The following is a 72,089-nucleotide window of genomic DNA, read 5'->3' as shown; positions in this document are numbered from 1 at the left end:
TGATCACCGAGCCTTCATCATCCACAGGTGGTAAATCGACGTCGTTACTAAGGAAATCACCCACGACTTTCTTAAGCAAAGAGACGTGAAACACCAGGTGAATTCGAGCATTCTTTAGTAGTTGTAGTTCGTAGGCAACGGCTCCAACTTTGCGAAGAACTAAATACGGCCTAAAGTACTTGCAAGCTAATTTCTGATGTGCCCTTCTGAACACTGAAGTCTGGCGATAGGGCTGCAACTTTAATAACACCATATCTCCTTGTTTGAACTCAACGTTGCGGCTACCCTTGTCAGTTGTTTGCTTCATCCTGTTAGCTGTTGTGACTAAGTTTTTCTTTAATTGTAAGAGCAGCTCATCACGCGAATGTAAGGCTTGATCAACCTCATGCACCAGCAAGGAACCAAGTTGATACATGGGCACGGCTGGAGGTGGTCTTCCATACAAAGCTTGGAATGGAGTCATTCCGGTGGAGACGTGGAATGTGGTGTTGTACCAAAATTCTACCCACGACAAAAAAGAATGCCACTTTCGCGGCCACTGGTGAACAAAACGTCTCAAGTACTGTTCCAAGCATCGATTAATTACCTCCATTTGGCCGTCGGTTTGTGGGTGGTACGCCGAGCTCATTTTGAGTTTGGTGCCTGATAAATTAAAGAACTCTTGCCAAAATTTGCTGATGAATATGGGGTCACAATCGCTGATGATTGACTTGGGCATACCGTGCAGCTTCACTACTCCTTCACTTTCTTCTCGAACTGGCCGCGGTGAACCAATGGTTTCGTTGGTGCCATGGCTAGTGGTGCCTTTGGATGCATTGAAAGTTTCTGCTAATTTGCTGATGGTGTCTTCTAATCGCTGAAGCTTGTCATTGATCCCAATCTCCATGCGTTCCATTCAGTTCTCCATGCTTTCCAGATCAACTTTAATTCGCTCAATACATTCTTTGTTGGTCATCATTGTTAACCCGCTCTGATACCAATTGATAGGTCCAAGTCAGAGACAGTCAATGATCACGCATAGCACAAGTGATATTTTTTTGCTTATGGCGAGAAAGGACCAAATAATTGTTGTTTAGAATTCTCAATATTTTTATTCATATTCTGAAGCTTATTTATAATAACAAGACTTTGATTTTCAACCTACAATCATGGTTGAAATCAATAAAACAAATATTAAAATAATGACTTAACTACTATTTCGTAAAAGATAATCAAAAGCAACTTGATAAGGTTATCCCAAAAGCAACTTGATAAGGTCATCCCAAAATCACGGCTCTAGTACTCATCTTTACAATTTCCACACGTGAAACTACACATGCATGTGTCATGCATGGCTTGCATGGGAGTCAACTTATGCTCTCACGTAATATACTTATGGTTTGGCTTTGGGATTCTTCCAAATCTTTGTGGCTCATGGACTTGCTTTCTATCAAATATGCAGAAGCATATCTAAATCCATAATGCTTAATTACTCTTTAGAGTATGTGGTTTATCTTTCAAATTAATACATTCTCTTAGAGAGTCTTTTAAACTTTTCTCTGTACTCTCTCTGATGATGTTAGTAGAGAATAGAACAATACCATTAACATATTTCAACCCATCATAGAGATAGAAATTACTCTCAAGTTTTTATAAATTAAAGACTCACAAAACCCAAATTACTGAAAACTTTAATACATCACTTTTAAATAGGCTTAACCTCATATGATAGTTTCACAATACATAATTATTCACATACAAACCCAACTTTAAATTAAGGATCCAACAATGTTGGATTAAAGATCCAACACATGTTTCAAGCAATTGCTTATTGTTATATTTTTTTTAATTCTTTTTTAGGACAATATTAAATTAGGAAGATGTTCTAAAAATTTAAGTGAAAAAAAAGGAAGCTAAATATAAAATAGTTGGTAGTGACATAGCACAGGACACTGACAAAACAAGAAGATTTTATAAAGGGCACTAAGAAAGCAATGGCAAGTCGACATGCTCCACATCATTTTGCAAAAGAATCGAAAGAATGTTGATATTGAATTGGGATTTAAAATTCTTCTATACACAAAATGTGGTTGACAAAAACAAGACTTATGTGCACGGTTGACTCCAAATTTTTATCCATTTACTTCATATATTTATTTGCATTGGAGGAGTATCGATCTCTTATGTCCAAATCTTGAGTACATTATAGGAATAAAGGATGGTGGAGTAGACATTGATGTAGGTCTTGATATTGATAATATAGATATATTGAAGGATAAATATTGTGATGGCAAAGGATACATGAAGCTGAAAATTTTTAGAAACAAAATTGGTGAATCAAAGGGAGGTGAATGATGACACTAAAAAAAAAAAAGCTTTGTTTTGTTTGCTATAACTACATTTACTTTTCCTAAATCAGGGTTGAATTGAGCCCTTTATTATTTGATTTCTTTTAAAAACATTAATACCATAAAAAAAAATTGTGCGATGTAGGCTTTTAGAGTCTTGTTGAGGGCATGCAAAATTTTAAAGTAGGAGAACAAAAAGTTGTTAATGGTTTTATACTATATTTGGAGGTAATAAATCTTTTTAAATGATTTTATTATTTTAAAAGATTATTTATTTTTTCATTTGTCTTTATCATTTTGTCAATTATATTGTAACTTTCTTACATGGATACTATAGTATGTGAACAGAAATTTGTTGATAAATTTTTTAATCTAATAATGATATAGACCAAACAAGATGTAACTAACTTCTCAAGTTTTCTTAAGAAAAATGATGGTAATGGGAGCTCAATGGTATGGGTTATCCTTTTCTTAAATAAATATTAACAAATGTTACTAAAATGACATATATTTTATAATATATGAAATTTATTAGTGTTAAAAATATTGATCTATTTTAACAAGTGTAGGCAAATTAACATCTTAGATAAATTAATTATCTTAATTAATTAATCCTAAAATGACGGTTCATAGATTATTATTCATGTGATACTGCTTGTGATTCACTATTCATATGATATTGTATTAAAGTCACTATTCATAGACACTTTTCATGTTCATGTATAAAGTATGCTAAAAATAGTGAATTGCATAAAGTGAAGAACATAAAGGATTTTTACATGGTTCGGCTCACAATCCTACATCCACGACACAACGCCCAGATATTAAAATATTTGTTAAGTAATGAAAAGATTACAACCTATTAGATGCTTACACAATTTAAGACTTCCTCTTATTCTCGCCGCCACCATGTTCAATTTAACTTAATCAATGTTATTTAGCAAGCACCACTTGTCTCCAATTATGTTTGCCAGTTCCTTGAGATCCCTTCAACGCAACAAATGGCTCCTTCATCTTGATGAGATCAAAGAAATCACAAAGAATGTCTAATGAAGACCTGATATGCAAAAGACTTGAGGATTAAAACTTCATAGAGATATGAAACATCATATGCAACCAAATGGGGCTTCTTCTTGTACTCTACTTTGGTTGTTTCTTTGATATAAAAATAGGATATAACTTCTATAGTCTTCAATATGTGAAATACTTCCCTTTATATTGGTATAATATTCCACCCAAATCTAGTAAATGAGTGCTAGGATATACTTCCGTAAGAGTCTAATATTTTATAAGTACTTGATATACTTACCAATGTAGTGTTCATCTTTATTTGGAACTTTTTGATATGTAATCCTCATATACACGCCAATTTGCTTCTTTATGCCTCTAAAAATATTTTTCAATATTCCACATACCTAATCTAATTAATACCTAATACTAGAAAAATCCCCAATATAAGGAATAAATAAATTACAAAATTATTCAAAAATATTTTCCAATATTCCATATTGTTAACCTAATATATGTATGAATCCAGTAATAAAAACCCGAACAATTAGGTTATTTTGCAAGAAATCCTTCTTCATCAAAACATTGCCCTTAAAAGAATGAAGAATATATGTATAATTGTCAACATCAGAAGGAATTATCAATTGTTCAAAAAGATATTAGTCACATTGCATTCGAGGTTGATGGTTTAAAGCATTCATTGGATGACTTGATGAAGCATATGCAACAAGCAATCAAAACAACTACAAAGAACTTAGTTAAGAAGTAATGAGAGCATCACAAAGAGAATATGAGCACTTTTGTTCTTCTCGAAAGCACCAAAAGTTAATGAATCAAGCCATGAAATTTTTAATTTCGAGGAACTAATCGAGAAAGCCAAAGAAAAGGTAGAGGGAGATGACGTAGTTGAGAAGGAATTACAGGATGAGGAGGATGTTAAATAAAAACATTATGAGAATTTTTTTTTTGAGTAAATCATACTTAAATAAGGGGAAATGTAAGCAAACTTCCCATAATGTAGCTATATAGGCATTTAACCATAAACTGTGATCTTTTTATTTTTCTAAAGTAAAACATAATAGTGCATTTATGAATTAAAAGTTATAAGACGTCACTTTTTTTTCCATTTGTATGATAATGCCCAAAATGAGGTTTGCTCTGTTGAAGAGAAATCATCAAACCGACTTAATGTGTTTGAGGTTAAAGATGTGCACCCCCTCCATACCAAAGTCTCTTTATGAAGAAGAAGCAAACATAAAATTCTTGATGATTCAGTCACTCTACTGGATAGAAAGATGCTCCAATATATATTTCAAACGAATTGCCTAAAAAGTAATTGCATTTTCTCATAACCCATTTTGCAAATCTTATTTTTTTTCCAGTGAAAATGTTATAGTTTTAATTTTTATTTTTGGATTCTAAATGGAATAAGTGTATTGTTGATTAATTTTTTTTTTTTTTGGGTATCCTGCCATAGATGTCTTCTTTGGCTGTTGAGACTTGGATAATTGATGTAGTAACCATACCTCCCTTTTATAAGCGCCTATCACTCAATATATATTAACTTTCTTTAAGTATCTCAGTGTTCCTATTTGGTGACTCTGGTACTAGGTTATAGATTGTTTCATCAACTAAGTTGTAAATGTTAAACTATGAATTTGTTAAAAACACTTAATTACATATGTTGATAATATATTACTCTTATAATTATTTTATGAGTTTTACAAGAAATAGTAGTGGCTAACATGACTTGCAAAAACAAATCGAGCAAAAAAAATTTTGACAAAAATCAGAACATTCGAGAAAATCACATGTTAGAACTTACTTTATGTAAAGAGATAACAAACTAAATGTTAAAGTCTAATTCTATTGTCATTGCTTAAGACAGTAATGCAATTATTAAAATTTATGCATTTGTCATGTAGATCTATAAGAAACTAAATGTTAAGTGTAATTCTATTGTCATTACTTAAGACTATGCATTTGTCGTATAGATCTACGTTCGTATAAATGTTCATTCCACCAATTAGTATCTAACGATGTTGATTATTAAAATGAAAATTGTTGAAATTTGGGAGCTATAGTTTAAAACCACATTGAGAGAAACTTATTAAAGCAATTTTAAGTGAAGCTTGCATTTTATTTGTATTACACTTACAATTAAAAATGTATACAGACATTATTATCATTGACATAGTTACATGGACTCGACGACATTTTGGTTTATGATTATTCATAAATTGATTTTTTTTAAGTTTCAAAATTTCCTATTCAGATAATGTCCTGGTATAATCAAATAGAAATCATTGTGGCTTGTTTGCAAAGAAGTTCATGGAGATGACGTGTGATCTATTATTTGCAAAATATGTATGTGGTAATCTGAAGATATTACTTTTATATCTTAGTGATTGAAACTTTTACAATGAATGTTGACACTGTCTTTTTCTTTACACTAAATGTAAAGTTTTAAGAGTTATATTGAACGCAATAAAAACACCCATTTCTCTCTTTTCAATTCTTTTTCTTCTCTCTCTCTCTCTCTGTGTGTGTGTGTGTGTGTGTGTGTGTGTGTGTGTGTGTGTGTATGCCTCTCTCTCTCTCATGGATCACCAAAACCCACTGAAAACGACCCAACTTTTTGCTTAAGCCCCAGCACTTATACCATTGACCCCTTGTCACTGAACCTATTGGTAAACACCCATTTCGCTACTAGCTATTGCCAGTTTCCATTAAACCACCTTAAGACCATTCTTTCTAATTTGGTGACTCACTAATTTTAATAGAAACCATGAAATGTAATAGGAAGTTATCATGTTGTAGTCCATCTTCTCAATGCAGATGCAAATAGGCCGAATTGTTTCATGAGTCTTAGAAGAATGATTTTCCAACAAAGAAAATGACAAATAAAGTTGAGGGTCAATAGAACTCGAAGAAGAAAAGTAAAGCCTAAAAGTCTGCAGAAACGCTAAGAGGATGGTCTCTTTAACTATATTTTTCTTGCTAATTTGGTGTATTCCCTTTAACCATTTCTTTTTTCTGATTTTTTTTATTACATTTCGTGGTTTCTATTAGTTGTTACTATTATAGTTGTAATTTTACATACAAATAATTATAAGTAATTTCCAATTTCTAGTTATTTGGCTAATTAATTCAAATGTCTTACTTGTTGTTGTATCAGTTACTTAGGATTTTATGAAAGAAACGGTTTTTGTTAGGCGATTTAATGATGATGTTTGTGTTATGCGATTTAATGATGATCTATTTTGATAATTTCCAACTTAGGCTTGTTTTAGTCATTTATTTTTTCAAAAGAAATTTACTTTTCTTCTGTATTGTTGAGTAAGATGACAATAAAAAAATGTACTAAAATGTTCTTTGGGGTTATGTTTTACTTCATCCAAGAAGTATAAAATTATGTTCATAATAAGGTTTTGAAGTTGGCCATAGGTTTGGTGATATGACTTGATGAGTTAATGTAATAGTAAGAGTCGTGTTTGTCTTATTGTTTTATTCTTTTCAATTTGTTAGTAATGACGGTGGTTTTGTTTATATTGTTCAAATTAGTAGATCGCTTTCACGCTATGCAATTAAGGATCTAATGGCTCGAAAATCAATTACCTTGATATCTGCATGCCCATTAGAAGATTTACATTTTATTGTCTAACTTTGACAATGTTATTCTTTTGGTCAAGTACTAATTCTTTTCATTTTTCTTCGATATAATAATTTTGTCACCATTAGTCATTCTTGCACATGTGGCAATAGTCCTTTCAAGAAGTATTGACATTGGTGTTATTTCTCATACGCATGAAGTGGACACTTCAAGAGTAGTCCATTGAATCGCTCCATACTTTGAGAAAAAGCTCTTCTTCTTTCTAAGTAAACTCTAAGATTTTCCTGTAAATAGCATTGGTTTTATGCACTAGGAAATATTTATTTAAAAACTTACTTACCGCTCGTTCTGATCGTAGCACACCAGATAAATGCACTCAGTTGAGCTAGGCATGTACCTAAGATAAAGGTTGAAAGGAAATCTAACACCATGTGTGAAAAAAATAAGAATACATGGTGATGGCCCCTAGGGGAGCATGGCGATGGCCCCTAGAGGAGCATGGCTAGGTTTTTTTTTTTAATCTCTGGCCCTTTCAAGAAAAATAGAATTTGGTATACCATAAGAGATTCGAAAAGATTCAAGTGACGTCTCACCTGTGTAATCACCCACTTCATAATGCTCCAGCTAAGGTCAGTAGAAGTGGAAAAATGAAAAAAGGAAGTATGGGTAGAGTTTACAGCCAAGGGTGATTGGGTATCTATGATGGCTAGTTATCATCATCTTCAATAAGGTATTCACAAAGGGCGGGGTCATAGTAATCATCAAAGTCTGAATGCATTGCTTGTGTTAACTAAAGATGTCAAGCGAAGAATAAAGAAATAATAAACACTCATCAAGGAGTTAAGTGATCTAAACTTTAAAAAAAAAATGACCTTTGTATAAAGAAAATCTTTCAATGGTAGCCAATATACATACACATAAATATATAGACATGAGAAAATGATAAAGTTAACTCTTTTTCAACTTTATATCCAACCTTCAAAGAGGTAGGAGACAGTTGTTGTTGAGTGTTAGAAAACGTATATTTATAAAGGAGAAAATCGTTATTTTACACTTCAAGTTTTACTAACATCCTTACTTTTATGTATTTAAGCTTTTTGTCATTTAATTATATGTGTTGTATTATAATTAAGTATTTTATGTACTTTAGGGGCATCATAGTCATTTCACAATGAACGAGAGATCAGACGTCAAAACGGACATCACTTTTGAACTCAGGACGGTTGAAAACCTTAGGAGGAGCATAAAATGAAAAATGACACTGTTCACATGTACGATACTATTCACATGTATGGTACTGTCTGCGTTACTGTTCACGACATTTTTCACATAGACGGATCGATGACGTGGCATTGATCGATGATGTGGCATTGACTGATGAGGTGTCACGATCCTGTTGGACTAAAATTCTTATGCACTGTTGATTAGTGACGTGGCAGCATGTTAGTGGACCAAAAATTACTCGTATGGTACATGCATATACACAGGATTATTTTCAACCAAACCGCGTTACTATTCAAGCCGGGTCAAACCGTGTCACTGTTCAAACCGCGTGGTCAAACCGCGTACTGTTGACTGATGACGTGGCGCAATCCTGTGCGTCTAAACTGTTTTTAATCTGATGGCCATGATTTACTCAATGTATCTATAAAAAGGGGGCCTCCCCCTATAACTTGATAGCTCTGAATCCATTTTTGGGCTCTATTTTTCTGTAATTCCTTCTCCATCTTGTATTTTCTACGTATGTTAATAAATTTTCATTTTGCCCCTAGTTCAATTATGAGTAGCTAATTTTCTTTCAAGCTTGGGTTGAAGGTGAAGTCTCAACATGTGTCATGGGGTTTAATTGGTAAATTTACTTTCTCTTCCCCTCTAATTTTTGGGATGTTTTGACTTCTCGCCGATAAATAATAATAATTTTGTCTAGATACCGCCTTAGTTTCACCGGCTCCCTAATACAAGGTTATTATTATTTGGCACGATAAGCCCTTAGCACCATATTAATTAGAGTGTGGTTCATGAAGTGTGGATTCCCCCCTCATGATTTAATTGGCACTAATAAGAAATATTTAGCCCATTGTGCATGTTGATACGGATCCATATACCCGAGTGTTTCATTTCAATAGATTTTTCTTCAATTTATTCTTGCCATTTCAATTTCAATTTTAGGATAATCTAAGTCACTTTCACCACAAATCCAACCACTCTGATACAAAATTAATTTTACATATAATTGAAATCCACCTCCTCGTGGGATCGACACTCGTCACCATTAATATATTTTACAATAGATTCGTGCACTTGCGAGTTCAATAAAATTTACACAACAAGTTTTTGGCGCCGTTGCCGAGGAGGTAAGTTATTTTAATTCGTAAAATTAATTTTTGTGAATAATTTCTTTTAATTGTTTTCTCATAATTTTTTGTTATATAAAAAAAGAAAAAAAAAAGTGAGTCTACATTTAGAGGTAAGAATTTCTTTTCTTTTTCTCTTTTTTAATGTTTTACAATTTAATTTTCAAGTTATTTTTCTTTGTAATTTTTGTTTATCTTTTGTAATTTTTGTTTATCTTATTAATTTATTTTTAGTTAATTTATTTCACGTATTTGTTTTAGTGCTTTTATAGAAAGGTTTTAACAACGTGATAAGGTTAGTACCGTAATTTCTCCTTCTTCTTTATTTCTATTTGTTTGTTCCCATTTGTTTATGTTCTTTGCATGCATGGTTGAAGGTCATTATTACCTAATCTTGAGCCTATAGACCTTGAATTAGAAAAAATACTGCGCACACACAAACACATTAAAAATAAAATGGATTTGCAACAACAAGCACCACCACATGAGAGGCCATTTAACGACTACTTTAGTCCCTTAGCTAATTTGAGCACATCATGCATAAGATACCTAAATGTAGCTGCTAGGAGTTTTGAACTAAAACCTAGTGTGCTAAATTGTCTCCCAACATTCTATGGCCTAGAAAATGAGGACCCATATAATCATTTGAATGATTTTCATGCTGTTTGTCAAACATTTAGATATGAGAATTTTTCAGATGATGATGTTAAACTTAGATTATTCTCATTTTCTTTAAAGGATATAGCTCGTTCATGGCTCAATACATTACCTGCCAATAGCATCACATCATGGGAACAAATGGTAACTAAATTTTTGAATAAATATTTTCCAGTGCATAAAACTAATGCTAGTCGCAGGGAAATTTCAAAGTTTACCCAGAGAGAAGACGAGCAGTTTTTCGAAACATGGGAGCAATTCAATGAGCTACTCTTGAAGTGTCCACATCATAGGTACGAGAAATGGCACCAATGCCAATACCTTTTGGAGGGATTATTGCCGAATGTACAAGAATGACTAATGGCAACAAGTGGAGGAGAGCTAATGTCAAAAAGTGCATCAGAGATTTGGGAATTCTTCCAGCGACAAGCAGATAATTCCCAACAACAAAGTCGATCGTTTAAGAACACTAAAAGAATTAAGGGAGTAAATGAGGTTCACATTGGTGAGTCAACTTCGGGAATCAAAGAAGTCAAGGAGATGGTTGAAGGTCTTTCTCGACAAATAACATCGTTATCGACTGCTAAATCAACAGAGCCACAAGACTATGACTCATACTCAGATCAAGCCAATGCCATAGGTGTAATGAGAAAACTATCGAATTACAACCCATACTCCAACACATATAACCCTGGATGGAGAGACCACCCCAATTTTTCATAGTTTCAAGGATTATAACAGAATAGACCAGCAGCTCCAGCTCCACCAATGCAACCAATTCCTCAAAGCCTCTCAGCCCCCATTTAGACCATACAATCAGAACCGGAATTACTTTCAACCCAGACAATAGGAAGATGCATTCCAGAATTTTAAGAATGTTACTCACTCTACGATTGAGCAGCAGAACCGTACCATTGATGGACTACGAAATGAGATGAGAACAGGCTTCAACTCACAAGCCCAATCAGTTTCAAGCCTTGAGAAGATGGTAGGACAACTTACTTCTTCAGTTCAGACCTTGGCAATGATTGTTGAGAAAGGTAAATTTCCATGTCAACCAGTGCCTAATCCTAAAGGAGTATATGAAGTAAGTATCAGTTCACCACAACAGCATGAAGAGGTCAAAGCAGTCATGACCCTGCGAAAAGGAAAAGAAGTCGACAACAAAGTAGAGATGCCAGTGATAAAAGAAAATCAAATTGTACCTGTGAATATTGAGGACACACCATCGAAAGAGAAAGAAGAAACCAACCCACGAGAATATGTTCCCAAAGCTCCATTTCCTCAAAGGTTAGCTAAAGGAAATAAAGAAAAATCCACATGTGAGATTCTTGAAATCTTCAAACAGGTAAGTGTTAACATCCCTTTACTTGATGCTATAAAACAAGTTCCATCTTATGCCAAGTTTTTTAAAGATCTTTGTACTAAAAAGAGAAACATTCATATTCAAAAGAAGGTATTTTTAATAGAAAACGTTAGTTCTGTACTTCAACACAAAATTTCTCTAAAATGTAAAGACTAAGGCTCCCCCACTATCTCATGTAGTATAGGGAACCACACAATTGAGAATGCTTTGTTGGATTTATGAGCTAGTGTAAATTTGTTGCCTTATTCAGTGTTTGTGAAACTTGGACTTTGAGAATTACACCCAACTCCAGTGGTGTCACAGCGTGCAAATCGGTCTATAAAAATACCTCGTGGTATTGTGGAGGACGTGCTTATCTAGGTAGACAAGTTTTATTTTTCTGTTGATTTCATTGTAATTGACACTCAACTAATACAGGATTCAAGGAAGCACATCCCCATTATTCTCGGCCGACCTTTCTTGGCAACCGCCGATGCTCACATTCAATGTAGAACTGGAAATATGCAGTTGTCCTTTGGCAACATGACTATGGAGCTAAACATTTTCAACATTGTCAAACAACCTCACAATACAGATGATGGAATTGTTGATGTGGATTTAATTGAAGCATTAGGTAACGACACTTTTCTTTCAAACCTTAGTGATGACCCTTTACAAACATGCTTAACTCACTTTGGTTTGGATTTTGATATTGACAAATCAGTCAATGAGGTCAACGCCCTACTTGACTCAGCACCATCCATGGACACTAATAAATAGAAGTCAAGAGTTGAACAACTAGCACCATCAGAGAAGAAATCATCCCATCATCAGAATCACCACCGAAACTTGAGCTCAAACCACTACCCAACATATTAGAATATGCGTTTTTGAAAGAAGAAAGTACTCTGCCGGTAATCATCTCATCATCCCTCAATGACGAATAAAAAGGTAAGTTGTTGGATGTTTTAAAAGAGCACCAAGGAGCATTATGATGGACCATAACAGACATAAAAGGTATAAATCCAGTAGACTGCATGCATTACCTTCACCTCGATGAAAATGCTAAACCTACTAGGAAAATGCAACGTCGGTTAAATCCTAACATGAAAGAAGTTATTAGAACTAAAGTCCTTAAGATATTAGATGCAGGTATCATTTATCTCATTTCCGATAGTTCATGGGTTAGTCCTGTACAAGTTGTCCCTAAAACATCAGGAGTCATAGTAGTAACCAATGCTGATAATGAATTAATACCAACTAGAGTAACTACAGGATGGCGTGTATGCATTGATTATAGAAAGTTGAATTCTGTCACACGTAAAGGCCATTTTCCTTTACCATTTATCGATCAAATGCTTAATAGATTAGCAGGCCATGAATTTTATTGCTTTTTAGATGGCTACTCAGGATATAATCAGATTCCCATAGCACTAAAAGATCAAGAGAATACCACTTTCACTTGTCCTTTTGGCACTCTTGTATATAAGAGGATGCCATTTGGATTATGTAATGCACTTGCTACATTTCAACGATGTATGTTGAGCATTTTTTCTGATGTGGTTGAACGATTCCTTGAAGTCTTTATGGATGACTTTTCTGTCTTTGGTGATTCTTTTGAACAATGTTTACATCATCTAACACTAGTTCTACATAGATGTATCGAGAAGAACTTAGTCTTAAATTAGGAGAAGTGTCATTTTATGGTAAAACAAGGTATTGTTCTCGGTCACATCATTTCGAGTAAAGGTATTGAGGTTGACAAAGCCAAGGTGGATCTCATTTCCAATCTTCCTCCACCTAAAACAGTCAGAGAAGTAAGATATTTCCTTGGGCATGCTGGTTTCGATAGACGTTTAATTAAAGATTTTAGCAAAGTTTCTAGACCCTTATGCAATTTTCTTGCTAAGGATGTACCTTTTATCTTTGATGATTCATGTCTTGTGGCATTTGAAAAACTAAAGCAATTATTGACATCATCACCTATCATTCAGCCCACAAACTGGAGCTTACCATTTAAACTCATGTGTGATACATCTGATTATGCAGTAGGAGTAGTGTTAGGACAAAGAGTTGATCGAATTCCCCATGTTATTTACTATGCTAGTATGACATTGAATGATGCACAGTTGAACTATTCAACTACTGAAAAAGAAATGCTAGCAGTAGTGTTTGCATTAGAGAAATTTTGATCTTATCTCATTGGTTGTAAATTAATTATATTCACATATCATGCTACTCTTAAATATCTTCTCACAAAGAAAGATGAAAAAACTAAACTAATTCGTTGGGTGTTACTTTTGCAGAAATTCGATTTGGAATTTAAAGATAAGAAAGACACAGAAATGGTTGTGGCAGACCATCTCTCTCGTCTCCATTTTGACACAATTACTGAACCTTTAACTTTGAATGAGTCATTTCCAGATGACCAATTAATGGTGTGGAAATATTACCGTGGTATTCTGACATCGTGAATTATCTTGTTACAGGTCAACTTCCAGAGCATTGGACTAAGCAAGACAAAGCTAAATTTTTTGCGAAAATAAAGAATTTCTTTTGGGATGACCCTTATTTGTTCAAGTATTTTACAGATCAAATTGTCAGACGATGTGTCCCAGAAAGTGAAATTCAAAATATCTTTTCATTCTGCCATAAAAAAGCTTGTGGAGGTCATTTCAGTGCTAAGAAAACTGCTATTAAAGTTTTACAATATGGTTTCTATTGGCCAACTATATTTCGAGACGCTTACACTTTTTGTTCTTCATATGATAGGTGTCAACAAATGGGGAGCATTACACGAAGGAATATGGTGCCACTAAATCCAATTTTAGTGGTTGAGATTTTTTATGTATGGGGTATCGACTTCATGGGACTATTTCCCCCTTCTTTTGGCCATTAATACATATTGGTTGCTGTTGTATACGTAGCGAAATGGGTAGAAGCAATTCCATGTAGAACCAATTATCACAAGGTGGTGATAGGATTTTTGAAAAGCAACATTGTTTCACCCTTTGGATTCCCTCGAGTGATAATCAGTGATGGTGGTGCCCACTTTTGTAACAATGCATTCAAGGCTCTTTTGACAAAGTATTCAATCACTCACAAAGTGGTGACCCCATATCATCCGTAAACCAGTGGCCAAGTTGAGATCTCCAATCGAGAAACAAAGCACATATTAGAAAAAACAGTGAGGTTAGACAGAAAAGATTGGTCATTAAGAATTGATGATGCATTATGGACATATAAAACAGCTTTCAAGACCCCGATTGGGATGTCACCCTACAGGCTAGTGTATGGAAAAGCTTGCCACCTACTTGTGGAACTCAAGCATCGTGCATATTGGGCCATCAAAAAATTCAACTTTGACATGCAGCAAGCTAGCTCAGAAAGAAAATTACAACTGGCAGAACTTAAAGAAATTCGCAATGATGCATACGAAAATGCCAAAATTTACAAGCAGTGAATGAAAGTCTTCCATAACAAGCAAATTATGAGAAAATCTTTCACTACAGGTCAGAAAGTGCTTTTATTCAATTCTCGCTTGCACCTATTCCCAGGTAAGTTACGCTCTCGTTGGTCTGGCCCCTTTATTGTTCATATTGTCTTTCCACATGGGGCAATTGAAATTAAGAACCCAAGAACGGTGTCATGTTTAAAGTAAATGATCAAAAATTAAAGTCATATCTAGAGTACCAACCACATGGAGAGGCCACCGAAATAAATTTGAGTGACCCACCAGATTTGAATTGAGTTTTTCTTTCTTTCTTTTCGGTGATTTGATTTTTTTCTTTTTTTTTATTATTCTTTTGTTAATTGAAATTATTTTTGCATAAGTGTGTTTGTTTAACCATTAAGTTTTCTCTTATCATTGTTAATCATGAGTACCGTAGCTAAACAGTTCCTCCTGAATATTCTTAAACCACTTCAACGTGTAAAATCTCATCTCCAAAGGCAGATTCAATTTTGTAAAACACATCGTAGTTGGGCTCTGCAACCACCAGAGTTAGTATCCTATGTTGAGGATTTAGAAAGCCAACTCAGAGACATTGAGAGAAGTGTCTACAACATCCAGTTGGAGCTTGAAGTAAATTAAATCAGAGGACGATTTTCATTTTTCTTTGTGTGTTTTAATTTATTTTTCTGTTTGTGTGCTTTAGTTTGTTACTCCGATGAAGTCGCGGATAACGATACTCCGTGACAATTAAGTCGGTTACTTCAGTTTCCCATAATAACTGATGTTCTGAGGTGAAGGTATGGACAGAAATGAGATTCTAGCAAAGCTTCACAATCGATTCCCTTCACTTCCTCAGAATGCCCTCCTTACAATCTATAAAGCTCGGTCCGAACGCATGCGATTGCTCATAAGGAATAACATACTTGCTGACATCCATTGGTTAATCGAGGCTAAAGTACGATTGGCAGGTGAGTTACCTCCAAAATTTATTGCATACATGTCTGGTTGTAGTAAAGGAAATTATGCAAGAAAACAAAGAGCTCGAAGAATTTATGTTGCTTGTCATAAATGTGCCAGAATGAGATGCAATAAAAACTCATGTTCTTTAAGAATGGTGTCTGATAACAGGGAAATAAGATTCAATTCATTAGGGATAGCTTGAATAAAGAGTCATTGGATTATATCCTTTTGTCTCTTGAAACGCATCCCAGTGGATATGTGCAAGGAGCGATTCTCCAGTTATAATCATTATTCCAGAAAGAGCATGCACGATTTAGTCTTGGGAATCTGACTATAAATGACCATGTTTGCCAATTTATAAGAAAACTAGATGGGAAGCCTATCATCGACCCATAGAGGGCGTTCAAGCCGTTTCTGGATGTAAAACCAGAGGAAGATGTGAGTCACAGTTGCAACTACCTGTAAATATCCTTTTACTTAACTGTTATTTTATTTCACTGTTGTTTTATCTTTTTCATTATTGTCTTTAATAATTTTATTTTATCATTGTTTCTTTTTCTTTTTACTATTTCCTTTTTGACTCGCGAGCCATGTGCTTTATGTGTTATTTGACACTGACATGCCACCTCATACACAGTTGTGACCCACTGTCACCAAGATTCTTAAATATGACTTTTTGTTAAGCACTCACAAATTATTTTTAAGAAATATTCCAATGGCATATACTCCCAATAGACAATTCAAGAACATTTGTGTGCTTTCTCAATTTAACTATGGCAAACATAAAGAGTTCGTTGAGGCAACCATAGATCTCGTTCGAAGCATAGCAGAGAGAAAACTACACTTGGTGTATGGAGGAGGTAACCAAGGGTTATCAAAATTGGTCTCAGAAGCTGCTTTCGTCAGAGGAAGACAAGTTTTAGGCATCATCCCAAGAGCCCTAAAACATTTGGGCAGTTCGTCTAACTCATCAACTGGAGAAGAGTTAGTCGTCTCAGGTATGCAAGAAAGAATAACTGAAATGCTTAATCATACTGATGCTTTTATTTTCCTTCCAAGAGATATTACAACACTAGAGGCACTTATCCCACTAGCATCTTGGGCCCATCTACACATTCACCAGAAACCCATCGGTTTGTTAAATGTCAATAACTTTTATGTGGCTTCATCGCATTTCTTAACCATGCAATAAAAAACTATTTCATTCCTTCCAATGCAAAAAAGCTTTTTATTTGTGCTCATACTGCTAATGAGTTACTTGATATGTTACAAGCTTATAGACCGGAGCCAGACCCCTGGACATTTGTGTTGGAGCATTCAAATAATGACGGTAACAATAGCCGCAGTAAGAAGTACAAATTAGATTTAACTCTCCGCATGTAAATATTTTCATCTGTGTTGCACCACCCAGGTGATGTCTTCTAAACTCTACTTATTTCCTTTAAAATATTGAGGACAATATTTCGTTCTGGTTGGGGGGAGGGAATAGTCGATAATTGTGGAATCTTGGTTAAGTTTTTACTAATTTTTTATTATAGAAACTAACTGTTGTTAACTTTTTGTGTTGAAGATGGCTGAATATGGAGTGTAGTTACTCTAGAAACGCATCTTCTTCTTTTCAAAAAAACAAAAACAAAAAAAAATTCAGATATTTTCTTTTTCTTTATTAATTTTTTTACAATCATTTTTCTTCTTCTTTCTAATTTCTCCTTTATAAATATACACTTTCAAATTTATTTAGTCGAAGATGGCTGAATATGGACTGTAGTGCCTCTAGAAATGTATCTTCTTAGTTAAAAAAGGACATTTCTTTTTCTATCATTTTAAGTGGTACTTTTGTAATTAGTTTTTCTGCATCATTTTCACATTTCTGTATGCATATTTTCCTTTCATATTTAGAATAGGTTGAGGGGTAGAATGTTGTTTAAAAAAAAAATTGTGTGATTTGTTTTAACATTGAATGACATGATTAATTTCAAATTTTAGTATTTGTATTATCTTTGGTCTTAAGTGATGTTACGCTATGTTTGCTACTTTACATGTTGATGTCGGAGACAAATATGAGTTGCTTGAAGGAATGAACATGTCATAATAAGTACCAAGTGAGTTTTTGAGCCTATCATTTTTCTTGGAGAGTAACCCTTTTGCCCATTCTTTATACAGCTTAGCAGTTTATTATTTTATACACGATCTCTAGATTTCTTTTAAGTTAACCCTTAAAAAAATTGTAAAAAAAAAAAGAAAAATGTGTTGCTACATTTGGAGGCCCATCTAACTAGTAGATATAGAAGATTATTTAGAGCCCTAAAAGATGATGAAAAGGCCATCTTTGATCCGTTTGAGCCTTTCTAGCCATCCTTTTTATGAAATATCCATAGTTAACCCTTTTGAACCTTTAAAAAAAATATATTTTCTTTGTCAAATTTATTATCTTGACCCACTCCGATTTGGAGTATTACCCAATATCTTACAAGTTACATCACATATTTATGTTTGAGAAAAATGTAAATAATTATTTTTTTCAATGAAGTTGTGACCAACAAAAGCAAAAAAAAAATTGTTGTAAAAAAAAATCTCTCTACATTTTGCTTAAACATACACTTTGTTTTCTTTATTTCCCCTTCTTTGTTAGCCATGTCCCTAGCCTACGTTACGTCCTAATAAAAGTCCTTCTTGATTTTAGGGAACTATAGTCTGAAGTAGAAATTAGTTATATGGGCTAAAAAGATGTAGTGGTGCATAATAAAAAAATTTTAAAAAAAAGATAAATAAATTGGGTTGACTAGCATTTTTGTTTGACTTGAGATCGTATTATTTCTAAGCTGAGGGCATATTTCTTTCATCTTGGTGAGAGCATGTGATATCATTTTTTCATTATTTTCTCTCAATTACCATTCATTGGAGTGACTATTTTTATTGGGTTTAATTTCTTTGTGAGAGTGTCACTATTTTCAGTGAGATTTTGGGGTTTAACATGTCATTCTTGAAAGTAGCTATGATAAAGTCTATTGGGCTGATTCATGTGGATGGTTGATGTGGGTGTGATGTTTCTTTAGACTGGAGATAATGCTTATACTTTTATTTGATTACTATCATTAGTCTGATTGAATAAACATGATTGTTTAAAAAAAAAAATCATTTTGGATTTGAATTTTGTTTTCACTTTATTTACTAAGGACTAGCAATAAGCTGGTTGGGGGGTGTGTTGAGTGTTAGAAAATATATATTTATAAATGAGAAAATCGTCATTTTACACTTCAAGTTTTACTAATATCCTTACTTTTATGTATTTAAGTTTCTTATCATTTAATTATGTGTGTTGTATTATAATTAAGTATTTTATGTACTTTAGGGGCATCATAGTCATTTCACAATGAATGAGAGATCAGACGGCAAAACGGACATCACTTTTGAACTCAAGACGGTCAAAAACCTTAAGAGGAGCATAAAAGGAAAAATGACATTGTTCACATGTACGGTACTATTCACATGTACGGTACTATTCACATGTACGGCACTGTTTACGTTACTATTCACGACACTATTCACATAGACGGATCGATGATGTGTCATTGACCGATGATGTGGCATTGACTAGTGAGGTGTCGCGATTCTGTTGGACTAAAATTCATATGCACTGTTGATTAGTGACGTGACAGCATGTTAATGGACCAAAAATTACATGTACGGTACATGCATATACACAGGATTATTTTCAACCAAACCGCGTTACTGTTCAAGCCGAGTCAAACCGTGTCACTGTTCAAACCGCGTGGTCAAACTGCGTAATGTTGACTGATGATGTGGCGCAATCCTATGCGTCCAAACTGTTTTTAATCTGATGGTCATGATTTACTCAATGTATCTATAAAAAGGGGGCCTCCCCCCCCCCCTAATTTGATAGTTTTGAATCCATTTTTGGTCTCCATTTTCTGTAATTCCTTCTCCATCTTGTATTTTCTACGTATGTTAATAAATTTCCATTTTGCCCCTAATTCAATTATGAGTAGCTAATTTTCTTTCAAGCTTGGGTTGAAGGTGAAGTCTCAACATGTGTTATGGGATTTAATTGGTAAATTTACTTTCTCTTCCCCTCTAGTTTTTGTGGATGTTTTGACTTCTCGTTGACAAATAATAATAATCTTGTCTCGATACCACCCTAGTTTCACCAGCTCCCTAGTACAAGGTTATTATTATTTGGCACGATAAGCCCTTAGCACCATATTGATTAGAGTGTGGTTCATGAGGTATGGATTCCCCCCTCATGATTTAATTGGCACTAATAAGGAATATTTAGCCCATGGTGCATGTTGATACGGATCCAGATACTCGAGTGTTTCATTTCAATAGCTTTCTCTTAAATATATTCTCGCCATTTCAATTCCAATTTTCGGATAATCTAAGTCACTTTCACACAAATCCAACCACCCTAATACAAAATTAATTTTACATATAATTAAAATCCACCTCCTCATGGGATCGACACTCGTTACCATTAATCTATTCTACAATAGATTTGTGCACTTGCGAGTTCAATAAAATTTGCACAATAGTTGTCATCAATAAAAAAACTAGAAAGCATGCACGAGTTGTATGACATTGGTAAGATGTCATCAATAAAGATGTATGAACAAGGCATGCATGTGAGCTGCATGGCATGCATGTGAGCTGCATGGCATAAATAGGATGTTATGAAGACATGTGAGCAAGATAGCATGCAAGTGAACTACATAAGTAAGATGTCGTGAAGATATGTGAGTAAGAAAATATGCACGTGAGCTGCATGATACAAGCAAGATGTCATGAAGAAAAGTAAGCTAGAAACATGTGGGCATGATGCAAGCATGAGGTCATGAAGCTGAAGTAATTGCGATTGCAAAAAAAGAATCTAGGACGGGTTATCTAAATCCAAAAGAAAAATTTAGAAGCTTCGAAAACACAAAGTGAGTTTAAGAAGAAAATAAATGTTGGAGATAAACATTGATATCAGATAAAACTCAATTTCAAAAGGAGATAAATATTAACATCGGAAAAAACCTAATTAAGTAGTAAAAGTCGATTAAAACAAAGAGTTACCAAAGACTTAGGATACCAAAATTGTATTATAAATAGAGAGCTCTTAACATGTGCAAATTTATTATACTCACAAGTGAATGAATCTATTATAGTATAGATTTATGATGATTGGTGTCGATCTCACAAGAAGATAGATTTAATCATGCGTAGAGTTAACTTTCTAAATTTATTTTTGAATTGGTTGGATGTGATTTTTGAGCAGTACTAAGATTAAAAAAATAACAGAAATAAATTAAAGATGAAATAATGTAAATAAAGTGCTTGAGTCTTTAGATTCACACTCAACAATTCATCAATGGCTTAATATTTGTTTTTAGTTCAAATTAATTTATGAGGGGGCCACTCCTCATAAGTCTCATTTTGATAAATATGGTATCAAGCACTCATTGTGATAGGGGAAATAATCTTCTGCTAAATGTGGTGTCAATTACAAGTTGTGTTAAGTGATAACAACCTTTCTGTCGACAATGTGGCAAGATCATCCACTAAATAACTTAGATACACTCTCTGTCAATACTAAGTCAAGATGAACCATGAGTACTAGGGGTAGTTTTTCTCTCATAAATATAGTAAAAAGTGCTCATCATGCCAAACAGTAATTATCTTGCACTAGGGAGCTAGAAAAATTTACTATTTGTTAACAATAAGTCAAAAAAATCGACATAAATCAAAGAGAAAGTGAATAAACTTACCAAATTAAGCTGATGGATCATGTTGAGACTTCACCTTCTACCCAAGCTTGAGATTAAATTAGCCACTTATTATTGAACTAGGGATTAAATAATAATTTTATGTAAAAAATGTAAAAATATAAGATGGAGTGAGAATTACATAAAATGAAGCTCAAATTTAGATTTAGAACTACCGAATGGGGGGGGGGGGTTCCTTATCTATAAATACAACAAGTAAATTATGGCCATCGAACGAAAACAACTCAGACGCACAGGATTGCACCACGTGACAAGGTCTGATTGGATGAAACACTTTATCAAGGCTGTCATTCCTTTACACACATATCGTAGCATTTTTTGGTCCAATAATATGTTGTCATATTGTTTGTCAATGTAAAAGTCAACAAGCTTCGATTCAGTGTATTGCATGTAACATGCGCGCATTTTTTTGTCCAATAATATGCTGGCATGTCATTAGTTAATACAAAAGTCAGCAGGCACTGATTCAATGTATGTACGCTAAATAGAATGCTACCATGTCATCGATCAATACAACGTCAATTAGGCTCCACCAAAAATTATAATTTTGCCCTTTTTGCCCCTTCCTAAGTGTTTTTAGCTATTTTGAGCTCAAAAATGTTATCTGTTTTGATATCCGATTTTTCATTAATCATGAAATGAGCGAAATACTCCTAAAATATATAAAATACTCAAATTACAACAAAGCACGCACAATCAAAGTTCAAGGGACTTAAATACATAAAAGTAGAGATTTTAGTGAGGCTTAGAATGTAAAATGATGATTTTACCCTTTATAAATATACATTCTCTAACACTCAACATAACGCATAGAGAGTACAAGCAAATATTAGTGCAACAAATACTAGGCTTCATTGTAACTCTGACTTAATAGTGAAAACTATTCTTTCTATTCCCATGGACGTAGGCCAAGTACTGAACTATATAAATTCTTTGTGTTTTATTTTTTATATTGTCCCATTTGTTTAATTTTTTAATTGACTAAAAATCAGCTTCAACACATCTAATGGTAATAAATGAGCCATATGTAAATCAAAATTTTGTATACTGATTCTATTCATGTACCCATACCAAATCCCAGTTTGTCCTTAACTTGCCTATCATTTTCAGGTTCCAGAATTTATGCCCAGCCAGGCAAAAATCAACTGTTGATAACAAATTAACAAGAATTTATCTGGAGAAGAGCAGATTGTAGCAGCCACACCATGACATCAAAATAATGGTTTGGTTACAGAAAATAACAGCAGCTTTCTAATCCAAGATTTTTCATTTAATTACTAACAGCATGATTACCAAGTGTATTATTATTTTATCAGGTGCGTCTTTTCTTATAATATCGTTTCTTATCTCTTAATTCATCATTCTCGTGCCGTCACAAATAAGAAATTTAGGTGATCTCATGGGCCGGTGACAGGTCCCACCTTTCGCCGTCATCTAGTCAATATCCAATCTCTTCTTATTTTTTAGGTATTAGTATAATTAATGCTTAAATGTGGTAACTACGATTGAATTATTTAATTAATGGTGTGCTTGGAGATGTTTCTCGGTTATAAAAAAAACAAATAAAAATTATCAGAACTTTGAAAGTTCTTCCTTCCTTTGTCAGGTAACCGTTTGTTATTTTTATTGAAATTTAAATGGACTTAATTTTTTTAAAATTTAAATAGATCTAAATATAAATATTTAAATAAAATATTTATTTTTTTAATGTCTGAATATAAATAACATCTTTTTTATTTTTGTAAATAAAAAATATTTTAAACATTGTTATTTGGCATTTTTATTCTTGTAAATTAAAATAAAAAAGGAATTAAGTTTTATAGTTTGTGATATAAGTATATTTTATGGAGATATTTTAAGAATATAATATTTATTTCTCATTCACAGTTTTTCCCATTTAAAAAAAAGTAACAAAAAGTTATTTTTTCTTTTCAGATGTTGATATTTAAAAATCAGATATAAGTTGAAAAAAAAAAGTAAATATTAAAAAAAATTAAAATTAATAAATTTTCAGTCATTAAATATTAGTCTAATATTAATTTTTTTTTTATTTTAAGTCTCAAGGAAGTATCCGGAGTATTTGTTTACACTTTCTTTCGGTTGGGATGCATTTGCACTTGTAGGGAAAGCTCTTAAGATAGAAGCAGTTCCAGAATAAGCCAAAAGTAGCTGCTGAATTACCTCTTCATTAGTAGAAATGGAAATTTACATGTGATATCACTATAAGCATAAAATAATACTAGAATAATAACAAGGTCAGTCATATCCCTAAATTTGAAGATTCCTAGAACAAATTTCAAACTTGATATCGCTATAAGCATAAAATAATACTAGAATTGGGATCTCCAACAAACCGCCCATGACTTTGAAAAGCAGGATCACAGTCCCGTATTGATTTAATTAAATTAGTTAATTTTTTAAGCATTGAAAGAATAAAAACTAAAGTTTCTGTTTCCATCTCTACTTAAACGTGTGGGTTCAAAATTAATTAAATGTGTGGGTTCAAAATTAATTATCAGTTGAGTTAACTAGTACCCATATGTAAGATGAAAATTAAGTTACTAAAGGTGGCAATCATTGCCATTAAAGTTAATTGTTTTCCTATCATGTATAGAAGCATGATATAATTGATAAGGAAGTAATTATATCATTGCCATTAATCGTTTTGCTTGGAGGATAAGTTACCGACAACAAAAAGCTCTATATCACAACAGAATCAAATTATAAAATAATAAGTTGTGCAATTGGCTTAAACTATCATTACAACTACTGTTGAGAAAAGTAAACATTACATTACAATGCTGTAATTATAAGAAACTACGAAATATACAAAATTACACATATTGATATCATCCTCCGAGCATAAAAATGAAGCTGGAGATGTATGGACCGAATGAAGAGATCACAAAACTGTCTCCTTCTATGCTGGTCCTGCACGAGAATTACTACTAGGCCATCTGCAACATTACATAAATATTAAAGAGGCCAAAGCTAAAAGCATGCTGCAAATTTTAAATGAAATGATCCTAGCTAGAGATACATGCTGTGCTACTACTAGCATTAGGGACAAAATGCATAACCTATTGACGTACTGAGCATGAACTGAAATGCCACTACAAAAAGGCTTGATAAATATGCAGCCTTTTTCTAACAAATGGCGTGAAGGGGAGAATCTGAATAAAAGAGAATTTTTAAAAACCTGAAGCATTTGACAGAAAAGATGAAGTAAGAGTAAATCACAGGTTGTTTTGTGAAAAATTATCAACCAGTGGAAAGATGAGAGTGGTTCAGGATTGAGAATTCTCCTAAGATTATCAAAAAACTAAGTGGATACCGATTGTTAAGATGAATCTTGTGGGTGATCTTGATCCTTCCAAAAGAAGGGTTTCATAGGACAAGGAGGTGAAGTTGAAGAAGCAGCAGAAACTGAATTGTCATGCTGCCTCTGACGATCAGAATCAGGGAACTCTTGCTGACTTTGGTTGACAAATGGAAGATTTGCTGGCATGAGAAGATTGTTAGAGCTGTCAAAATCATCCCACACAGGACTACCTGGACCCCAACCTGCTGGAATTGCATTGAACCAAGCCTCTGCCATTTCACCCCAGGCTAATTCTTGTGAACCTGAAACCCCTTCTCCTGAACCAGAACCCTCAGCAGCTGCCAGCACGTCATCACTCGCAGTAGCCTCACTGGACCCTAAACCTGACTCACTGTCAGGAATTTCTACTTTAGGCTGTGGTGGCGGAGCTGGTATTGGTTCTGAGCTCATGACTTGGGAATTTAGACTGTTTTGAGCATGTTGAGTCTGCAATCGATTTGGCATTGAACTCTCATAAGGAGATGGTGGCGATGAAATATTTGAACCAGGATCGGTGGACACTGCTGCTTTATCTTTATTGAGAAACAATTCGGGGAAATTGAGCCTAGCATTCTCTCCTCTCAATTTAAAGGCCTCGCGGTCATAGGCTAAGGCGGCATCTTCAGCCCTGTCAAATGTTCCAAGCCAAAGGCGAGTCCTATTGCGAGGGAGACGAATTTCGGCTACCCATTTGCCCCAATGTCTCTGTCTCACTCCCCTGTAAAGCTTTGTAGTGTTTAAAGGCTGCACTTGAGGCCTAAATAATGGCCTCCCATCTGGTCCAATTCTATTCATCATCAACCTTCCTCGTGGGCTCAAGTTCAATGCATCACTCCAATACTGAAGAAGCTGCCGCTGGTGCTGCTGATGAGGCAGCATGGATTCTCCAGCGAAAAAGGGAAAGCCCTGCTGCTGCTGGTGAGCGCTAAAAGAGATCATTTGTTGCTGAGTTTGTGCTGGTTGAATTGGTGGGTGAAAATTTGGCAAAGGAGTCTGCAACTGCGACGTTGGAAATTGTTGTGGAAACTGAATTGCTTGTTGAGATGTATCAAAAGCGAAAGGAAATACAAGTCTCGAAGATGATGAGCCAAGAGTTGATGCTGAAGCTGGAGAAACCGAAGAAATAGAAGGTGATTGATAATCAAAAGATGAAGAAAATTTAACAGGATTTTGATGTCTTTCAGGGCTACGGATCTTTTTGAGAGGTCTTTGAGACACGGAAGCTTCATCTAAAACTGGCCTCCATTGCTGTCGCCTCTCGAAGCTACTGAGATCAAAATCCTTTCCTTCATCAATCTCCCAATCCTGGCTTCTAACCATCTCCTCCGTTGCTTCGTCAACGCCCTTTTCGGATTTGCTACTGTTCTTTGCTGCAGCCATTGATTGACACTTCTATCAAATTACCCGCTCGCTCTCTTTAACAGACTCAAAGGTTCTATATACAAAAAAAGATTGATGAAAATCCACCAAAGAAGAATCCAATTGAGAAAAAATGTACGGGAAATAAAGAAATTCAACACCTAGATCCAAAATTTGGTCAAAAGAAGAAACAGAGACCGAATTATAGAATCTGGATTGTGATTGATTTTATTATAATAGCTAATCCGATCGAACCAAAAACAGAATCGGATAACAAAACCAATTCAAATCATCATGTAACATACAGAGAGCGAGCGGCAAAGAATCATCAAGGAAATACCAAGAGGGTGCTATGTGTTTTATGTGAAAGTTACGACCTTTTTTTTCAAAAAAAAAAGATATTTGAAAGAGAGACAAAACAGGGGAGATTTTGCTTTTGTTTCTGTGTGAAGTGAAACAAAATCTAAGGCAACTGGGGTTTATATGAGAGAGCAGAAAAGGGTTTTCTTTACAAGTGTTAGAGAATTTGTAGAAGTCTCCTAGTTGGTTGGCTTTGTTTGGGACCCACACGGCAAGTTTCGTTGCTTCCACTCCAAATTTCCCGACTTTGTTCCTCGCCCCCACTAACTTTTGTTGTGTTGTCAAAATATCAGCATACAGGAATAGTCGCAGAGTTGAGATTACTAATTTAAATTTTGTTTACAATCAAGGATTAAAATATTTAATAAATATTGATAGTTTAAAAAATAAGTTGATTTAATGTTATATTTATATAATAAAAAGTTTATTATATTTTTATTAAAATTATTATTTAAAAATTATATTTATTAAATAGTATTAATTTTTTTATATTTATAATTTTTGCCCAACAGTTATATTTTAAAAAATACAGCACTTCAATACTAAATAGAGCCTTAATAAACAACATTATAATATGTAACATTATTTAAAATATTATTTGATTAATTAATTACAATTTAGCACAATTCATAGGAGTGTTATTAACTAACTTCTACTATGTACGTAGTTGCTCAATAAAATCAAGGCCAGATCGAGAATTTCAAATATGGGGGGCTAGAAGTTATAGAGATAAATTTTTAGGCACCAAATGTCTAAAGAAAATATGTAAAACTGGAGGTAAATGTCAAAAGGTTGTAATCATAGTCAAACTATAAAAAATATATTTTTGGGTTAAATTAGAAATACAATAAATATATAAGAATAGGGTTTTTTTTCTTTTTCTTGAGTTTACAAGATTTATAAATAACTCCATTTATAGGTGAAATTTGTTATTTGATCATGCACTATGTATATAAAAAAAATGTACTTATAATGTCTTTATTTAATTGTGCATCAACTTTAAGTTTTGGTGAATAAGAGGATGGGAATATGAGGTACGGATGAGTTTATCAAAATAAAAAACTGATAGATATGATCAGAGAATGTGATACTCTAGTATTTGATTAGCATTTCTCATCAAATCAGCAAGCATGTCTGATGTGCATTGTCGTTTTATTTGTAAATTAAAAAAAATGCTCAATAACTAAATTTATGAATTATTATGATATTGTCAAACGCTAACTTCTTTCAAAATACACAAAATAGTGCAAATAGATATATCTTGTTGACACTTTGATAGTGGGAAGATCCTTTCGGCCATATTGACAGCTCTATTTCTAAAAATATCAAGACAAAATATAATTTTTTTTTCCCTCTTACTTTACCGTACCTTTGTTAAATTAAGAAGTTGTATACAAGGTAGTAGGTAATGAATTGTTAACTACCATGCCCATGCAATACATATTTACACATTGGATCCATTTAATAAAAAAAAATTGTTAAATATTATGGAGACTTATCTTTAATATTAACATTGAACTTTCACACAATAGTTTAAGCATTGGTCTCATGTTTAATTCTCCTAATGCAGAAATATCTATTATTGCCTTACGTAATTGGATTGGATATTTGGACAGTAGGGCTCGGGATAGCATGTCATTAAACTAATTAAGGTAAAATTAACATGCTAAATAAAACGTGAGAAGGAGAGTGGATTGTAATTGTGGCGCAAAGGGGATCCACGTTTGGTGCAACTTTCGGTGGAACGAATTCAAAATAAAAATGTCAGATCCATCGGTTTGTCGTTACAAAGTCAACCACCATAACGGTGTCTTGCAAAAGTCGGTGCCAAATCGGCACGTGTCGGTGGTCCACGCAATCACACTGATCACTTCCCTTCATTTTACTACTACATTTATTTATTTTATTTATTTATTTTTATTTTTTGTACTCTGGAATTTTCTTGCCTTTGTCTTATTTTAAGGCACAAATTATTTTAATTTAAACTCCGCTTGACATAGTTTATTTAAATAGAAATTTTATTTAAATAGAAATTTTTATAAATAGAAATTTTATTAAAAATTTTGAATTTTTTTATTGTCAGTGAGAGATTTTATCAAAAAGTTATAAAATTATTTTAATAGATAAGTTTTTTAAAATTATGTTATAAAAAATAAAATAAGATTATTAAATAAGTAAAGAAAATTTTAAATATTTTAATATTTTAAAAAGTCTTTTAATTTCTAATCCCAAAATCTTAACATTTGAGTTTTTTTTTTTACTAATTGAGGCAATATAACTTATTTAATTTTCAAAAATTTTATAAAAAATGTAAAAAAATTGAAGGAATTAAATAAATACTTAAAGTTATTAGTAAGCTATATTAAATAGAGACTTAGGTGTTTTTGAGAATAGGGAAATGTCATCATCTGTCCAAAAATAAAAAATAAAAAAGGCGCAAGTATCAACTTCAAAACTTAAGCTACCCTACATCCCTAAGCACATATCCACGGTTCTTGCTAATTATTATAAGCTAATATTAATTAAAACCGATCTGATATCTTTCAATGGAAAGGCCCGAAGGAGCCATTCCCCTTCATAAAGTTGTCTGGAGACGGCAGATAATAGACCCACTTTAAAAACAATGATCATTTGACTGTCGTTGAGGACTACTGGGAGGACACGTGTGTTATACATTCCCGCATTATGGTTCTATCAACTTGATTCTTGAAGCCACCAAGGGCATATAACAAAGTGTTAAAACGCTCTTTGTTTTATTATTTTAAGAGAAAACATTAGAATAGCATTAGAATCTAGAGTCTCATTTCTCTATTGTAAATAATTATAGTGGTAAGAGAAAAAAAAAGATATTTATGTTCCTAAAATTTAGAAAAATAATTATGTAGATCATTGAGTTTTTAATAAGAGATATTAAGATATTTTTTAAATATTTAAATTGACCGTTTTAATACCATATATGACGTGTTTAATTTAAATTTGAGACAAATATTTTAGTCACAAAAACACATTCTTTTATATGAGAAAAATAATTTTAGTTGTTAAAGCCTAATATGACGCACTTTCAATGATTTATATGTGACAATATATTTTGTGTCATAAAAATATAAGATAACTAATTTATTATCTTTATTAACTAAAATTTTGTAATAAAATATCGTTTTTCTCTTTTATATATATCCCTAGTGGTAAAATAAATACCACTTTATTAGAATGTATATATGATGCCAGTTTGGCACTATGTTGTGGCAACGCATTAACCTAGTTGCCACAGTGCAGAAAACAGGACTTCAATTTAGACTTTCAATATAATTTCAAATCCCCACCCTCATGAAATTTATACTTTTCGGAAACTATTTAAGTGCCTCACGTTAAAGTTGGCAGTCTCTGTCTTTGACGCCAACATGAAATGATCAATCACCAAAGTTCTCTGGCTATTTCTACACAAATTTACGGACACATGCATGAATATGTCACCAATTGCTTTCTTGCTACTTGTCATCTCTAGTTGCTAGCTAGTGTTGGCAAATGTAAATATGCAGGCATGCATTATTGTTCCACAAATTATTACGTTACCTAGCACTAGCTGACAAGGAAGCAACAATGTGTTCTGAGATTTGTTCAATTTACACATTGGAATTGGCTTTGAGATAACCCAGCCATCTTTCTAGCGCTTGTAAAACAATAAACATGTACGAAAGTTATTGCTCACATTTGTTTTTACTACTGTTATTGGACATTTAACTATCAGTTTTTTTTTTTTTTTTTTTTGGGAGAAGCATTTAACTCTCAGTTTAAATGGTTTTTCTATCATGTTTGCTGTCAATGCTAAACACTCGTTATATTCAGTTTCTCAGTCGCGCATTTTTAGAGTTTCGTCTTTCGAGTTATTTCTCGCATTCCAATACGTACATCCAAAAAGGATAAATTAAAACTTATCTATAATATTATGATTGACTATCTATAAAATTATTATTGACTCTTACCTAGTAAAAAATAATTGTGAGAGGTAGTGGCAAGAGATTAATAGCGTTTGAATTTTGGTCAACTTGATGAGCATGACACGATATAAGCACTAATTTTAGTATGTATTGATATTTATTGATATTTACATTTGATGCATCGTTAATTATAATTTATTATATATCAATATTGCAATATTTATATTTTCAACAGCTGCGTAAATATTTATTATTAAAAAAAAGGAAAATTTGTAACCTACCCCCAAATAAATTGACATTTTACACCGCGCACTAAAAAAAATGACGTGTTGCACCGCGCTCCCAATTCCGTTAATTTTTCAGTTATTTCTAACGGCTCCATCTAACTTTTGATTGAATGACAAAAATGCCCCTCTATATGAAAAAAAAATTAGCTCATTTAATTTTTTTAAAGGTTTTTATTTCAATTGCAATAAAAAAAAATTTCTTGTTACATATACATTGTCACCACTATTATTTTTCCTTTAATTTTTTAAAGATTTTTATTTCAATTACAATAAAGAGAATTCCCATTAAAATTAATTTAAGGAATGAACTTCTAATTTTACCCCTCCACTGTTAAACTTAACTGAGAAAATAACGGAATTAGAGGCGCGGTGCAACAAGTCAAATTTTTTGGGGATGCGGTGCAAAATATCAATTTATTTAGGAGTAGGTTAAAAATTACCCTTAAAAAAATGACATGATAGCTATCGCATGGTTATGAAAATGAGTGGCGAGCACACGGAAAATGTTTTACATCGAACAGATTATGGTGGCACATGATCATTGGCTGGAAACCTAGGACAAAGCCACCCATTTTCATTATTTCATTTTATTACTAATATTAGCTTTCAACATTTGGTTGAGTAAACATTTCATCCAATAAAAACCTAAGCGTTTACTCGAAACTTGATAGAACCTACCAACTCAAACCACTCAAATTAGCAAGAACCAAAGTGCTTTTGTTAGTGAATTGACTAAAAATGAAGTCAGTGTCATGCCACCAACATTTTTTTTTTTTTTGGGGGACGAATACCAACATAAGTTACTTGAGGATATAAAGGAAACTATTAGCATGCAAAATGGTTTCTTTACGATAATTAAAATCACCTTTTGATTTCCTAAATAATGAGAATTCCTCTTTCTAGGAAAAAAAAACTCACTTTTCAATTTATGCAACTTTTTATTTTTAAGTGTTATTTTATAATTTACAAACATATATCATAATTTAGTTTATCAGATGCAGCTACTTAGATTTGCTAGAGGTGCAAGGTGTCCTTAAATTTGTCTTTTTCTCATCCAAGCACTAGGAAATAGAACCACGCTTCGCGCGGCTTTGAAAAAAAAAATTAGTATTATCATTTTTTCTTACTTTACACTTGATGAAACTGATTAAAAAATATAAATTGATTTTTTTTAAAGATGAGGCAACCTTATAAAACTAATGTTATTTATGAAAGTTAATTATCTTTTTGTTAACTTAATATATATTAATGTGTATAGTGTAAGTGTACAGACCTTATACCTTTTGTAGTTGTTGATAAGTTTCAAATTATATTCAACTTGCTAATCTGTTAGAACTTTTATATCTTTTTTTTTCCAACCAGCTCCAATGATCTCAATATCACCCACACCACATAAACTTCCGACAACATCTATAATATTATGGAAAAATAACATAAACATGTTAGAACATAAGGATCAATAATTTATAATATACACTTAAAGATTAACAAACATTAATAATTAAAAAAAGTTTAAGAGGATTGTATTATCATTCACACGTACATCAATCAAATTCGGAAATATGAATTGGAATCCATTGATCAGAATCTTAATAGTTCCTTCTTCTAACCTCTTAAGTTAAGTTATAACCAAGAAAATAATCTTATACTGATTTGAAAGTGGTTTGTATTTGCCTGTAGTTGAAACAACTTTCAAATTCTTGACACTGTACAAAAAACCGTCACTCAACATGTGCCTAAACCTTGTCACTAATTTTTTCTTGATTGTTGCATGCATTAGATTTTCCTACAAAAAAAAAGAAAAAGACATGCTACATTAAGTGTAAAATAATTGGGAAAAAAAAACCAGAGAAAACAATGGGAGAAGGAATTTTTTATACAACATTTTCATCAATAAAAATCATGTTCACACTAATTAATTCTCCATTCTTCTTGGTATTAACAGACTCCCACATTCTATAAAGCCTAACACTTATCATCCAATATCTTTATCATTGTTCAACTCATGAAGAGAATAATACTCCATGAAGCACACAATCCTAAAAATTCAAATAAGTAAAAAAATAAAAACACAAGAATATTTTTAAAGAGGATGTTAGTTAAATAATTAAAAAAAATCCAAACATAACAAATCTTAATTACTTAATATTTATAGAGTTTGAAGAAGCTAAAAGACACTAAACAAAAGGTTGCATAATTAAATATGAGATTATGATATTAAAATTAGGCCCAAGTGGCATTGGTAAGGGAAGATGAAGAAACCTTCTTTCCTATATTAATTAGTTGATGTATTTTAAGCCACTAAAATTTAGTTGTTGGCTTAATAAAATAAATGAATGTTTCAAGACTTATAATTAATTATTATTAATGGTTACATATTGTTGAATTTAAATAGAAAGATGAAGAAACATGTAATCTTTGTAATCTAATAATTATTTTCTATTTTTAATATTTTATAATGTAATTATTTTTTAATCTCAACCAATATATTAGATAATAGAGAATATAAAAAGATGAGAAATAATGATGCCACAAATCTTAATGTTTAAGCCACAAATCTTAAATACTTAATGTTTATAGAATTTGAAGAAGTCAAAAAGCACTAAACAAAAGGTTGCATAATTAAATATGAGATTATGGCATTAAAATTAGACTCTAATGACATTGTTGAGGGAAGATGAAGGAACCTTCCTTCCTATATTAATTAATTGATGTATTTTAAGCTACTAAAGTTTAATTGTTGGCATAATAAATAAATGAATGTTTCAAGACCTATAATTAATTATTATTAATTGTTACATATTGTTAAATTTAAATAGAAAGAGGAAGAAACACGTAATCTTTTATAATCTAATAATTATTTTATATTTTTAATATTTTGTAATGTAATTATTTTTTAATCTCAACTAATATATTAGATAATAAAAAATAGGGAGCCCCTATGTTACATTGAATGTACCATACACAATCCACAAGAACCACACAAATTGTGGGACCCACATAATTGTGTGGTTCTTGTTGGTTGTGTATGGTACATTCAATGTAACATAGCAAAATCCTAAAAAATATAAGAAAATGAGAAATAGTGATGTCATATCACCTCTTGTAGTCTCAGCTTTATATATATATATATATATATATATATATATATATATATATATATATATTAGATCTAACCCATGATTGCAAAAATTGTTTCAATGGCAAGGATGCATTTAGTTGGCTATTAACATTGCAATCCCTGTTGTTTCTTAAAAATGAAAAAAAGGCATAATTATTATCTTACTCTCTATGAAGCCTCAGTTAAAGGTTAGTCATCTTCTTCTTTGTGTAAAAGAGAGAAACAAAAAAAGGGAAGTTATAGGACTAATTTCTCTCTATAATGTTTGAATTTTTAACTCTAATTTTTTTTTCTCCATTGTTACTCCCTTTACAATTGTTTTATGTTGTTGTGTTTTGTGCAAACTAGAGTGCTCCTTGACGTGAAGTTCGAGACTAAAATAAATTTTCAATTTAATTACTTTACACAAGTAGTTTTGATTTCTTTTATTATCAAACCACTTAGGTAGTGTTTACTTGCTGGAGTGAGAGTGAGAAGTCTGGATTCCTTCCACTCCAGTGTTTACTTACTAATTTTAAGGAGGGAGTGGGAATCCCACTCCGTGGGACCCACCTTTTTTTGGAGTGCGGAGTGGGATTCCCACTCCTATGGGGGGAGATGGGAGTGGGATTCCACTCCCCCTTCTTCCATTTTTATCCTTACATTTAATCAAATAAAATAATATCATATTTATTTAAATAATATTATTATATTATTTTATAAATTATCTTTATTAAAAATAATAATTTATATTGATTCGAAGTTAAAATTACTTAAAAATAATATTATTGTACTCATAGAGAATTAATAATATTACTATATACTCTTTTTATTTGAAAATATAATATTATTATATTTATTTAAAAATAATAGTATTATATTCATTTAATATTAGTAATTAATAATAATCAATATTTTATTCTAAGAAAATATTAATTTTGTATTATATTATTAATAATAATGTTTCATTTGTGTTGCTCTTAATAATAATTTTTTATTTACATAATTAAGAATATTAATAATTATTATTAATTTACAAATATAATAAAATAAATATTTTATTTTTCAAATCTATTTTTTATTAATTTTGTAATTAAAAACTATAATTCTTTAAATAAGGTTAATACTGTAATTTAAAATCATTTACTCCCAATTTCATACTCTCATTCCAGTGTAAGTAAACAACCTACTCCCACTCTCACTCCACACTCCTAATCCCAGTATTCCCACTCCACACTTTTAATCTCAGAATTCTCACTCCTCAATATTCTCATTCCAATCCAAAATGTAAACGCAGCATTAGTGTTTCAAGAGAGCAAGAAGAGATACAATGAATGAAGGCCTAATAACAATAACAGACTTTTCAAAAAAAAAAAAAACAATAACGGAAATCGGAAAAGAGAAAACTATTCCTATGTGCAATGAAGAAGTTGATGCTGACGCCATTGTGGCAGTTTATGCTGACACAATAGTAGCCATTGATAAAATTACCAAAATGAACATCATCATGACAGCATTTGAGCTACTTTTTTTTCCGTTTATATTATATTTCATATATATTGTTGAAGAAAGAACAAGAAACAAGAACTATTAAAACAAACTAAAACCCTTTTATGGGTATTGGCCAAAATAGGGAAAAAATTAGGGCTCATATACAAAATTTTGAAACCTATGTATTTTGTTATTTTTATAAAACAATAGGATTGTTTTGTAATTGCGCCAAACTTGGGGTAAGATACACCCCACGCAGAATAGTTGTCCTTACCAGATAAGAAATCTATGGTTAGCTAATAAAATTAAGGGATATTATCATTTTTCCACCAAAGGTATTCTGACACATCATGTCAGTACCACAGTTTGGTAAAACTATCAATTTACCACCAAACGTTTAAATTGTTATCATTTTCCCACCATTCCGTTAAAACTCAGTTAATATGTAACGAAAAATTCATAAAAGGTCAATTTTACCTCTGGAGCGTAAAAGACCATGTAATTAACCTTTTGTGAATTTTGTAATTAAATCATCATTTACTGTTCTTCCTTCTTAAAGGGCAAAAATTACCATTTATGAATTTTATAAAATTGACCGTGTGGTGCTAGGTACTTTATAAATTGATTTAATTTATTTAATTTTTAAAGGGCAAATTTATTTATTTAATTTTTTGTGTAAAATTATTATCATCATATCAAAGATTAAATTGCTTCTTTTGCACATTCTTTTTTTTCCCTTTCATAAATTGATTTTTAGTAGTAGAATAAATTGTCTTTAGCTCGTCAATTTAATAAATAAATTTTCCCTTTAAAAATTAAATAAATTAAATCAATTTATGAAGTACCTAGCACTACACGATTAATTTTACAAAATTCAGAAAGGGTAATTTTTGCCCTTTAAGAAGGAAGAACAACAAATGATGATTTAATTACAAAATTCATAAAAGGTTAATTACATGGTCTTTTACGCTCTAGGGGTAAAATTGACATTTTATGAATTTTCTATTATATATTAACTGAGTTTTAATGGAATGGTGGGAAAATGCTAACAATTTAAACGTTTGTTGGTAAATTGATGGTTTTACCAAACCGTGGTACTGACATGATGTGTCAGAATACCTTTGGTGGAAAAATAATAATATCCCTAAAATTAAATTGGGTTCCTCTATAATATGATGTTGTAATTTTTTTACAGCATCAATAATGTATTAATTGTGTACCATTAGATTTAATCAATGGTATACAATATTTGTAATAAAAAAATAAAAAATAATAGTAAACAATATATTAATAGTTTAAGTGGGTGAAGAATTTTTGTAAATTAACTGTGACCACCCTTAGAGTTTGAAACAATTTCATTTAAATAGTATATTTTATTTAAAATTATTTTTCAACCCTCCTTTAAATTTGTCATATGATAATATTTTTTAAATAAATCTTCCAAAATCAATTACCATTAAGTATAAAATATAATATCAAGTAGGTTATTTAACACAAAGTCTTGTAATAATTTGTATTGTATGAATTTAATTACAAACCATTAATACCTAAACAATAATGATAATAGAAGACATTGCAATAAACTTTTTTATATGTGTTTTATTAATAATACTATATGGGTCACAACAAATGAGAAATATTTTATTCACCAATTATTATTGAAAAATATATATGTCTATATAACTATAGAGTGATAGATATTTTGATTTAATTTTTTAACAAAACATTAAACTATTTATTTCATGCAATTCAATGGTGGAGAATATAACATTATGAAATATTGCTTTGACTTTCAATATCAGCCATTAGACTATGAGATATTAGTGGCTCAAATATTGTGTCAAAATTTTAAGTTAAAGTATCCCAAACCATGTCTTTATAATGAAAATATAAAAACTTACAATGATTGTTTCCTCATTTTGTCCATTAAATATTATTTGATGTAATATTTTATTTATTGTCACTATTAATTATCATAATAAAAGTAATGACTCTTTGTAACATAAAAATTTTATAATTACTATCAAAGAATAACAATAAAATAATCTTTCATGATTTATAAACTAAAGTTAATTAGGAATATGTGTTAGATTTAACTTTTATGAAATTAATAAAGTGACATTTGAAAATAAAATGAAAACAAGCTTGTGAAAGTTAAATTTTATAAGGTTAAGATAATTTCCTACCATGTCAATAAAAATATAAAAGTATAAAAAATTTCTCACATTTTTTTCCCACGTAAATATTTTGGAGGAAATATTTTATTTATTGTCACTATTAACTATCATAACAAAAGTAATGACTCTTAATAATATAAAATTTTATAATTACAATCAAATGATATCAATAAAATAATCTTTCATGATTCATAAACTAAAACTCAATAGGAATATATATTAGATTTAACTTTTATGAAATTAACAAAGTGATATTTGAAAATACAATAAAAATATATAGGCTTGTAAAACTTAAAATTCCTACCATGTAAGAATATTAATTGTAAGATAAATATAAAGTTTAGAGAATAAGTAGGTTAAATGAGTGTTAAAAATAATATATATAGTTCATGATCAACTATACAATGGCTCTTAATATGATATAAAATAATGAGTATTTTAATATATGATATTAAATTTTATTAAAATATGTGTGATCAAGTATTTTTTATGTTACAAGTAATCTCACAAATGAGTTTATTGATGTAATTATGACATTTACTTAAATATATGTACTTAGTTGTGTTATTTATTAGTGTTATATCATATATAAATTTTGCAATTGCAACTTATTTATTTGATTTGTGTTAAATAACCTACCATTATATTTTATACTTAATGGTAATAGATTTTGGAAGATTTATTTAAAAAAGATTATCACATTTAAAATTTAAAGGAGGATTGAAAAATAATTTTACATAAAATATGCTACTTAAGTGAAATTGTTTCAAACTCTAAGGGTGGTTATAATTATTTTACAAAATTCTCTACTCCTTACATGGTTAACAAACTCTTTACCATTATTTTTAAATTATTTATTTTTTCTTTACTACAAATATTGTGTACCATTGATTAAATCCAATGGTACACAATTAAAATATTATTGATGCTGTAAAAAAAATTACAACATCATTGAGTAACCCAATTAAATTTTACCGTAACTCAAGTATTTTAATTTGTGCTTCCGTAGTAAATGGAAGTTCAGGCTAAATCCCATGGCTTTCTTTACCTTTAATTAAAATATTGGCTATAACTAAATCGTGTTGAAATTCATCAAAAACTTATTCATATAAAATTTAGAAAAAAAATTTCGAGAACATTTCGAAAATTAGAAAATCTATTTTTTAATCTATGAATTAAACATAATCAAGAGAAGATAAATGAAATTTACCCTAATTTTCAAAATGAATTCTTTACCTTTAATTAAAATAACGGCCAACCGGAATTTTGTCGGACCTCCGCCGGAACTTTGCCGGACCTCCGTCAAAAGTCACCGGTCGCCGTTGACCGATGTTGACTTCTGTTGACCGATGTTGACTTATGTTGACCGTATTTTATTTATATTAAATAATATTTAATATTCAATTATATTAAATAGTTTAGTATATTAAATTATTTTATATTTTATATTAAATATAAATCATGAATTATTTTAGATTTTTTTGAAATTAAAAAGTTTGGTATTAATATTAAATTATATTTCATTACTAATATAGGTAATTTAGTATTTAAGGCAAAAAATAAATTTGTCCAAAGAAAAAAATTACAATTCCTTTCTCTATTAAATTTTATGTCAAACCAAACAATAAAATTTAATTTCACTATTCTCTTCCACTCCCCTCTTCTCATTTCCTCTCCATTCCACTCTTTTCTTTTCCTCCCATTTCTTAAAAACCAACACCACCTTAGGGTTTAGCAAAACATGAACTCTATTGCACAAATCACATTAGAGCATTATAGGACAACCAGATCAATAAGAGAATGAGATTATTAATGTTGAAAAAATAGCATGTATATATGCTATTTTGAGGGCACATTTTGAGTGGGTCTCAATTAACGAAAGTGAAAAATCTTGTGAGGTTCGGATTTTACTCCGTTGATACTTCAAAAATATAATCTTATTTTCTCAAAATGGTGCTTGGGTGAATGAGAAATTGTCTCTCAAAGTTCACCCTTGAAGTTGGAAATTTGAAAGGAAATGAGGCTTATCCCACATGGGAAAAAGAAGCCTAGGGATTAGTGTTTATATATAAACACTTAACCATGCATGAGTAAGAATTATAAGGATAGAGACTCTCTCCACAAGCACGTGCGCAGGAGGGGTGCAAATCCAAGACCGATTTGGTTGAACTCGTGTGTGCCCGTGCGTCCGACATACGCGAATGTCAGCCCAAAATCATCCATGCAAGCTTGACACGTTTATGAATTCAATTTTGAAATCAATTCATTGAATTGATTTGGCTGTTATAACAATTAAATAAAACATATTGAATTCGGAAATTTAATACAAAGCAACTGTTACATCCTCACATGACTATAAAAAGGCACCTCATCTTCTGTTGTGGTTCGCCGGAATTTCCATCTTGTGCTTAGTTGGAAATTCGTGCCCGTTGTATCCTGGGAAACAGATACCAGCAAACCTAAAGCACTCCAAAGAGGTGGTAATTTTGTTTTAAGGAAACTGTCTTGTGCAGGCCTCGGGTTTATATTTCTGTTTCGGTTTCATTCCCCTTCAGTTCTTCATTTGTTGTTTTTGATTGCTGGTTTACATTGTTGTTTAAATTAGCTATTGTTTAAATTGTTATCTCACTGTGTTTGTTTTTTTTTCTAACAATTAAATGATTATATATTATTAGTAAGGTTAATAACAAAAAAGAAAGAAAAAAAAGCAACAAAATATGGATAGATAAGAGATTATCAAATTGGATAGGTTTTGTAGGAGCTACAAGTCAACCCCAATTGGATTGCGATAAGTGTGTGTGAGTAGTGTCGACAACATTATTATGATACTCGTGATCAATGGTCTATTCTGGTTTCGTCTCCAATTTATATTTTGAATCCCACTTTCTTTCCACAATGCATGCTGTATTCATTCAATAATGAAGAGCATGGAGAGAGAATGGTCCACAAGTTAGATTTTATAGAGTTGAAGAGTGCATGGAAATGGATTATGGAAATCATATTTTATTGAAAGTGCTTGTATACATGAGCATGCGGTGAAAATTCTAACATTAATTAAATATCATACGGGAACCGTTTGCTAATTTATCAGCAAATTCGGTTGCTGGATCGATCTGAATCTCATTTTTCTAAAATAAATATCACCGGGAAGCAAAATTTAATTTAAAAAGAGAACTGAGGTCGAAAGAAAGAAGACAACAAAAATTTAGCAACTGGGTCCTAATTAAGGCCTTATTTTATTAGGAAGATAGAATCTGGCCCGGTCTAGTTTCAGTTTGGGCCATTAAAATGGGCCTTTTGCGAAGACTGTATCTACACCTTTTGCTAGGAACCGAAGACATGATTCTTCAGTTTACAGTAAGCAAATACATTGGTCTTCTTGTCACTTATCACAATCGTTAAATTCAATTGTGAAGCACAGCTTAGTTATATATTACTCCATTATTTTCTATCAATATGTTAAAATTCGAATTCGAATATGGCAGAGAAACTTTCTCCTTCTGTAATATAGCACATTTATATGGCTCGTTGATCATAGGATTCAAAGCACCAGAGACGCCTCCAACTGTGTAAAGAATAGCAGAGGCTCAATAAATTTTACAATTCAGTTATCGTGCATGTAACGCAAAGAATTTTGAACGGAGAATTCTGCGCTTATTGCAACTCGTTTATACATTTTGAGCAACCACTACACTAACGAGAGGACAAATCATTCTAACACGACTGTTACAAGAAATCACAAAATTGTTCATGTCATTCTACAGAAGTGCCCCAAACATGAACAGATAAGTCCTCTATAATAATATATTATGGCTTTGTTCATCAGCACTTATTCTGCAGTCGCTCTTTCTTGAGAGCCATGAATTTAGCTGCTATCACATCATAATCGGGCAACTTAGGGTGAACATGATCAGGATATTGACATGGAAATGAACTGCATCGCAGGATATTGTCTGCACAGTTTTCTTTAGTCCTCTCAGGAGGCATTGTCTTGACAGTCAAATAAGGAGGCTTCGGTTTATTTTCTATCTGAGAAGCAGCCTCTTTCCTGAGAGAATCAGATGTCTTTACATTTCCATTGGTGTTCAGTATTTGCTCCTTCAGCCAGCGGTTGGCATTGGTGAAATCATTATACTCAGTAGCACCATTGTCATAGCTTGTTCTCCTTGGCTTCTGAGGAACACTAGGCTTTTCAATACCTTCTGTTATTCTATATTCAAAAGAGCGGCGATGATCACAAACCTTTTCACATTGGAGATCATATATTGGATATCCCACAAACTTCCTGGTCTCTATCTGGAGCTTACAATGCAGAAATTCCCTTTCTTTTTCTTCATCATCTATGCAACAGTAACATGAATTTTCCAAACTACAATTATTGAATTCGCAACTGAAATGACAATGGCAGCATAATCTCATTTGAAAGTTAGTTCCTGAATCTATGCAGCATGGTTGCTTGCTTTCTTCTACAGCAGATTTCTTTTGTTGTTTCATGTGATGATGTGATCTATGCCTGCTAGCTGGACTCTTATACGGCTTTTCGTAATAAATTTCACATTCTATATCCTTTATTCCTGAACTTTCCTGAGAGAGCGATCGCCTTCTTGGTTGTTTCCCAGATGCCGTTACAGTCTTTCTGGAACTCCTTGAGCTTGATTTTTTACTGAATGATTCATATTGACCCGTATAACTTTCATTGCAACCATCTGCAGTATCTGGCTTCGGCAGCATAGATTGTTTGAACTTGAATAGCCTCTGGTCCTGGCAATCTCCATCTTTTCTCATGGAAGACTGAAGCTCCTCTATCTCATCAAGATAGACTAGTCTTTTATCATGAAATTGAGGCAAACTTTCTAAAGAAGACGCAGTATTATTCCTGTCATTGATCTTCTTTTCTTTAGTATGTTCACCAGCAACTGTGAATCCAATTTGAGAATCAAATTGTGCAGCATTTTCTACTTTCTCAGCTTTATCAATCATCGGTGAAACAGGTGCATCGAGTGAGGATTGCTGGACCATGGAAGAACTAAATGAAGTACTGACTGCATCAGAATTTTTGTGAAAGTGAGAGGAAGACTGATTTAGCCTGATTGCTTTGGTGCTAGTTAATAGCGAATCAACATAAAAGTCTTGTATCTTGTCTGCATTTGAAGTTTCCCAATGGCATTCTTCACCTCTGCTATGACAAGTATAAACTTCCTTATCTAGTCCTTGATAAACACTATTCTCGAGCACCTGCAGACGCATAACATTAAGACATAAACAACCCATTTTAGAACATCAAACATTTGTTTCAACACTTGTGCAATTATTTATTTACCTGTTGCAGTTCAGAAGTATATTCAAGTGCCAAAAGCTCTGGCTTGAGGCAGTATTCTCTGGCTATTTCATCCAGCAATTGGAGCTTCACATCATCTGGAACTGAGGTTATGGATAGTCTCTCTTTTATCTGTAGCAATAATGTTACAGATTTGTATTAGTTGATCATCAAAAAGAATTTTGAACTCTACTTTAAAGAAACCACAGTTTACGACCTGAAAGTTCAGGAGATTTCCCGGAAAAAATTCAGCTGGATCTACTGCAAATCTCTGACCGTACCGCTCTTCAAAGAGTTTCCGTATCACACGAAGCTCTGGGAGTTCACCACATCTTACGGAGGCAAATACAAGACTTGAAACTGCTTCATTGATATCATTAGGGATATCCCTGAAACACCAAATTGCATATTAGCTGCAATCCAACAACTAAGTAGAGTTAAAAATGACACTTGATCAAGAGTAGTACAAATAATTAACATTCAATAATAATTTGAAATTGTTTATGAAGCTAGGAATGAGAATTGTCATTCATACTTGCGTTTGCGGATATACGATATGTTCATGCTGATGAACTGACAGAAACTGTCCAACAATTCATACACAGCCATTATGTTTTCATCTTGGAACAATTGTTCAGCCTGAGAAACGACAGTAAAGATCAAAGATTACAAAAGCAATATAAAGTAATCTATCATGCAGCATATTTTAAAAAGGAGGGAAAAAAACAGGGGAGTAGATCTAAATTCATCAGGAAAAACTGCACACTTAATGTACCCGGCTGAAGGCAGTTTCTTCATGGCCAGTTTTGATGAGCTCGGCCAAGTCCTCTCTTAAAAGTCTCACCATCGAGCATCGCTTATTCTTCAGCAACTTGAGGCGGCATTGGAGCTGCTTTATAAGCTTCTTACTGCAATAAGAAATCTCATGCAAACATGATAAGCATTAGGAACAAATGAACCAGACTACTGGAATTTCTCAAAGTTGTAGAATAAGCACCATTTTGAAGCTTTTCGCCATCCGAACAAGAAGCCAAACATATTTGATACTTCAAAACACTTGGCGAGTAGCTGAGAAAGCTGGCTCTTACCTGTAACATTGACTAGAAAAAAATGGAGAAAACATTGTACTTGAGTTCGTGAAGGTGTGCTTTTAGCTGGTGAATTGTGAAAACTGAAGAAAAGAAAGTTGAGGGCAACTGAAGCAGCAAGACAGTTGAGCTGGGTTTCAGTACCGGAATTTTGTGGGTATTAATTTTAGGAGGAGTGGGTTTGAAAAATGAGAAAATAGTGGCACGAGACAGTTCTGATTTTTTGGGGAAACTGCTCCACTACACAGAAGTTATCGGGACACATGTCAAGTACCTAAATAACTATAATTTGTTTGATGGATCAGAGACTCCAGCTTCTTAATTTTAAACTCAATTGATCAAATCCTCATAGCTAATACTCTTCATGTTGAAGATATAGCAATAACAGTAACATCATCCCTTGTTTTGACAAAGTTATCTGCAATTGGGTGAGTTCTGATAAGCCAACTATAATTTCTTATAAAAAACTTTAAAAGTGGACGATATTAGAAGACTTTTGATTTTTGATCATGATATGGAAGGCTCTCAGTACGATGAAACGAAAGCCTGAGCCAACAGGCACAGCCAAGTTGGTTTGGTCCATGTGATAATCCTTAAATCACACGCACTGACACGGTGATCCCAATTGCTCATTATTTGTTGTTGTCGGATAAAGGTGAAATATATAAAAAACGACTGCATGTTTGTTAGCACATGACATTGCAGTCAAAGGAATAGGTAATCAAACCCACATATCTTTTAATATCTATAGTTGGGCTGGTGACCAAACTGATATTGGCATGCAATTGTTGCAGAGGTGAAGTGGGGTCGTTTTGTTTAGGCATGAGAAGAACGCTAAGTCATAAAGGTTATGACTTTCACCAACTCTCATATCATTTTATTATATTACCACATGCTTTCTGGAGCAACAACACATGAAAGAATATGCGTAATCATTTGTTCAATTTGTTCTATACATGCTAACTAGTTCTTTAATTCATTTGATTGTGTGTAAAGTTCTGAATATTAGCGAGCATTACTTTAGAAGGCTGTTCTTTTTGCTTGTGAAGAGTCGCAAATATTTCTTGTTCTGTGACCAAATTATTTATGTTATCCACAAAACTGGGAATTAATTCATCCAGAAGTGGGGGGAAGAAAAGAAAAAAAGAATCAATGGCAACCGAAGGAAAATACAAGATGGCGTGTTATTTAATCTAAAGTTTTATACACTAGAGGTAGAGGAATTTTTAATCTGTTTCTTCTCCTTTACCAAAATCCAGAGGAGATTTAAAAATGCCAAAGATTCCAATTTATATGACAAAGGAGCCGGCATCTAACTCTTGTCTACGCTTCTTTAACTTCTACTTGAAGCAGTCTAATCACGGCTTACACAACAATGTTGCTACTATCATTTAACATTAACCACGACAATAATCAATAACTTCAAATTGCATATTAGAAAATCAATAAACATATATAAACATCTCCAAATCTAACTTTAAATCATAAGCTACACCTGTATACATAGACATAATATTTGTTTTCTGTTTCATTGATTGGCAACTGATGATCCATGACAATACAGTGCAAAATCTGAATTGTTCTCTGAAAAATGAAACAAACTGGCTGAATGCTACTCTGCTTCTCTCTTCCTCCCCAAAAAAGAATGGCATCAAATTGAGTGTTGAAGAAAGTAATATGAATGGTGAGTCCATTTCAAAGCAAACCATACTTATAGCTGGATGATATAATACCAATTTTCTTGTCTTTTTCCAAGCTATCAACAATCATACTGATGTTAACATTAATTACGACCTCCTTCAACGGAATCCGCCCTAATTCAACAATAATGGGTGCCTTCACTACAATCAGCAAAGGAATTTTCCCTTGTTTCTTGTCTTCTGCAAGTGATTCTTGAAATTCTGAACTAAACTCAGTCTTTCCTTGCAATGGAATATTGATACGTTTTATACTCTTGTAGCCTTGGTAGAATTCTGAAACCTTTCCTGAACAAATTGTTTTATCAATGTAGTTCATAGTAACCGAGCTGCCCTTCTCATATTGTAAGCTAATCAAATCACTGGGATTCTCAGCTCTAACAATCACGTTTATTTCAGTATTGAGGCTTAAATCTGGAAGCACATTGAAAGCCTCGACCTTGAATTCTTCAATTCTATACTTAGGAATATCAATCTTAAACGTGGCATAAATAACATAACCAGCAATGCTGAAAGCGATGATTAAGAAGAAGAGGCAGCAGTAGCAAAAACATATGCATTTGAGACAACAATTTCCACTTGATGATCGGTCCTGATAACTGGGGTAACGAGGGGGATTGCGCCGCTGAGGTGGGGGCCTTAGGCCATTGGTTTCATTGAGCATGACATATTTTGGGGGTAATGGGGGTGCAGACATGTTTTCAGATGCCTGAACGTCGTCCCTTTTGTGGACATTGTCCATCAAACAATGGGAGAAAAATGAAAGACTCTTCCTGTTCTTCTCCGCCGAAATCTTTGGGGAGAGCTTCAGGGAGAGAATGATGGCACACTCTGAATTTTTGTGTTGGCTCCATTATTCAAGGAATTTCTTACATGTGTATGGATGTGAATTAAATTTCATTGCATAGCTGTCTTCGGCTGCTAAATTAGACCACATGGTCTTTATCTTTCTATTTTAGAGTCTCAAGTTTGTAGAGTATATTGTTCTTTTGCAAACAAATATTTTTCAATAACAATAACTAATTAGTGCCCCTCATTTTTTTTGCTTCTGGACATTTTCAATTCAGATCAGAATTGATATTTGAGAAAAGAAATGAAAATTTAGAACAATTGAGCGAAAAATCTATCATCAAATAGTAGTTCTAACTTGCAACAAAAAATATTTAATGTATAAACTAAAGAACAGGTATTGCAATGACGTGTTGCCACTCAAGCTTAATGGAGTAATAACATAGGGGTCCTTAATATTATATGTTTTCACAGAAAAGATCATATGTTTTCTAATTGTATCAAACAGGTGATCCCTGACCCAGACCCAGTGACCCCCCAGCTTAATTCGAAATTATTGCTACATATTTACAGATAAAAAATTATGGCAAAGAAAGATGAAGAAATAATGTTAGGTAACTTATTAAAGCAAGCTTCACTGAATCAAAAATTCAGAAAAATTTCCTAACCAGCGGCGATGAGGCGGCGATGGAATTTCTGGAGTTACAAGACCCCAAAGAATTGATACGCACACAGGCTACCATAGACACAAAAGCAGTCTTGACTTTTACCACAGCTTTCTTCAACTTCTGTGATGGACTAGACTGTCCCAAGTTTTCCGTTGATGCTAGCTTGTACGTTTTCAGAAATATTTGCCTCTGCTTCGCTCTTTTACGTCTGTAACTAAGCGACTTCATCTCCTTTCTTCTCCTGGAAAAATTTCTCCGATGTTGAAAATCTTCAGAACCCAGTTCTGATATGAGCTCATAGTCATAAACATTGCATCTCCGGCTAAAGTTGTGGCCAAATTTGCTGGTGGGGTTGCGCGCAAGAGCATCCATTGCTCTGCTGCTGAAGACACTTTTACTGACTATGAATGATGCCATTTATACTCGTTTTGATTGCTAATTATTAAATTTTCAAATCAACTTTCTTCGTTCTTTCTTGGCGGGCGCGCGTAGACCGTAAAATTTGTACCCGAAGTCAACCGTTAAATTTGCACACTATTTGATTTGATTTGAAATATTACACGTGGCATTTCTTGATGTAAGCATAAGGAGAAACAATAAAATATTACAAACGATTATTGACCATTGACTGACAAAATTTTGCATAATCAGCATGATTTGATATAAAGTATAAATTTTTCTGTTTTTCTCCATTTAAGCAATTGATTGAAAAGGAACAAGTAGCTGTAGTTGTAGTATTTGTTAAAATACAACAAATATTGCATTTGGAATTTCTGGATGCCTTTCTCAGTTAAAAATTCAAATAACCTGTTCAATGTGTGCGAGAGAATTATTATTATTATAGGCAAATTTTGACCAAGATCAGTGTGAATCTGTACCTAGGTAGAGAAATCTTGAAACAAATTGAGTTCTCATTAACAAATAAATGGTGCGTATCTCAATTCTCACCTAAAAACTATTTGGAATCAATCAATTTAGAAGGGTCCAATTATCTCGCCACCGTGGTAAGTAATCCTGATAATTTGTCATCTTCTGGAGTTTGCCTTCAGATTAACCGCTATAAAATTAAATATTAAGCCAAAGTAAGTGTCGCATGCATGATGCATCAATGAGTTAGACATCAAATTAAATATTAAGCCAAAGCAATAACCTTGATTAAGTTGATGTAATTAAAGATTATTTGAGGTTATTGTTGAGGGCGTTTAGCAGAACGAAAAATTATCTTATTTTACTGATAGCTTTGAATAATATGAAAAAATTTAGTTTTTCAAAATCTAATTTTGAAAATAAATTTTATCCTTAATAAATTTTCATGTATTAAATAAACCCAAAACTATCATTATTTAATTTAGAAACATTATCAGCAAATATATAAAGTAATCATTATCATAATGAGTTTTTATTTTACATTTATAAGTTTTTTATTTTTTCAATAATTTTTATATTTATTTACTTGTTTTACCTTTCATTTACAAGTTTTATGTTTTATTTACATAATTTATATTTTATTTACATATTTAATGTTGATTTACAAGTTTTATGTTACATTTGTAAATTTTTGTTTTGTTTACTAATAATGCACCAATTTACTATTCTTATATTAATTTACTTGTTTTACCTTTCATTTACATAAGTTATGTTTTATTTTATACTTAATGTTGATTTACAAGTTTTATATTATATTTATAAGTTTTTGTTTTGTTAACCAATAATATACCAATTTACCACTCCTTTATTAATTTACTTCTTTTACCCTCTATTTACAAGTACTATTTTTCTTTTAACGTAATTAATGTTTTATTTTACACTAAATATTGATTTATAAGTTTTATGATACATTTTTAATTTTTAATTTTGTTTAATAAAGATACACCAACTTACCATTCCTATGTTAATTTACTATTTTTCCTTCCATTTATAAGTCTTATGTTTAATTTGCTTAATTTATGTTTTATTTGACATTTATTGTTGATTTACAAGTTTTATATTATATTTGTAAGTTTTTTTTATTTACCATTGATACACTAATTTACCACTCCTATATTAACTTTCTTATTTTACCATCCATTTACAAGTCTTATACTCTATTTATGTAATTTATGTTTTATTTTATACTTAATATTGTTTTAGAAGTTTTATGTTGATTTACTTGTGTTATGTTTTATTTACATAATTCATGTTTAAATACGTTATTGATGCCATGATTTTAATTCTAGCATCATAAAATGACCCATAATTTAAGTATTTTCTGTTGGGAAAATATGCTCTTTAAAAGCATATGTGTTTATTTAATTGTAATAAACATTTTTTCTGATTAATAAAATTAATGAGGTATTTTATTCAAATATCTTAATTGCATTAATATTTTGATCAAAATCCATTTAATCATATTATATGTATTTATGTGATCACCATGTGGATTCACAGAAGACATAAATATAAGTTATCTCATGATTAAATAAATTTAGTTCGCAGTTGATAAATAAAGTTGGGCACTTTATTTAGGTATAGACTGTAATGAATTCATTGAATGATTTGTCTTAATCATGTATGAATTTATTAATGTAGTACGACTACATTGAACAGGATTACATATGAGATTTAATTAACATTGAAATGACTGTCAGACTTATTAAATCTCATAGGCATTGATTTTACTGTAATCTTAATCTTGAGTTAATTATGATTTCATGATTGTAATTGTTATTCCATTTGAGTTACAATGGGCATGACACATTCTTGTGGTCAAGATTACCCGGTATCTTGGTGGGAGCAATTATGAGTATTGGAGTTATGGATTAACAATATAGAATTTGTACAACACATCTCTTGATGAGTTTTCGGCACTTGATCATAGAATTATCTGGTCAGAGTGTGTCAACATATTTAGTATGTTGAAAATGATCATTAGAGAAAACCAGTAAGTATCAAGGAACAAGATGTTATTAAATTGATTAGACAGTTGAGATATCAATTTAATTAACGATGTGGTACAAAGGGTTGTGCAGTAAAGAAATCAATGTGGCTTGGGACGAATTATTATTCGAGCATACAATTATGGAGGTCAATTCCAAATCTACTCCACTAAAATAATTAGGCTAGTTTAATTACAGGCTTAATTGCTATAGCCACTATTGTATGTTCCCAAATGATCCATGGGTTAGCTCATTTAATTGACTGCACCACTACTGGACTAATAAGTAAGATAACTAGCTATTTGGGTCAAAAGCCTAAATATATCTTTTAGTGAGAGGCTCCATTTAATTAGCTTGTGTATAAGGGGCCTTATGTTATTTTACAAAGTGGGTCCCCTATAGAAAAAGCAAGTAACGTGAGTTTTGTTTTTTGATTATTTGGAACCTAAGGTTTTCACTAAAGGGAGATATAAAAGGCTTATTTTCTCTAAAGAAAAAGACAGAAGTCACTTTATATAGATCAGAGAAAAAGATTTTTCTCTCTATTGTTGAGAGAAAAATTTTCTCGTGCTAGTTGCTTTGGTAGTGATAAAGGCGCGCACACGTCAAGTGCAGATCAAACCTGAGTCATAACCTGAAAGATCATTGGTGCCAGTTCGTGTTCTAACAAGCGTGGTGGTGACGGATCGTGATCTAACAGAAATGGTGGTAAAGGATCGTGATCTGGAAGCCTAAATCATTTCAGCGGAAAAAGCCAAATCGGATTTTCAAGGTACGATTTCTAGATTACAAATTCTTATATATTATATGAGAGCGATCTTAAAAATGTTTTATAAAAATTTAAAAACCTGATTTTTCCACAACAATTGGTATCAGAGCCATCTCATATTAATATATAAGAATTTCGTATGAAATTAATCTTGATATTTATGTATTAGAGTGGCACAATTTATTCAGATGTATATTATTTGTTTAATATATGAATAAAGCATGTTTATGGTTTGTCTTAATTCATGGTTAGATTTTCCGTTTATTTTTTCTTTGGATCTGTAACAAGAGGGGTGGTCTTTTATCACCATGTTTCCCTCTTGATTTATTTTACTGTTATAGAATTTTTGTAAGCCAAAATTGGCCTAGGAAATTTGTAAATCAATCACTGGAATTAATCACGTGACAACAGATTAAAGGAATAGAGGCTGGAAATTTCAGAAGCATGCTGCCAGCAGCCATGCACAACAGCAACGCGCGCGCCCCGCGTGGGCAGCAGCGCGCGCTGCACGCCCAGCAGTTGTCGCATGCGCGCTGCAAGCGCGCTATGTGCGCAGTGGCTGGCAGCTGCAGCACGCGATCAGTAGCTGCAGCGTTCAACCAGCAGCGCGAGCGTGGGTTGGAAGAGCACGCGCGCAGGCTGCTGGCGGAGGGGAAGAAGAAGAAAGAAAAATATGGATTTTAGGGTTTCATAATTTTTATCATTGAGGTCCCTATGGTTCTGTAATTTTTCTTTTGGGCAGAAACGTATTAATTTTTTTGCGTTAAAGTCCAAAAATAATTTTGGGCTTAATAAATCCTAGTTTTAGGCCCAATTTTAATTGGGCTTAATGGATTAAAATGCATAGATAAAATTGAATACATTAAATTTATTTTTGGTCCAAAAGTTTTATTTTAATAAAAAAAATTATTTATTTATTTATTTCCTTTCAAAATTAAAATTGGACCAATTATAAATTTTAAAACTCAATTTCCCCTAGTCCATTAACAAAGACAAGCTTATGGAAGATGGACATTGACAAGAAGCCCAATGAAGATTAGGCTTAGGGTTAATGTATTTTTCATTATTAGGAAAGCTATGAATTAAGATTATTTAATTGTTTTTCTATATGTTATGTTTTGGATGATAAGATGCCATGATAACATGTCATATAGAATAGGAGGTGTCACTCTATGCATAATGATACATGTCATTCATTAATTTTGAATTTCATTATATTGTTTGAAATTTGCATATGCTTAATAATATTTGATATCATCTAGATAATATTATAGGAAACATGCAATTAACAATATGTATGTTTTAAAAAGGAAAAACCAATTTTAAAATATTGAGTGGGAGAGGAAAAATTCAAGATAATTTTCCCACGGGCTCCATTGTTAGTTCAATAATAAAATTATACACATACCTCGACTTCATGATACGGTGATGCTCCCTTCGGAGGGTATATATATTAGATATTTTATTTGATGAACTTCTTCAAAGATAAAATTGAAATATTTTTCAATCGATTGTTCACCCCAACGGTGACTATTGATATAAAAATTACGTAGATTGAAACAATGGTTATACACTCAACTAAAATTTGTTATTAACCTTCCCAACGAAGCTCTGTTAACAAATTTAGGCCCAAAAAGGATAACGATAATTATTTATCATGTCTCTACATGAAAGTAAATAATCCAATGGGTAATTGGCTCTAGTAAGTATAGACATGACTTCCCCAACGGATAGCTTGTCAAAGCGGAATTAGATTATCGTTACAATAAATTAAAATGCATTTATGGTTTTATGCATTTTTGTCATTTATTGTGAATATTATTTCAAATTATTTATGCATGGATGTTTTATTTTCAGAAAATGTCTTCTCTGAGCCCATTTACTATTATTCTGAGTCAAAACAAACTCACCGGAGAGAACTATATATATTGGAAAAGATATCTATTCATTGTCCTGATTGCTGAAAATTATAAATATGTCTTAACCCAGCCATGCCCTCCAGTTCCAGCGGATGATGCTCATAGAAATCAGAGGAGGCTTTATGAGAAATGGCAAAAGGCCAATGAAATGGCAAAATGCTACATTTCAGCCTCGATTTCTAATATTCTGCAGACCAAACATTAGAACTTGGAGACTGCCACTGAAATAATGGATAGTCTCCAACAGATGTTCGGGCAGAGTACTCGCTCTGCGAGACAAGCAGCGCTGAAAGGAATTATGAACAGTAAAATGGGGAAGGGCACAAGAGTTCGTGATCATGTCCTCAAAATGATGGACTATTTGAATGAGGTTGAGATTCAGGGAGTACAAATCGATGATAACTTAAAGATTGACATGGTGCTAGAATCTCTTCTAAAAACATTCAAGGAGTTTAAGGTCAATTATAACATGAACAAAAGAAACTGAAATGCAAGTTACGCAACCCAAGAGGGGGGGTGAATTGAGTTTTTAAAAATTATGCAATACAATTCGCACAAAAAATTAATCTAACGCCTTAATGGAATAGAAAACAATAAATTCAAACAAGCATAAAAATGAAAGAGTAAGGGAAAAGAAAAACAAACACAGGGATTTTCACGTGGTTCGGCAATTCTCGCCTACGTCCATGCCTCCAACCCAACCAAGCTCGATGATTTCACTATCCAAGCCTCCCAAGGCTTTAAGTTCTTACAATTGACTTCCAAGGTGTCAATGAACCTTTACAATCAAGAGATTATCTCCCCAATCTCTTCACCCTAAGTGTTTCTCACACTTACACACTCACAATTTAATAAGAAATGAAAATTACAACAAAAACTCTCTTTAAGAGTGGATATGCAAATAATAGCTCAACAATGATTCAATCAATGATGATTTCCATTTTGGAAGCTCAATATATGTTGTATGATCTTATATTTACTTGCATTAGTTGTTAGAATGAAGTTTGAGTTGAGTTTTTATAGTTAAAACTCGAAAACTAGCCGTTATAGGTAAATTCCCGCACCCAAACGGTTAGCCGCTTGATTTATCCGGCTAGCCGCTTAGGAACAGTGATATTACCGTTATTTTTGAATTTTGCTACAGTAACACTGTTTACTAAAATTACACTTTGGCCTAAAACTTTCTATAATTATACTATAGCCTAAAACGTCATAAAACTTTACAAATAGGTCTAATTTCAGAATTTCCCAAGAATAGTTGACTTTCCAAAATTTTTTGAAATTATGATATGGCCCCAAAGATATTATTATTTCGCAAAAAGGTCCTTTTCAACATATTGCCCATTTTTTTAAAGTTCTCAAAACCTTTCACTTTAGTCCAAAATATTCATAAATTATAGTATGGCCCAAAACATTTCAAATGTTTGTAAAACGTCCAACTCCGAAATTTAATAATAATACTTATTAAAATCAAAGATTTTAAAACTTAGCATTTAAGTCCAAATTACTCAAATCCACAAAATGCTTTACTTTATAAAAATAAATCTTTTAGTTTATGAAAAGTATTTAATTAAATTAATCTCTTGAGCTTCTCAAATGCTAAATCATGCATCAATTAAATCATACCAGCTTTACAAGAATTTATCGCACTAATTTATTCGTTGAGCTCTAAATTTTATTCTTGATTTCGCCGTTTGTCCGTTGAGTGTCTTGAGCTTGATTTCACTTGATTCACTTGCATAAATATTACCCTTAAAAAACTAGTGAAAATGTAAAATACAATATCTATTAAATCACTTAATACATATGTTTGTTATCATCAAAATTACATTATGAGTAGCCCTTTAGGCTAACAATCTCCCCATTTTTTATGATGACAAACATCTCATGTATTTTGACATTTATACTCCCCCTTAATACATGGCATATATAATTGAAGACATAAATCAAAATTAAAACAAAAACTCCCCCTGAATATATGATTTATGATAATTTGTAAGCTCCCCCTTAATATTTCAAAACCATGCATAAATACTTGAAATACAAAATACGTATTACATGTCTCCGAATTCAAAATACATGATCTCTCCCCCTTCATCATCAAAAATTGCTAGAAATTAATGCTAAGACCGATAATATATTAATGGATAATCGAGAAACATGAATATACGACCAATTAAAAATTTTAACCAAAATGATATTTTTCAAAAACTTATCATATGTATCTCTTCTTTTAAAAAAAAGAAGAAGATAGATATATGCAATTTGAAACAAGATCATAAAAAATAATTCAATGAAGATATTACCCATTTTGTGCGAGCAAAAATTTCGGCAGAGTCTCCCCTTAAAAATGAACAAATCTTCAAATACACAACATGGTTAAAAACACTTCCATATAAGCTTAAACAAAACCAACAACTCCACCAAGTCATCAAGCAACACAAAAGAATTAAGCATATAATTAACCAAAGAGTTATAATATTCCAAGAATCCGAAAACATCATCCAAATATAACATATCCGAAGATCAAATAACAAGCATCCTTAATTCACAAATTAAAAACAACATATTTAAATATCAAACAACAAGATGTCATCCGCAAATGAAAAACAACAATGCATAGAGAGATGTAGTGCAGAGTGACGAATAAAAAATAAAAATAGAGTGCTAAGGAGATGGTAGATGTGATGAAGAGGATGGTGGTGGAAATCCAAGAGCTGCAAAAAGTTGCTGCTGGCCATCAAGAAGCTGCTGCTGTTGAGCAAAGAGACGCTCTCGCTCGGAAATGGACTGAAGTTGAAAAGCTTCAAGCATAGACTGAAGTTTGTCTTGCCGCTTAGAAAGTGAATCCACTTTAGTTAACAGTTGCTGCAACGGATCCTCAGAGTCAGCTGAAGTAAAGTGGGAAGGGCCCTCGGAAGGTGGAGGATGTGAGAGATATGGAGCACTAAGATTACGAAGCAAGTGTGGGGGACGGACATCGTTAAAGAAACGATGATCTGAAGGAGCAAGTTCCGTAACCTTTTTGTTTCTTTGATCTTTATGCCAGCTATCATGCCTCCAATAAAAACCCAGATTAGCGATTGAATCATCGCCTAATTCCCTCGAATTCAAGGAGATTGACTCGGTTATAAGGACATGGAAATACTCTAGAATTCGGGTAATAATACTAGTAAATGGAAGGGATCTTTTGGCTAAGCTGGGAGTATTAAGCATATGATGAAGGATAATATACCTAATATTTAGCACCCTCTCCTCTAGAATGCAGTCCAAAATGGCTACATCTAAACGACTAACTTCATCCGCATGACCAGCCCTAGGAGTAATAACATGATGAAGAACATAATGAAAGATTCAAGTTTGAAGAGGTAAGGCTTGAGATTTCAAAGGTGAGTTACAGAACGCAGTAGACAAATCACGCCGTCGACAAATTTTTCGAACGGCATTCTCAAGTCAAAACCAAGGTTCTTTGATTTTGGCTCTAGCACTATATAGTTCCAATCGCTTATTTGGAGTTCTAAGGATAGAATTTAGCAAAGCAACATCAAATTCAATATGAACTCCCCCAACATTAGTAACAATTCTATTCGAAACTTCCGTATCCATATTCGAATAAAAAACCTTGACTAAATGTTCATAATAATGTTCATTAACAACCAACACATTCTTCCATCCCATAGCAATAAGGAAATCTTTAAGGGATTTATCACAAATTTCTAAATTATCCATATTACTGAGATTGACAAAATAAGGTATAATGACCGACCTTGCCTTGAAATTGTCGAGAAAACGTTTCCAAAGCATGGGTCGTGGAAAATGAATCAACATAAATTCTGAATTATCGCCATGATCATCCTTACGCTTCTTGGCCACGTGTTTTCCCTTGGACATGTCACCACCCGCCATTGTTGGAAGAAAAAAGAGCTTAAAAATACAATTTCGGGTTTAACAAAATTTGAGTGAAATGGATTTGTTTGAGGCAAGAAAATCAATGCTAGAGATGAATGAGGCTAATTTATGATGTAGATTGAATTAGAAATGGACTAAAGGAAGCTTGAAAATGAAGAGAGAGAAACAGGTAGAGTGAGAATTTTTGATTTTGTGTTTTATGTGGAGAATTGATGAAATGTTGTTTTAAGAGTGAAAATTGAAGGAGTAATGGATGAATAATGATTTAAGTGATTGATTTTAATAAGAAAATGAGTGAAAGATGAAGAGATTTGAGAAAGAAAATGGAGAACACTATTCACGCGTGAATAAGATGATGAAGAACAAGTGAAGAAATCATGATGGAGAAGTGTTTAATGAAGATGAAATGCATGGGTATTAGTTTGAATGGTTGATTTGGGCATAAAAATGGATGAAAAAGGAAGAAATTGGAAGTGAAAATGGATGGGCTGTTCACGGTTTTGAATGAAAGAGAGACCAAGTGCAGAAAACTAACGAAGGAAGAAGAAGAAGCAAAAAAAAAATGACTCCAACCCGTGACCAAGCAGCTAGCCGCTTGCTCTCGGGTTTGGGACAGTCTCCAATCGGCTAGCCGCTTGGAACAGGCGCCTAGCCTCCTAGTGGCTGTCCATCTGCACAATAATTACTTTCCAGTTAGTTTCGATCAATTCCGTGACCATTTGTGATACCGAAACATCTCAAGAGCCAATTTAATGCATGATTCATGATTTTAAACATCCAAAAGATGATTAATTCAAACTAATAATCCATCCAACAAACATATATTCATGAAGCACATAAGCATTCAAAAATTAATAAATCAAACACCTCATATATCTAACATGGGCAAACACTTCATAAACATTAACAATCATCAAGCAAACAATTTTAATAGATTCAATAACATAAATAGAGATGTTAATGCAAAAATTTCATCATCCCAAGTTCATGCCGAATTTTTGAAAATTGTTCTTCGCAAAGGGGTTTTGTAAAAATATCGGCAAGTTGTTTTTCCGTAGAGATAAATTCTAATGCAATATCACCCTTTTGTACATGATCTCTCAAGAAATGATGCCTAATCTCTATATGCTTGGTTCTAGAATGCTGAATGGGATTCTTTGAAAGATTTATGGCACTAGTATTATCACACTTGATAGGAATTTGTTCAAGATTAATACCATAGTCTTTAAGTGTTTGTTTCATCCAAAGTGCTTGTGCACAACAACTACCTGCGGCAATATATTTCGCCTCAGTAGTTGAGAGTGCCACCAAATTTTGTTTCTTACTAAACCATGAAACAAGTGAATGATCAAGAAAATGGCAAGTTCCACTAGTACTTTTCCTATTGACCTTGTAACCGGCAAAATCGGCATCTGAATAACAAGTTAAATCTATATGAGTTCCTCTAGGATACCAAAGGCCAATATCTATGGTTCCACTCAAATAACGAAAAATTCTTTTAACAGCAAGCAAATGAGATTTCTTGGGACATGATTGAAATCTTGCACACAAACATACACTAAACATGATATTGGGTCTACTTGCGGTTAAGTAAAGTAAAGAGCCGATCATACCTCGATATTTTTTAATATCAACCTCTTTACCTTTTTCATCTTTACCAAGCTTGATTGTTGTGCTCATTGGAGTATTCTTGGTATTTGATTCATCAATGCCAAATCTCTTGAGCAAGTCTTTGACATACTTAGCTTGGTTGATGAAGATCCCCTCATTGTTTTGTTTGATTTGAAGTCCAAGGAAATACTTCAATTCTCCCATCATGCTCATCTCAAACTCCTTACTCATACAAGAGGAAAACTCTTTGCACAAAGATTCATTAGTAGAACCAAAAATAATATCATCAACACAAATTTGAACAACAAGTATATCTTGATTTTTATTCTTAATAAAAAGGGTAGTATCCGCTTTTCCCATCGAAAAACCGTTATCCAACAAGAAATTTTTAAGTCTATCATACCATGCTCTAGGTGCTTGTTTTAATCCATACAATGCTTTTGATAACTTATAAACATGATTTGGAAATTTTTCATTTTCAAAACCAGGGGGTTGTTTCACATAAACTTCCTCCATAATATAACCATTTAGGAAAGCACTCTTCACATCCGTTTGAAATAAAATAAAATCTTTATGACATGCAAAAGCTAACAACATCCTAATGGATTCCAATCTAGCTACAGGTGCAAAGGTTTCATAAAAATCGATTCCTTCTTCTTGGTTGTATCCTTGAGCCACTAATCTAGCTTTATTTCTTACAACCACACCGGATTCATCCATTTTATTTCTAAATACCCATTTAGTGCCTATAATGGATTGATGTTCCGGTTTCGGAACCAATTCCCACACTTTATTTCTCTCAAATTGATTTAACTCCTCTTGCATTGCCATAATCCAAGACTCATTATTTTCCGCATCCGCAAAAGATTTTCGTTCAATTTGAGAAATAAATGCAGCATGTTTACATGTGTTTCTAAGTGATGATCTAGTTGTGATACCTCTTGAAGGATCACCTAAAATTAAATCCTTAGGGTGAGAAGAAACATACCTTCACTCCTTGGGGAGTGTTTGAGAAATACCTTCTTGTTGCTCTATATTTGTTTGTTCTTCTTGTCTATCCTCTTGATTTTCTTGTGGTGCATTCTCTTGATTCTCTTTTGATGATTTTTCTTGTAATTCTCCATCTGCATCATCATTAACAACTCATTTCTCCGCAGAGGAGGGGTTAGATTCATCAAACGTAACATGCATGGATTTTTCCACAACTAAAGTTCTTTTGTTATAAACTCTATAAGCTTTGCTTGAGTTTGAATACCCGAGAAAGATGCCAACATCCGATTTTGGATCAAATTTACCAAGATTATCTTTTTTGTTTAAAATAAAACATTTGCATCCAAAAACTTTGAAATAACCAATGTTGGGTTTTCTATCTTTCCAAAGCTTATAGGATGTTTTATTGAGATGAGGTTCAATCAACACCCGATTTAAAACATAACAAGCGGTGTTGACGGCTTCGGCCCAAAAATATTTTGGCAATGCATTTTCATTTAACATAGTCCTACCCATTTCTTAAATAGACCTATTATTTCTCTTAACAACTCCATTTTGTTGTGGAGTCCTAGGTGATGAAAATTGATGCTCAATGCCAAAATCATTACAAAAATTTTCAAATGGATGATTTTCAAACTCTCCACCATGATCACTTCTAATACAAGTAATAGAATAACCCTTTTCATTTTGAACCTTTTTACAGAAAATTCTAAGTGCATCAATGGCATCATCCTTATTAGCTAAAAATAATACCCATGTGTATCTAGAATAATCATCTATAATTACAAATGCATAGAATTTGCCACTTAAACTAGCATATCTAGAAGGTCCAAACAAATCTATGTGAAGTAATTGAAGAGGTTTTGAGGTAGAGATATGATTCTTGTTTTTTAAAGAGGTTTTCATTTGTTTTCCAAATTGACAAGCTTCACAAATTCTATCCTTTTGAAAACCAATTTTTGGAAGACCTTTAACTAAATCATTTTTCGAAATTTTTGAAATTAAATCCATGCTTGCATGTCCTAGTCTTCTATGCCATAGCCAACCATCATCATGCAATGACAAAAAACATTTATCATGAGTAGATGCACACTCTATATCAATCGTGTAAACATTGCCACATCTATTTCCCATAAATAAAATTTTCCCATCACATGCATTCTCAATAACACATCTTGATTTATCAAAAGCAACTTTATAACCTTTGTCATATAGTTGACTAATACTAATCACATTGTGTTTCAAATTTTCAACCAAACACACATTTTCAATAAGAGTTGAAGAAACTTTACCAACATTACCAATTTCGAGAATTTTTCCTTTTGAGTTATCTCCAAAGAATACATCTCCACCATTTTTGATTTTGGTGAAACTTGAGAACCATGCATAGTTTTCGGTCATATGCCTAGAACATCCGCTATCCAAGTACCATTTATTTTTCTTTTTCTTCAAGCCCTGCAAAGAAAATCTTATGTCTTAGGTACCCAAACCTTTTTGGGTCCTTGAGCGTTAGCAATGGTTCCTTTTGGAACCCAAATACATTTGACACCATAATATGCATTCCTTTTCACGGGACATCTATATTTCATGTGACCATTTTGATTACAATAATGACAAATAATCTTATGATCACTTGTGGAGGTAGCTTTAACAAAATAATTCTTATAATATTTTTGCTTTAAGTTAGGCTTATACCCAAGTCCTCCTTTATCAAAAACACATTTTTGAGAGTTAAGCATGTTATCCAACATCTTTTGCCCATTTGTAAATTTTATAACAACATTACTAAGTTCAATATTCTTTTTCTTGAGCATTTCATTTTTCTTTTTCAAATCATCTACATGTGACTCTAAATGCTCATGTGAAGTGCTAGGTTTTTCATTTGATAATGCAACTCTATTATGCAAGGTTTTATTCTCTAATTCTAATCCTTTAATCTTCTCATTCAATGACTCATTGCATTTTTGCATGGCATCATTTTCATTTGTAAATTCTAGCAATTTCTTTTTAAGGCATGCATTCTTTTTACCAATTTTCATTAACTCATCATGCATTTCTTTAAAAGCATCATACAATTCATCATAGGTTGGATCACTTACCTCATTGAGATCATCATTATCTCCTATTGCTATAAGTACTAGGTTTGATACTTCTTGCGATTCTTCTTCATCACTTGAATCTTCATCGCTATCATCCCAAGTAGCAACCATAGCTTTCTTCTTGAGTTTGTTGAGAAGTGGGCATTCCGATCTTATATGGCCGGGCTTTTTGCATTCATAGCATATGATTACCTCTTTCTTCTCCTTTTGGTTTTTTAAGTTTCTAAATTTTCTTCAGTCACCAGTTTTCTTGAAAAATTTTCTGAACCTCCTTGCTAGCATAGCCAACTCCTCATCATTCGGCTCACTTTCCCCATCACTCTCATATTTTGTGGCTTTGAGAGCAATGTTTTTCTTCTTTTCCTCATTTCCTCTTTCGGCTGCCAAATCTTCCTCATAAAAAATAAGAGAACCAATTAAATCATCAATAGGTAAGATATTCAAATCTTTAGCTTCCTCAATGGCAGTCCTTTTTGGTCTCCATTCCTTAGGTAATGACCTAATGATTTTATTAACTTTCTCGCTATTTGAAAAGGTCTTTCCTAGGGCTCCTGGAGTGTTTACTATATCCGTGAATCTAGTATACATAGAATACACACTCTCATTTTGTTCCATTTGGAACAATTCATATTGCCGAGTGTACCTACTAATTTTAGACTCTTTCACTTGATTCGTGCCTTCATAAACAACTTCAAGTTTGTGCCAAATTTCATTAGCACTTTCACAACTAGACACTCTATGAAACTCTTTCTTATCGAGTGCACAAAACAAGGCATTCATGGCTTTGGAATTTAGAGAAGCTCTTCTCTTTTCCAATTCATTCCATTCCTGTGAAGGTTTTGGAATGTCTTCTCCGAATTTATTTTTAGTCAAAGGCATAAATGGACCATCACATACAACTTCCCAAATTTCATAATCTAGTACTTGTAAATAAATTCTCATCCTAGTTTTCCAATACGGGTAGTCATTTCCGTCAAAGAACGGTGGTCTAGTTGTGGATTGTCCTTACCTAAAGGTTAAATCATTTTGGGTTGCCATGGATTTTTTACTCTAGACGGTTAAGTCCTAACAAGAGAACCAAGCTCTGATACCAAATGAAATGCAAGTTACGCAACCCAAGAGGGGGCGTGAATTGAGTTTTTAAAATTATGCAATACAATTTGCACAACAAATTAATCTAACGCCTTAATGGAATAGAAAACAATAAATTCAAACAAGAATAAAAATAAAAGAGTAAGGGAAGAGAAAAACAAACAAACGGAGTTTTACGTGGTTCGGCAATCCCCGCCTACGTCCACGCCTCCAAGCCAACCAAGCTCGAGGATTTCACTATCCAAGTCTCCCAAGGCTTCAAGTTCTTATAATTGACTTCCAAGGTGTCAATGAACCTTTACAATCAAGAGATTATCTCCCCAATCTCTTCACCCCAAGTGTTTCTCACACTTACACACTCACAATTTGATAAGAAATGAAAATTACAACAAAAACTCTCTTTAAGAGTGGATATGCAAATAATAGCTCAACAATGATTCAATCAATGATGATTTGCGTTTTAAAAGCTCAATAAATGTTATATGATCTTATATTTGCTTGCATTAGTTGTTAGAATGAAGTTTGAGTTGAGTTTTTATAGTTAAAACTAGAAAACTAGCCGTTATAGGCAAATTCTCCCACCCAAGCGGTTAGCCGCTTGATTTATCTGGCTAACCGCTCAGGAATAGTGATATCACCGTTATTTTTGAATTTTGCTACAGTAATGCTGTTCACCAAAATTACACTTTGGCCCAAAACTTTTTATAATTATACTATAGCCCAAAACGTCATAAACCTTTACAAATAGGTCCAATTTTAGAATTTCTTCAGAATAATTGACTTTTCAAAACTTTTTGAAATTATGATATGGCCCCAAAGATATTATTATTTCGCAAAAAGGTCCTTTTCAACATATTGCCCATTTTTTCAAAGTTTTCAAAATCTTTCACTTTAGTCCAAAATATTCATAAATTCTAGTATGGCCCAAAATATTTCAAATGTTTGTAAAACGTCCAACTCCGAAATTTAATAATAATGCTTATTAAAATCAAAGATTTCAAAACTTAGCATTTAAGTCAAAATTACTCAAATCCACAAAATGTTTTACTTTATAAAAATAAACCTTTTAGTTTATGAAAAGTATTTAATTAAATTAATCTCTTGAGCTTTTCAAATGCTAAATCATGCATCAATTAAATCATACCGGCTTTACAAGAATTTATCACACTAATTTATTCGTTGAGCTCTAAACTTTATTCTTGATTTCGCCGTTTGTTCGTTGAGTGTCTTGATCTTGATTTCACTTGATTCACTTGCATAAATATTACCCTTCAAAAATTAGTGAAAATGTGAAATACAATATCTATTAAATCGCTAAATACATATGTTTTTTATCATCAAAATTACATTATGAGCCGCCTTTTTGGCTAACAGAAACATGACCTTAACTGAATTGATGAACGAACTCCATTCTGTTGAAGAGATCTATCGTGCTGAGAAATCTCTGGGAAGCATAAATATTACTGAAAAAAGTTCATCTTCTGGGCCTAAGCTGAAAGGCAAAGGTAAGAAGAAAGCTGGGAAAAAAAGACCGTCTACCAAGCAAGATGGCAAGCCAAAAGGCAAATGCTTCAAGTGTGGACAGAAAGGTCACTGGAAAAAGGATTGCCCTAAGATTGTGAAATCAGGCATGGGAAATCTTTTTGTAGTTGAGGCCTGTTTAGTTCAGAATCCAATTGACACTTGGGTGTTGGATTCAGGAGCAACTAATCATATTTGTAATTCACTTTATTGGTTTCAGAAAACTAGGAAAATAAGTGGAGGAAGCGTCAAGCTGCAGTTAGGGACAAGACAGTTCGTGTCAGTAGTGAAGACTGGATTTGTTTTATTATCTTTTAATAATGAGACTTTAGTTTTGAATAATTGTCTTTATGTTCCAGACATTAAGAGGAATTTAATTTCAGTAGCTTGTTTGTCAAAGCAAGGGTACACTGTAAATTTTGGATCCTCTGTTTTTATTTTTCATAATAAGAGACTTATTTGTTCTGGTACATTGGAAGATAATTTATATCATTTAAGTCCAATGATCCATTCTATGCATGACACAGTGATCAATAATGATGAGCATACACATTTATCTAAGAAAAGAAATATTTCTTCCAACCAATGTTACCTCTGGCATTTACGCTTGGGTCATATAAACCAAAATATGATACAGAGAATGATCAAAGATGGGCTCTTGAGTCCATTAGAAAATGAATCATTACCACTCTGTGAATCCTGTTCAGAAGGAAAAATGACCAAAAGGCCATTCTCGGCCAAAGGAGTACGTGCAACAGTACCACTTGAATTGGTACATACAGATGTATGTGGACCAATCAATGTACAAGCTCGAGGAGGTTATGAGTATTTCATCATTTTCACTTATGATAACTCGAGATACGGTTATGTTTATCTGATGCGTCACAAGTCTGAAGCTCTTGAGAAATTCAAAGAGTATAGGGTTGAGACAGAAAAGCAATTAGATAAGAACATAAAGAAACTTCGATCTGATCGAGGTGGTGAATTTCTCTCAGGAGATTTCAAAGAGTATCTGGTTGAAAATGGGATTATATCTCAGTTGACTACCCAGGAACACCACAACAAAATGGGGTAGCTGAAAGAAGAAATAAAACTCTTTTGGATATGGTGAGATCTATGCTTAGTTATTTGCAATTACCAATCTCTTTTTGGGGACTAGTACTGGAAACTACAGTTTACCTCTTGAACTTAATTCCATCTAAGTCAGTGCCTAAAACCCCAATAAAATTATGGTCAGGTTATGAGTATTTCATCATTTTCACTGATGATAACTCGAGATACGGTTATGTTTATCTGATGCGTCACAAGTCTGAAGCTCTTGAGAAATTCAAAGAGTATAGGGCTGAGGCAGAAAAGCAATTAGATAAGAACATAAAGAAACTTCGATCTGATCGAGGTGGTGAATTTCTCTCAGGAGATTTCAAAGAGTATCTGGTTGAAAATGGGATTATATCTCAGTTGACTGCCCCAGGAACACCACAATAAAATGGGGTAGCTGAAAGAAGAAATAAAACTCTTTTGGATATGGTGAGATCTATGCTTAGTTATTCACAATTACTAATCTCTTTTTGGGGACTAGTACTGGAAACTGCAATTTACCTCTTGAACTTAGTTCCATCTAAGTCAGTGCCTAAAACCCCAATAAAATTATGGTCAGGTCGCAAACCAAGTTTACGACATGTCCGTATTTGGGGATCACCAGCACATGTGCTGAAACCAAAGGCAGACAAAATGGATTCACGTTCTGAGGTTTGTATGTTTGTGGGGTATCCCAAAGGAACAAGGTGAGGTTTATTTTATAGTCCTCAAGATAGGAAAGTGATCGTGAGCACACATTTCACTTCCTTCGAGGAAGACTATATGAATAACTTCAAACCTAAGAGTAAAGTAATACTTGAAGAACTGTCAGGTGATCGGGTTGATGCTCAGCTTTCAATGCCTGTTACAGAACATGAAGAACAGCAACAACCAGATGATCAACACAGGATTATCCCTGAACAACCATCACTTTTAGAACCTCGTCGTAGTGGGAGGGTAACTAGGTTACCTGCGAGATACATGCTTTTGGGAGAAACCTATACGGCTATCTCAGATGAACATGTACAAGATCCCACTAGTTACAACGAAGTTCTAATAGATAGAGATGTTGAATTTTAGAAAAAGGCCATGAATCAAGAAATAGAATCTATGTATTCCAATAAAGTCTGGGAACTTGTAGAGGCACCAAATGAGGTAAAACCTATAGGGTGCAAGTGGATCTACAAAAGAAAAAGAGGAGTAGACGGAAGGGTGGAAACATTTAAAGCAAGATTAGTAGCTAAAGGGTTTACTCAGAAAGAGGGAATCGATTATGAGGAAACCTTTTCTCCGGTTGCTATGCTTAAATCCATCAGGATTCTGCTCTCCATTGCTGCAGTGCTAGATTATGAAATTTGACAAATGGATGTCAAGACTGCCTTTCTTAACGGGCATCTTGAAGAAAACATCTAAATGCAGCAACCAGATGGATTTATACAAAAAGGCCAAGAACACATGGTATGTAAGTTGCAGAGATCCATTTATGGATTGAAACAAGCATCCCGGTCATGGAACATCATATTTGATCAAGCGATTAAATCGTTTGGATTCATTCAGAACATTGATGAACCATGTGTGTACAAGAAAATTCAAGAAAAATCTGTAGCCTTCCTAATTCTTTATGTAGACGATATTCTCCTAATTAGAAATGATATAGGAGTATTGACTACTATAAAGAGTTGGTTAGCAAAATAATTTGATATGAAAGACCTGGGAGAGGCAAGTTATATTCTCGGTATCAAGTTACTTTGAGACCGGAAAAATAAAACTTTAGCCTTGTCTCAAGCGGTCTATATCGATAAGATATTGGCTAAATTTAGCATGGAAAATTCCAAGACTGGTTTATTACCATTCAGACATGGAATTGCATTCTCTAAGGATTAATCACCTAAAACATCTGAAGAGATAGAAAGAGTGAGACGAGTTCCCTATGCAGAAGTTGTGGGAAGTCTCATGTATGTCATGCTTTGCACTAGGCCAGACATCTGTTTTGCGGTAGGGATGGTTAGTAGATATCAATCTAATCTTGGACCTGAACACTGGACTGCAGTCAAGCATATAATGAAGTATCTGAAAAGAACTAAAAATTATATGCTTGTGTATTCTGGTGATGAACTCATTCCAATGGGTTATACTGATTCTGACTTTATGTCAGATAAGGATTCCAGAAAATCAACTTTCAGCTATGTGTTTACATTGGGAAGTGGAGCTATTAGTTGGAGGAGTGTGAAACAATCTTGTATCGCAAACTCCACAACTGAAGCTGAATATGTGGCTGCATCCGAAGCTGCAAAAGAAGCTGTATGGCTCCGCAAGTTCCTACAAGATCTTGAGGTGGTACCTGCTGTAACTGCACCCCTTAAACTATTTTGCGATAATAGTGGTGCGGTAGCTCAATCTAAGGAACCAAGGAACCATAAGAAACAAAAACATATTGAGAGGAAATATCATCTTATAAGGGATATAGTACAGAGAGGTGATGTAGAGGTTACTCAGATTGCGTTACAGCAAAACTTGGCAGATCCTTTTACTAAGGCCATACCTAGGAAACCTTTTAACTTGCACTTAGAATCCATAGGCATGCGTGAGATGCCAAATATGCTTTGAGAGCTAGTGGGAGATTGTTGGGAAAATATGCTCTTTAAAAGCATATGTGTTTATTTAATTGTAATAAACATTTTTTTTGATTAATAAAATTAATGAGGTATGTTATTCAAATATCTTAATTGCATTAATACTTTGATCAAAGTCCATTTAATCATATTATATGTATTTATGTGATCACCATGTGGATTCACAGAAGACATAAATATAAGTTATCTTATGATTAAATAAATTTAGTTCGCAGTTGATAAATAAAGTTGGGCACTTTATATAGGTATAGACTGTAATGAATTCATTGAATGATTTATCTTAATCATGTATGAATTTATTAATGTAGTACGACTACATTGAACAGGATCACATATGAGATTTAATTAACATTGAAATGACTGTTAGACTTATTAAATCTCATAGGCATTGATTTTACTGTAATCTTAATCTTGAGTTAATTATGATTTCATGATTGTAATTGTTATTCCATTTGAGTTACCATTGGGCACGACACATTCTTATGGTCAAGATTACCCGGTATCTTGGTGGGAGCAATTATGAGTATTGGAGTTATGGATTAACAATATAGAATTTGTACAACATATCTCTTGATGGGTTTTCGGCACTTGATCATAGAATTCTCTGGCCAAAGTGTGTCAACATATTTAGTATGTTGAAAATGATCATTAGAGAAAATCAGTAAGTACCAAGGAACAAGATGTTATTAAATTGATTAGACAGTTGGGATATCAATTTAATTAACGATGTGGTATAAAGGATTGTGCAGTAAAGAAATTAATGTGGCTTGGGACGAATTATTATTCGAGCATACAATTATGGAGGTCAATTCCAATCTTTTAGTGGAGTAGATTTGGAATTAAATAATTAGGCTAGTTTAATTACAGGCCTAATTGTTATAGCCACTATTGTATGTTCCCAAATGATCCCCGGGTTGGCTCATTTAATTGACTGCACCACTACTGGACTAATAAGTAAGATAACTAGCTATTTGGGTCAAAAGCCTAAATATATCTTTTAGTGGGATGCTCCATTTAATTAGCTTATGTGTAAGGGGCCTTATGTTATTTTACAAGGTAGGTCCCCTATAGAAAAAGCAAGTAACGTGAGTTTTATTTTTTGATTATTTGGAGCCTAGGGTTTTCACTAAAGGGAGATATAAAAGGCTTATTTTCTCTAAAGAAAAAGACAGAAGCCACTTTATACAGATCAGAGAAAAATATTTTTTTCTTTATTGTTGAGGTTAATATTTCTCGTGCTAGTTGCTTTGGTAGTGATAAAGGCGCCCACATGTCAAATGCAGATCAAACCTGAGTCATAACCTGGGAGATCATTGGTGCCAGTTCGTGTTCTAACAAGCGTGGTAGTGACGGATTGTGATCTAACAGGAGTGGTGGTGACGGATCGTGATCTGGGAGCCTAAATCATTTCAGCGGAAAAAGCCAAATCAGATTTTCAAGGTACGATTTCTAGATTACAAATTCTTATATATTATATGAGAGCGATCTTGAAAAGGTTTTATAAAAAATTAAAAACCTGATTTTCCCCAACATTTTCTTCATTCGTATATTTTCATATTTATTAATGTATTTTTCTACTACTTGCTACCAAAATGTTGACATTAATTCTTTATAGCTTGTAATACTATGTAATTTGGCACCCTAAGATGTTGATTTTGTAAATCTTCTCAGTTGCATTGAGCTAGTGCTAAAAAATGAAGGTTGTTGATATCCTCAGGGTATGAGTCGTTTGTCTCATCTTAAGTGTTTAAGATCTTTAACTACCCCATCAAATATTTTGATACTAATGGACCTAGTTCCAGCTACTTTACATGCCATATTATTTCCTTGCAAGACTTTTCTATCATCTATGCTTTTAAATGAATAAAAAAAGAGAAAATAAATAGCTAAAGGAAGGAACTCGGGGAGTCTCTAAAAGTTTTCTCTGAAAACTGAAGGGATGCGAGGTTAAAAGAGAGTCGTCATGATTCAATTTTAGTCACTCCTATGTGAGTGTTTTCTTTAAAAGTTCTTTAAGTATTAATGCCTAAATGTCAGTATTTAGTTCCATTTTATTAGCTAAGCCTCCAGGTGAAAATCCATACAGTGGTTAATTACCAACTATTTACTTGACTTTTATTGAGTTTGCAGGATAAATAAGCAAATGGATACAAAGGAGTAGGGGTAGGCATTTTACCCGATCCGACCCGACCCGACCCAATAAATTTCGGGTCAGGATTGAAACCCGATCGGGTTGTGATCGGTTCGAGTCAAACCCGACCCGATCCGAATAGCCGATCGGGTTCGCAAAAAAAAAAAAACCTAAGCTAACACTGCACACATCACATAGCCACACGCACATACGCTGCTACACATTACACACACACAAGTCACAAGCTGCACAGTACATAACCACACACAAATACGCTGTTGCATACACAGAAGTCACAAGCTGCACAGCACACACCCAGAAGTCACAAGCAGCACAGCACACACACTGACACACACGCTGCACACACACGAGCTGTACTGCACACACAAACGCTGCACAGCACACATACACACGTTGCACATAGTCACTTAACAATTCACTCGCAAACCTAACACACACACACACACACTGTCAGCCACAACTTCACCAATCACAACTCACAAGTTCACTGTCAACTGTCAAACAACTAAACAAACACAAACAACTAAACAAGGCAGCCGTAAGTCTGCAACCAGCCACCACAAGATGCGATCTGTTGCTACCAACTACTGAAATCACGATATGTTGCTGCCAAGTGAAGTCGTGACCAGCTGCTGCCAAGTCAAACCCGTCTAGCCGTGAGTCGTGAGCCGTCCACATCTCCGCGATCTGCTGCTGCCAACTCCCAAGTGAAGCCGCAATCTTCTGCCAAGTGAAATCCCGTCCGTCCAACTGTGAGCCGTGGCCACCGATCTGCTGCTTGAAGGCCGAATCCTCTCCACTCGAACCCAATTTTGAAGCTTTCCGGTTTCCACCTTCCACTTTCAAGCTTTAACTTTTTTCAAGTTTCCTAAGTCGTTTCATATACACTATATAATTAATTAATTATATATGCTTAATTGTTTATTATGTAATTTAGTAATTGGTTATTATTTAATTGTTGTAATTAACTAATTGTGTATTTATAAATATTAGTAATAAAATCAAGGAAATTTTGTTAATTATTGAGCTCATCAGAAATTATTTTTTTTTCATATATAAAAAGGAATTGTTGATTGGTGGGTTTTTTTTTTTATTTCATTGATTGTTATCGTTTGCTCTCTTTAGCGAATAGACCATAACAATCAAGCATAAAGGACATATGAAAATGGTGTTAGCCAGCGAATAACAAAAATTTTGTTAATTATTAATAATTGAAATAATATTAATTGATAATTGTTAATAATTGTTAATAATTGAAATAATATTAATTGATAATTGTTAATAATAGTTAATAATTGATTTTTCAATGAATAAATTAGCACATTAGGTAGATTATTTTTGGCAATGATAGTTTGATGGTTGAACAAATGACCAAAGCAGTGAAGGACTTGTTGAATGAGTTTTATGATGCATATAGTACATTCTCTGCTAGTTCCACACCATTGATGTATGGTGAGAGTGGTCTTAGTGGCAGCTATGGAGGTACAAGTTCTTCTCAACGTTTTACAACTGAGGCTAATTTGGTGGATGTTGCTGGTGGTGAATGTGATGACGCTTTTCAAGTATCTCGCCCTTTCCTTGGATATGCCAGGAAGGTTTCTGTTCAGAATGACAGTCGAAGAATAGTATCTGAGGTGGAAAGGTACTTGAAGGATCCAGTTGAAGATCCTAGCAATTTTAAACTTAATGTTTTGCTTTGGTGGAGGGTGAATGGATCGAGGTATCCAATTCTTGAGAAAATTGCAAGAGATGTCCTTGATGTTCCTGTTTCCACAATGGCATCTGAGTCTGCCTTTAGCACCGAGCGTCGTATTATTGATGAGTATAGGAGTTCTTTAACCCCGGCTATGGTTGAGGCATTGATATGCACTGAAAATTGGCTGCAATCTAAACTTTTTGCCAATCCCGTCTACAACCTCCAAGAAGATATCAAGGAGCAAATGTTTCATATGGAATTACAAAAAGGTAATGTTTTTAATTTTTTATCATACATTAAATACATAATATATTTAAAATGCATTATAACTTTATGTAGAACATCTACATGCACTCATGTACGTGAGTTATTAATTTTTTTTTGGATTTTATAGAGCTTATAAGATCACAAGCTTCGACAGTGGAAGCGGTGAGCACCGACATTGGTGTTATGGATGTTTGAAAGGCAACTTTTAATATATATTATTATTCATAATTTGATATTATAGTACTATTAGTATTTGGTTGTAATTTAAGCTATAATTATAGTTGTTATAGTTTTAAATTTTAA

The 72,089-nt window shown here is 32.9% G+C and overlaps 3 protein-coding genes across 3 annotated transcripts; all 3 read right to left on the bottom strand.

Annotated features, from left to right (window-relative positions):
* Window positions 1–24,225: 24,225 nt before the first annotated feature.
* Window positions 24,226–26,701, bottom strand: LOC102617350 (ethylene-responsive transcription factor ERF053). Its single transcript, XM_006491579.4, has one exon. The coding sequence runs from the start codon at window positions 26,243–26,245 to the stop codon at window positions 24,845–24,847; it is 1,401 nt and encodes a 466-aa protein (XP_006491642.1). The 5' UTR covers window positions 26,246–26,701; the 3' UTR covers window positions 24,226–24,844.
* Window positions 26,702–41,069: 14,368 nt separating this feature from the next.
* Window positions 41,070–44,615, bottom strand: LOC102625505 (uncharacterized). The gene is made up of 6 exons (XM_025092687.2): window positions 43,892–44,615; window positions 43,670–43,802; window positions 43,430–43,533; window positions 43,112–43,283; window positions 42,898–43,026; window positions 41,070–42,812 (listed from the first exon to the last, which is right to left on the bottom strand). The coding sequence occupies exons 1-6, from the start codon at window positions 43,930–43,932 to the stop codon at window positions 41,400–41,402; spliced, it is 1,992 nt and encodes a 663-aa protein (XP_024948455.1). The 5' UTR covers window positions 43,933–44,615; the 3' UTR covers window positions 41,070–41,399.
* A 1,062-nt stretch (window positions 44,616–45,677) lies between these two features.
* LOC107178761 (NDR1/HIN1-like protein 6) lies at window positions 45,678–46,421 on the bottom strand. Its single transcript, XM_015534351.1, has one exon. The coding sequence runs from the start codon at window positions 46,419–46,421 to the stop codon at window positions 45,678–45,680; it is 744 nt and encodes a 247-aa protein (XP_015389837.1).
* Window positions 46,422–72,089: the final 25,668 nt, after the last annotated feature.

This window comes from Citrus sinensis, chromosome 2 (genome assembly GCF_022201045.2).
Source record: "Citrus sinensis cultivar Valencia sweet orange chromosome 2, DVS_A1.0, whole genome shotgun sequence".
NCBI classification, from domain to species: domain Eukaryota; kingdom Viridiplantae; phylum Streptophyta; class Magnoliopsida; order Sapindales; family Rutaceae; genus Citrus; species Citrus sinensis.
Note: the sequence above shows the minus strand (reverse complement) of the source record. Positions and strands in the feature narration are given on the sequence as shown.

Excerpts from the sequence above, each read along its gene's own strand:
- LOC102617350 (XM_006491579.4), bottom strand. The coding sequence starts at position 26,245 with ATGGCTGCAGCAAAGAACAGTAGCAAATCCGAAAAGGGCGTTGACGAA.
- LOC102625505 (XM_025092687.2), bottom strand. The coding sequence starts at position 43,932 with ATGTTTGGCTTCTTGTTCGGATGGCGAAAAGCTTCAAAATG. Across the intron at positions 43,803-43,891 it reads TGGCGAAAAGCTTCAAAATG|TAAGAAGCTTATAAAGCAGC; the intron begins GTGCTTATTCTA and ends TTCTTATTGCAG. Across the intron at positions 43,534-43,669 it reads AAGAAACTGCCTTCAGCCGG|GCTGAACAATTGTTCCAAGA; the intron begins GTACATTAAGTG and ends GTCGTTTCTCAG.
- LOC107178761 (XM_015534351.1), bottom strand. The coding sequence starts at position 46,421 with ATGGACAATGTCCACAAAAGGGACGACGTTCAGGCATCTGAAAACATG.